We start from the raw sequence: 72,089 nt of genomic DNA, 5'->3' as shown, positions 1-72,089 counted from the left end.
AAACTGTCTGGTACTAGTTAAGAAATAGAGTGGTGGATCAATGGAATAGAAAAGCTGTAAAAGAGGCAGCAGGAAATTGCTATAGTAATCTACTGTTTGATAAATCCAAAGATTGCAACTTCTGGGATAAGAACTCACTCTTCAATTAAAAACTGCTGGAAAGAATGTTAAGTTAGTATGGCAGAAACTAGGAATAGATCAACTTCTCACACCCTATACCAAGAGAAAGTCAAAACAGGTACAGGATTTAGAAATAAGAGACATTTTTTTAAAATTAGGAGAACAAGGAATAGTTTACCTGTCAGATCTATGGAAAGGGGAGAAGTTTCTAACCAAAGAAGAGACAGAGAACATTTTGATTACATTAAATTAAAAAGGTTTTGTACAAACAAAACCACTGTGATCAAGATCAAAAGGAATGTAAAGTGGGAAACAATATTTTTATCTAGTGTTTCAGACAAAGGACTCATTTCCAAAATATATAGAGAACTGAGTCAAATTTAAAAAAAAGCAAATCATTCCTAATTGACAAATGATCAAAGGATATGCAAAGGCAATTCACAGACAAGGAAATCAAAGGTATCAATAGTCATATGAAAAATTGCTCTAAATCATTATTGATTAGAGAAATGTAATTTAAATCATCTCTGACACCTGTCAGATTGATTATTATGACCAGAAAGGAAAATGATCTTTGTTGGAGGGAATGTGGGAAATCTGGGACTAATGCATTGTTGGTGGAGTTGTGAATTGATCCGACCGTGCTGGAGAGCAATTTGGAATTATTCCCAAAGGCAATAAAGTGTGCATAACCTTTGATCCAGCAATACCACTACTATGTCTGTATCCTGATGAGATCATGGAAAAGGTTAAAAATTCCACATGGACAAAAATATTCATAGCAGCTCTGTTTGTAGTGGCAAAGAATTGGAAATTGAGGGGATGCCCATCAGTTGGGCAATGCTGAATAAATTGTGGTCCACGAATGTGATGGAACACTATTGTTCTAAAAGGAATCATGAGGGATGGGATTTCAGAAAAAACCTGTAAAGATTTACATGAATTTGTACTGAGTGATATGAGAAGAATCAGAAGACCATTATATACACTAACAACAACATGGAGTAATGATCAGCCATGATGGAATTGTTCATCAGTGCAATAATCAGGGACAATTTTAGGGGATTTGTGATAGAAAATGCCATCCATATCCAGAGAAGAAATTGTGGAGTTTAAATGAAAACCAAAGCTAATTATCTTCAATTTTCAAAAGTTGTCTTATGTATTATGTAATTTTTTCTCTCCCTAATGTTTTCTTTCTTCCTTTTGGATCTGATTCTTCTCCTATAACATAGTTAATTTCAATCTATCTTTAGCATAGTTGCAAATGTAAAGCCTCTATCAGATTGCCTTCTGTTGAGGAGAGGGGGAAGAGAAGGGAGGGAAGGAGAAAAAACTGTAAAATTCAAAACTACAAAAAATGATTGGTAGAAACTGCCAGTGTATGTAATTGGAAAAACAAATAAAATATTTAATAAAAAACTGCTTCCAAAAAATATTAGCTTTAGAAATAAAAGAAGAAAAAGAACTTGATGGAATTAGAATAGGAAATGAAGAAACAAAACTTGCAGATATGATGATATATTTAGAGAATCCTAGAAAATCAACTAAAAACTATTCAAAACAATTATCAGCCTTAGTAAGTAGCAGGATATAAAATAAATTCCCTTAAATAATCAGCATTTCTTTATATCACCAACAAGACACAGCAAAAGAGATAGAAAGAGAAATTCCATTTAGAATAACTGTTGACAACATAAAATACTTGGAAGTATACCTGCCAAGGCAGATTCAAAAGCTATATGAAAATGATTATAAAATGTTTTTCACAAAAACAAAATCAGATCTAAGTAACTGGACAAATGTCAATTGCTCAAGGCTAGACCGAGCTAATATAATAAAAATGGCAATTCCACCTAAATTAAATTACTTATTCAGTGCCATACCAATTAAACTCCCCCAAAATTACTTTATTAAGCTAGAAAAAATATTAACTAAATTCATGTGGAGGAGCAAAAGATCAAGAATATCAGGGCAATCAGTGGAAAAAATGCAAAGGAATGTGACCAACGGTGCCAAATGTAAAATTATATGATAAAGCTTCAGTCATTAAAACTGTTTGGGACTAACTATGAAATAGAGTGGATCAGTAATAGATTAGGTACCAAAAAGCCTATAGCAAGTGATTATAGTAATTTTTTCTTTGATACAGTCAAAGACTTGAACTTCTAGGATGAGAACTTATTCTTTGATAAAAACTGCTGGAGAAAACTGGAACACAGTATGACAGAAACTAAGCAAGACTAACATCTCACATCCTATACTAGGATAAGGTGAAAAATAGATACAGAAATTAGACATAAAAGATGATACCATAAGCCAGTTAGAACAAAGAATAGTTTATCTGTCATATCTATAAAAGTTCATGACTAAAGAAGAGATAGAGATTATAAAATGCAAACTGGATAATTTTCATTACATTAAATTGAAAAGTTTTTTCATGAATCAAACCAATGCAACCAAGATTAAAAGGAATGTTGTAAATTGGATATAATATTTACAAGTGTTTCTGATAAAGGACTCATTTCTAAAGTATAGAAAACTGAATCAAATTTATAAGAATACAAATCAATCCCAATTGGTAAATGATCAAATGATATTAGCATGTAAATTCTCAGATGAAGAAATAAAAGTTATTGATGGTCATATGAAAAAGGCTCTAAATCATTATTGATTAGAGAAATTCAAATTAAAACAACTCTGAGGTATCACTTCACAATGTGACTAAAATGGAAAATGATCAGTTTTGGGGGGATGTGCGAAAACTAGGAACATTGTTGGTGGAGTTATGAACCGATTCAATGTTTTGGGAGTGCATTTTTTAACTATTCCCCAAAGCACAATAAAACTGGGCATAGCCTTTGATCCAGCAATACCACTACTAGATCTGTATCCCAAAGATATCACAAAAAAGGATAAATAAACCTACATGTACAAAAATATTTATAGCAGTTCTTTTCATAGAGCAAAGAATTGGAAATTAAGGGAATGTCCTTCAATTAAGGAAAGATTGAATAAATTTAAGTACATGAATGTAATAGAGTACTATTTTTCTATAAGAAATCACAAGGGACAGGACATCAGAGAAGCCTGGAAAGATGGATTTGCTCCTCTCTTCAGTACAATAATGAAAGACAATTCTAAAGCATTTGTGATAGAAAATACTGTCCACATCCAAAAAAGAAACTAAGAAGTCTGAATGCAGATCAAGCTTATTATTTTCCATTTTTAAATTTTGTTTTATATATTATCATTTTCCCTTCCCTTTTTGATTTGATTCTTCTTTGACAATATAATTAATTTGAATATATGTTTCACATAGTTATGCACATATAACTTAGATTGCTTTCTGTCAGTGGGAGGGGGGGTAAGAAAAATGTGAAACCCAAAACCTTACAAAAAATGATTGTTGATTACATCTTTGCATGTAATTGAAAAAATAAATAAATTAAATATATTTAAAATGAAAAAGAAAAAATTAAAAATCCCTAATTGAGCACTAAATTAGAGATCTTAAAATTTAAGGTGAGATAAATAACATCAAAAGTTTTTTAAAAATTGAGCTAATTAATTTTAGGAGCTGTTTACATGAAAAAAAGAGACATACAAGTCAATGTTTAATTTGATTAAAATAAAGAAGAAAACCAAATATGTAGTATGAAAATGAAAAGGGTGAACTTATCACCAGAAATTAAAGCAATTGTTAGGAAATATTTTGCCCAATATGGCAATGAATCTGACAATCTGAATGAAATCAATGAATATTTAGGAAAAGCAATTGGTATTTCTATGGTCAAAGAACATGATCAGCTTTATTGTTCTTTGGGCATAGTTCCACATTGTTTTCCAGAATGTCTGGATAGTTCACAAGTCCACCAACAATGTCCCAATCCTCTCACAACCTCTCCAACAGTGATCATTTTCCTTTTTTGTCATTTAAGTCCATCAGACAAGCATGAGGTGGTACCTCATAGTTGTTTTAATTTGCATTTCTCTAATTGGTAACACTTTGGAGCATTTTTCATATAATTTTTCATATAATTATCAAAAGCTTTAATTTCTTCATCTAAAAACTGCCTGTTCACATCCTTTGACTATTTATCAAATAGGAAATGACTTGTAATATTATACATTTGATTAAATTATCTATAAAGAAATAAGAGAGCTTTATCAGAACTACTAGTCACGAAAACTTTCCCAACTTTCTGTTTTCCTTCTATTCTTGGCTGCATTGGTTTTATTAGCATGAAACCTTTTTTTAAATTTTTTTTAGGTTTTTGCAAGGCAAATGGGGTTAAGTGGCTTTCCTAAGGCCACACAGCTAGGTAATTATTAAGTGTCTGAGACGGGATTTGAACCCAGGTACTCCTGACTCCAGGGCCCATACTTTATCCACTATGCCACCTAGCTGCCCCAACATGAAACCTTTTTAATTTAATATATTCAAAATCATCATTTTGCAAATTGTAAAGTGCTCTAGTTCTTGCTTGGGCATAAACTTCTCCATTTCCATAGATTCTACAGATAAAGTTTTTCTTGATCTCCTAATTGGTCTGTGGTATCACCCTTTATGTCTAAATCCTATCCTTATTTTGACTCTATTTTAGTACATCCGTGAGATGTAGGCCTCCTTCTTTTGCATTTTTTTCATCAATTCCCTTGATATCTTGACCTTTGGTTGGTCCAGATGAATTTTGCTACTATTTTTCCATCTCTGTAAAGTAGTTTTTTGGTAGTTTGATTGGTTTAGCACTGAATAAGTAATTTAATTTAGGTAGAATTGTCATTTGATAATCTTAACTCCTTTTAACCATGAGCAATTGATCTTTTTCCAGTTGTTTAGATCTGACTTTATTTTTGTGAAAAGTATTTTGTAATTGTGCTCATGTAGTTTCTGGGTTTGTCGTGAGAGGAAGATTTCCAAGTATTTTATTTTGTCTACAATTCTATTAAATGGAACTTCTCTTTTTATCTCTTGTCATTGTGCTTCGTTGTTGGTTTAGAAATTCTAATGCTTTATGTGGGTTTATTTTATATCCTATTACTTTGCTGAAGTTGTTAATTGTTTGAAGTAGTTTTTTAGTTGATTTTCGAGGATTCTCTAAGTACACCATCATATCTTCTGCAAAGATGAAAGCTTTGTTTCCTTGTTGCCAATCAATTCCTTCAATTTCCTTTTCTTCTCTCATTGCTAAGTACTGGTGATAATGGGTATCCTTGATTCACCCCTAAACTTATTGAAAATTATCCTAGTTTATCCCCATTTACATATGTTTGTTGATGGTTTGAGATAGATACTGATTTTTATTTTAAGGATAATTCTATTTATTCCTATATTCTCTAGTGTTTTTAATAGGAATGAGTGTAATATTTTGTCACAGGTTTTATCAGCATCTATTGAGATAATCACAGAATTTTTGTTAATTTTGGTATTGATACTGACAACTATGTTGACTGTTTTTCTAATATTGAAGAATTCCTGCCTACCTGGTATAAATCCTCCCTGATCACAGTGTATTATTCTAGAAATAACTTGTTGTAATCTTTTTATTTAAGATTTTTACATCAATATTCATTAGGGAGATTGGTCTACAATTTTCTTTATCTGTTTTGACTCTTCCTAAACTATTTTAAAAATGAATAATAAAAGTCAGAAGAATCCAAAAACAGAACATGATATGATATTTCATCAGAAAAAGAATTGACCATCTCTTGTCTGCCTGTCTCTTCTAAATCAGCAACTTGATTTTCCCTCTCTCAGGGATTGCTGTTTAGTCCTTTTTTATGAAAGGAAATCTTGTGACTGTGGAGAAAATGAAAGTTACTCTCTGCTGTGAGTTATCTAGACTGAGGGAGGAGCCAGGACTTTCATGGAAAAAGAGAACACATACACAAAAGCACTCTTCTGCTGTTACTTCTCTTGTTATTTCTGCTGTTACTACTACATTTGCTCAGTGTAGTAGACTGAGGGGGTATAAGGAGGAAGGAATTCTCTAACTACAGGATGGGGGAAAACAAAGGTGAGACAGGTGACAGGGGTTGATGTGAAAGGAAAGACTGGTCCTAAAACTTAAGATCTGTTTAGTAAGTGAATGGACTTAAATATGAGAGACTAAAGGGAGGAACATAGGAAACATGAAGCAGGAAAGGGGGACCAATAGCTCCCACCATGAGATTATATCTATCTCAACAGTCTCAATTAATTATGAATAGAAGACTGATTACAAACTGCTAAAATTCAGACCTTGCTCCCAAATTTTAGAGAATATTGCATTCTGAAAAAAATTACAAGATTGTGACAGAATCTTTAATTCAAATCCTGACTTTGTCAATGACTTTTGGCAAATCATCTAACTTCATTAGATCTCTTTCCTGATGTATAAAAACAATGATAATTAGAGATGTTGCTAGTCATTTTGACATACAGAGCAATTAACATGAATTGAGTCAAGGAAGTCAACAATGGCACATTCTCAAATTAACTTTGCAATTCTTGCAATGAAAATAATGTAAGTAACAAAGAAAAATTCTATTGAATTTGGAAGGAAATTAGTTGCAATGATGACTTCTGTGTCATGGAATGATCCTGTGTTAATTTTTTGTGCCTTCTAAACATTTGTGCCATAGGACAAAATCTCAAGCACTCCACCCTGGTTATGTATCATAGGGATAATGGGATTAAGAACCAAAAGTCACCATGAAGAAAATTAGACCAACTCTCTAAAGATTCTACCCTGGTCTTTTGGTTGTAAATCCATTACTCATTTCCCTTTGCTATGCTGACTGGTATTAGAATTAGAGGAGATAATAAAAATGTTCACACTGTGCAAAGTCTTAAACACAAGAGTGATCTCCCACTACACATGAGATTCTGAAGTATCCTAAATTAATTATGGCTAGAGAACTAGCTCTTCATTCCTGAAGGCCAAATATGTTTCCCATTTACCTTTACTCCACAGTTCCCTACTGGTTATCCAACTGATCATGTTCTCCCAATTTTAGGTTCCTTCTGCTTTTAACCATTTAACAGTTAAGGGCAGTTAAGGTGGTGGTAGAGCACTGACCTTGGAGTCAGGAGGATGTGAATTTGAATCCAGTCTCAGACATTTAACTCCTACTAGCTGTGTGACCTTGGGCAAGTCACTTAATCCTGATTGCTTTGCAACTAGGGTCATCTCTAGTTGCCCTGATTCTTATTTGGCCACTGGACCCACATGGCTCTGGAGAAGAAAATGAGGCTGATGACTTCACAAAGCATCACCTTTATTCAAATCCAATTCACATGCTTGTCATGGCATCACCTCCTTGATACTGTGGTCTTCTTTGAGAATGAAAGTCAAACATTATTATTATTTAACATATTAGTCACTTTTTAAAAAAGCAATATTTTATTTTCTCCCCTTTCAAATAAATGTCAAAACAATTCTTAATATTTGTTTGCTTGATTTTTTTAAGTTTTGAATTCCATATTCTATCAATTTCTCCTCCTTTTCTTCCCACCTCCTTGAGGTGACAAGCAGTGAAATATAAGTTATACATGTGTAGTCATGTAAGACATTTCCATACTCAACTCAAATATTCAAGAATACTCAAGCAAAAAAAATAAAGGAAATTAAGTGAACAATAGTATACTTTAATTCTTATCTAGACAAAATTAGTTCTTTTTCCTAGTGGCAGATTGTTTCATGATGAGTCTTGTGATTTTTCTCAGTTTATTGTATTGCTGAGATTATCTAAGTCTTTCATAACTGATCGTTACACAATACTGTTGTTACTTTGTTCAGTGTTTTGGTTCTACTTACTTCACTTTGAATGAATTTATGTAGGTCTTTTCAAGTTTTTCTGAAATCATTCTGCTTGTCATTTCTTATAACACAGTAATATTACATAACAATCATATATCACAATTCATTCATTCATTCCCAATTAATGAGCATCCTTTCCATTTTCAATTCCTGACCACCCCAAAAAAAGCTATTAAAATTATTTACATATGGACATGTACAGAAATAGGCATTGCATATATACTTATTTTTTTTTATCTTTGGATAATAAGTCTAGTAGGGATATTTTTGGATCAAACAATAATGAAAGTAGAGTGACTTTTGGGACATAGTTCCAAATTGCTTTCCAGAATGACTCAACTAATTTATAATTCTCTCAATATTTCCCCATATCTCTCCTTCCTTGTTCTCTTCTGTTTTCCTTTTGAGTGAAATGTATTTCTGTGCCAAGCTATTTATGTATATACATTCTTCTCTCCTTTGACCAGTTCAAATGATAGTAAGATTCAAAGGTAGCTCACTTTATCTACCCCTTCCTTTTTTTAAAGTAGATGCTTTGCCATCCCACTTATGTGAAATAATTTTTCACTACCTTCCCCTTCTGTCTCTTCCCCTACATTCCTAGTCTTTGACCTTTTCCATTCTTATTTAAATATCATCAAGACAGAAAAAACCCACTTCCAGACTTTCTGTCCAGTTTAACTTCTTCTTTGAGCCTTGATGATGAGAGTGCTGTTGAGACACATATATAAATTTTAGATAGATGCTGCTTATTATTATTGTTATTATAAGTTATCTTTTTTACCCCTTATGATTATTTATGTTTACCTTTAATGTATCTTTTAATTCCTGTTTTAACTTCAAATTTTCTATCTCTTTGATTTTTACAGAATTACTTGGCAGTTCTCTCTTTAAAAAAAATTAAAACATAATGTAAAATTATTTCTATTAAATTTTAGTTCTTTTATCATTTCCTCACCAGGAATATACTCAGTCAGACAGCTGGGTGGTGCAATGGATAGAGCTCTGGCTCTGGAGTCAGGGAAGACCTGAGTTCAAATCCAGCTTCAGACTTAATAATTACCTAGTTGTGTGACCTTGGGCAAGTCACTTAACCCCACTGTCTTGCAAAAACCAAAAAAAAAGAAAAATCAGGAATATACTCAGTTTTTTTGATAGTTAAATTATTCTGGGTTGTTAACTCATGACCATTGCTTTTTGAGTATTATATTCAAAATTCTCAATGTTTTTAAAAGTAGTTGCCACTAATCTTGTATAATTTGATTATTTTTCTTTGGCTATGCTAATTCTTTCTTTGTGACTGCTTACAGTATTTTTCTTTCATTTGTAAACTTTAGATTTTGGTCACAATGAGTTTTACAATCCAGGATTTTTACAGGAGATTTCTTTCAGGAGATATCTAATGAATTCCTTCTCATTCTACTTTTCCCTATAGTCCTAAGAGAACTAGGTAATTTTCTTTTGTGAGTTTTTGATATATGATATTGAGGTTCTATAGCTTTCAGATTGTCCAATGATTCATAAATGATCTCTCCTAGATATTTTTCTATATCATTTGTTTAGCAATGAGATATCATACATGTTCTTCAGTCTTCTGAATATTTTTAAATATTACTTTTTGTCCCAAGGAGTGATTATGTTCTATTTGGTTCATTCGAAATTTCAAGTATTCTGTTGATTAAGATTTTCTATCTTTTGGGCCAACCCGTAAATTCCTTTTTTAAATCTTCAATGATTTTAACTTGTTTTCCATTATTTTCTTCTAGAATTATCATTTCATTTGTAAAACATTTTTAACTCATCATTTTTGTCTTTATCTCTTTCAGAAATTCTAGTCATTGTTGAACTCCTAAGATATCTTGACAGAACTTCAGAGAAGACTCCAATGGCTGAAGTTTGACCTCATTAAAGATTAACTAAAAGGTACTAATTAAACTAAAAATGTGTACTTATAATATATGAGAATATTATTAATATTAGCAATTAATAATAATAGTATTCTTGAATATCATTACTAAGGAAGTTTGGAGATGAGTTGTGTATGAGATAATTCAAAGAAAAGAAAATGGGGAAGGAAAAGATTAAAATGAAAAAATTCTCATAAAATTGCAGTATTAAAGGAATAACTAATATAGAGGAAACATGTGAGGGTTAAGGCTGGTAAAATTGGAAATTTGTGCTCACCTGGGTTTAAGAAGAAACCACATATAAATTTGAAAAGAATTAGAAATCTGAATTTCTAGAGTGGTAAGAAAACTGGTAAATAGAGTGGAGCAGGGACTCTAAAAAGGGTGTGTACAATTAGATTAGGAGGGTGGCAAAGAGATCTTAAAAAGGGGGGTAAGATCCATATATATAAAAATATTTAGAGCAGTTCTTTTTGTAATGGCAAATAATTGGAAATTGAGAGAAGGTAAATAAATCAATTGAGGAATGAATGAACAAATTTTGGTAATATCATGGAATACTATTGTTCTGTAAGAAATCATTATCAAGTGGATTTCAGAAAATCATGAAGGATTTGCATAAAGTGATGCTTAGTGAAGTGAGCAGAACCAGCAACCCATTGTGCATATTAACAGCAACACTGTGTAATGATTAACTATGATAGACAACTCTTCTCTGTAGTGTAATGATCAAAGGCAGTTCTATAAGACTTGTGAAGAAAAATACCAGCTATATCCAGAAAAAGAATTATGGAGTCTGAATATAAATGAAAGCATTCTATTTTCACTTTCTAAAATTTATTTTTTTCATCCTCCTGTTTTTTCTTTGCTTTTATTCTTTTCCAACATGATTCTTATGGAAATATGTTTGACATAGTTGTACATGTGTAACCTATATCAGATTACTTACTGACAAGGGCAGGGGGAGGGAATAGAGGGAAGTAGAAAAATGTAGAACTCAAAATCTTACAAAAAAATAAATGTTGAAAACTGTCTTTATATACCAATGGGGGAAAAAGTCAAAATAAGATTAGGAAAATGGAATAAATAGACAAGGAAGAAATTTTTAGATGGGTGGATAAAATTAAGAATAAGAGGGTAAGGGGGAAAGGAGGTAAGAGGGAAATAGTATGAAAGAGGAGGCTGAGAATGAAAAGAGTTTTTAAAAATTTAAGATGGAGGGAAATTCACAAACAGTAATTTTAACTTTGAATATGAATGAGAACTCATCCACAAATTGGAAACAGCACAATGGATGAAAAAATCACAATCCAACAAAAAGTTCTAAAATGTTTATAGCTACTCTCTTTGAGGTGGCAAAGAACTGGAAATTACAAGGATGCCTATCAATTGGGGAATCACTGAACAGATTATGGAATATAAAAGTGCAATACTACTGCTGTAAGAATTTAATGAGTTTAACGACTTTAGAAAATCATAGAAAAATTGAATAAAATAATGAAGAGTAAAATGAGAAGAATCTAGAGAGCACTGAATATAGGAATGGCAATATTATTTTAAGAATAATTTTGAGCAAATAAGTTATTTTGTCAAGTATATATCCAAAGATCACATGAAGAAAGATAATATCTGCAACTATATAGAATAACATAGAATCTGCAACTGTATAGAATAATTTTACATGGAATGTGTGTCTATGCTAGTCATTTTTAAGTGGGAAGTTGAGGGGGGAAGAAATTTGTATAATAATTTTGTTCTCTTTGAAAGTTGGACATAGTAGATTTTCATCTTCATGTACCTCATTTTTCATTGTACTGTATTATGGAAATGTTCATTTTATTACATAAATTGTAAAAATAAAAAATAAAAATTAAAGCATACCACAAAAGTCCCAGTAAAACCTTTATAGTACTTATACACTAAAGAGATCAATGAGAAAGAAAAAGAACTGATATGACAATGGAGAAAAAATGCAAGAGTATTGGTTCTTGTTGTGAGACTTGGGCATGGGGTTGGGCAAGGGTGTTAACCACACCTCTCCAATTCCCATATCATACCATAGGCAATCCTCTTGTAGAAGACAAAGTTAATTTTTCTTTAAGTATATGTACCAAAATGTCCCCCAATGTATTTCTACTATTGCGCAATCAAAATGAAATTTCTAATTCATGTCTCAATAGTACTAGTCAGTTGTCTTAAAGAAAACATATTTGGAAAATCCTTCAAAGAACTATGGGGCTCCTAAACGATAATTCAGCAAATAATTCACAGTCCTCCTTCACTTAAATCCAAATGTCATGGAGTCATGTCCCTAATGTCATGGTCATCCTAAAGAAGGAAGGGCTAACTATAACCAATGTGAGTTGTAGGAGCTACTCCAGTGCTGGTTGGTTGAGCGATGCAGTTCTCCCCTGTCCCCTGTCCCCTGTCCCCTGTCCCCTCTCCTCTTCTCTCAGTCCACATAAGATATCACATTCTTATCTGTAAGAACTCTTTCAAGAAGAATGTAAATTTTTTATCAACTGAACCTGAAAGATAACTTGGGATTTCAAATTACTCTGCTCTCCTCAACTGGCCAATAATAGGTCCCAGGTCAAGCCCCCACTTGGCCATTGTTTTGAGTTTTGATTGGCCAAGAATGAATGTTTTTAGCAATTGTTTCTATTTGCCAGAAACCCTGAAAAGTCTTCCCCTTACATATTGATATTTTTTTGGAGTAGATTAAAGACTCCCATCTCTGCTTCATTTCTTAACTAGCCTAAATCACTGAATAGTAGCTGCCCAAGTCAAACTGAGAGCTGTTAAAGACCCTATCTTAAAAAGACCAAGGTCTCTCACTGCTTCTTGGACCATCTCAAGTCGTATTGAACCATATCTGGCCACTGGACCCAGATGGCTTCAGAGGAGAAAGTGAAACTGGGGACTTTGCACAGTCTTCCCTTTCCTCAGTCCAATCCACTTACATATGGTATCACCACCCTGAGGTCAGGTCTTCTTGCAGAATGAGGGACAAACTATAAAAACAGTCTGGGACCAAATTTGAAATCAGGAAGTTAAGTCTTCCTGACTTTAGCCCCAGCAATTATCCATTCCACTACCTACATGATATCATAATGCTTTCTGAGAATATAGAAATGACACCAGTAAGAACAAAATTGAGAAGAAAAGCTCGGCTAGACCAAGTATACATTGAGAAGGTGCCTAATGCCAGTGGCAACGATTTTGAGGGAATTGAGGGACTAACTCTGAAGGTATTTTAAAGAGGAAAATCAACATGGCATTGTTAAGAATATGTTATGCCAGGCTAATCATAATGCTCATGACTGCAATATGAGTAAGTTCTTCAATGCAGAATGACTGGATTTTACCAAAACTTCTGACACAATTATTCATGTAGTTCAAGTAGACAAAACTGAAGGATGTGGGTTATATGATGCTAAAGCAGATTTTTTAAAAAGTGCTTATATAAATGGAACCCAAGAGTAGTCATCAATGGATCAATTGTATTGCTGTTCCCTTGGGTGTATTTCACTGGACTTGGACTACTTAATATTTCTCTCTGTCACTTTGATGAATGTATCTATCGATCTGTGTCTTCTGGCCTAACTGTATATCAGTTTTGAGTTTATCTGATTTTTTTTTTCAGTGATCCAAAGTTGGTGCCTAGGTGTGCCTAGTTGCTGATTGCAATCTACATCCTAATAGACTAGACCAATTGAAGTCACCTTCTGCAGGTAAGAAACTAAATACTGCTAATGGAAAATTTTTATGATTGCTTCTTACTAAAGTCTTGACAAAATTCAGGTAGAAAGAATCCTCAAGGTAATTTAAAAATATGTAGGTCATAGGATAAAAAAGAAATAAAATCCCTAGGAAGACTAAAAAGCAATCAGCAAGAATGTTACATAGTGATGGTTCTTAGGAACAGTCTGCCAAAGTGTACTCCTTTTGCCCAAAGAACCCACGGTTAGGGTCCAGATCAATGCCCAGGGGGAGAATGTTAACCTCAATTACCCCAGGTTTCCATTGCAACTTTTTTCTTGCAAGAGTATTGGTTCTTGTTGTGAGACTTGGGCATGGGGTTGGGCAAGGGTGTTAACCACACCTCTCCAATTCCCATATCATACCATAGGCAATCCTCTTGTAGAAGACAAAGTTAATTTTTCTTTAAGTATATGTACCAAAATGTCCCCCAATGTATTTCTACTATTGCGCAATCAAAATGAAATTTCTAATTCATGTCTCACTAGTACTAGTCAGTTGTCTTAAAGAAAACATATTTGGAAAATCCTTCAAAGAACTATGGGGCTCCTAAAAGATAATTCAGCAATTAGAGTTAACTTCTCAGGTAAGCTGCTTCCCTTATTATTCTGTAGGCTTGCTGCCCACAAAGGATTTAGGCAAACTGTCTGAACTCTGGTCATAATAAGGAAAGTATTAGGTCCCCTTAAAAAGTCCAAAATAAAATATGATGGTAGGAGCTATCATATAAAGTTTTAGGTGAACCTAGCAACTGGTATTTTAGGGATATGAATTTATTTTCTTATATTAACTGTAATATTTATACTTTTTACATTCATGTAATAGATATTTGGTAATAAATATTCTAACAAGCTAAAGTATGACAATGACATTGGTTTTATGCAAGGAAAAAACTCTGGAAAACTGACTTGTGAAGTTGTGGTTTAAAAGAGAAGAGAGAGAGAGGGGAAAATCCTGAAAACTAGGATCTCCATAATTAAATTCCTGAGAAGATAATCTCTTTAGTTGATCCCCAGAAAGCCAAAGGGTCCCATGTTAATCTCAGACAGGGTGCCACATGTAGCATATGTAGCACTCTGCCAATACCTTACAAGAACGGGCAGTCTGGGGTCCTAGAGCAAGGTTATTACTTATCCTATTAACATTTAGGGGTAGCCCTGAGGGATTAATGAGTGTCTGCAGACCTGTTCTCCTGACCTGAAGCATGCTATAGCTGATAGGCTTATAGACTATGGCTTTATTGAATCAGCGGTTGTATGCAGCTCACACAAAGAGAGAATCATCTGTAGAGGTAACATGAAAAGCATGTTCTAAATGCATATTTAATACAAAAGACTATGTCCAAGACATTTTTAGGAGTTGTAAGGGGGTATATTATCAGATTCCCTAAAGCTTTTTATCACCAGTAGAAGTTGGAGGTCAGTTGAAAACTTCAAGCGACATCAGGGATTTGAGAAAACTTTACAGAGCATTTTCTCTGGTCTTGAAGGTCATTTCTCTCAATCAGGAAGTTATTACCTATAGGGATATTGCAGTCAAAAAAGCTCTTCTGGTAGGCAAAGCCCCAACTTGGGTGAATTTATAAAAGTGACAGTGACCACTCTACAAACAAGCCCATCTGTTTCTACATTCAAGCAATTTATCTTATTGATCTAAAGACAAGAAAGGGCTGTCTATGTTTGGGACAAGGTGGGGAACTGCAAAGGTGACACATTTTACTCCACTCCAAATTTATTTGGCAAGGTATTTCAACTATCCTCATAGAAGGAGTAGAGTACTTGGGATGTGGGGTGGCCAGTTGGGAAGTTCTGGAGACAAATTGTGAAGAACTTCAAAAAACAGATCTCTACAATAGGGTAGAAATCAATTCACACACACACACACACACACACAAACAGAAACCTAATTTGTCCAGGTACTGTGCTGCTGTTGCTACCCTCTATGTCAATAACAAAAATAATCCTGAGAAAAAACAGAAATAAAAATTTTTATTAAGATCAGACATTCATTAGCCAAATTAATTTTTTAAACCCCATTGTCTCATCTATTGGGTCAGAGACTTTCAAGGTCTTTGAATTAAGAGGGTTTTATCATTCCATTTGCCATACTCTGAACATGATTTAGCACAAGACAGATTTAATGAAAGAGTTGCTGTGGTATAGTAAAAGGAGCACTGAGCTTGAAATCAGAAGAAACTCAGGTTTCTATTCTTGCCTTAATACTAACAATTCTCATGTCAATGGTGGGGGGGAAGCATTTCTTTCAATGTTATATTTTTCCCACTGATAAAAACAGGAATAACATTTACTGTGCTATATCAGAGGTTAGCTTCAAGAAAAAGTTTTGTAAATAAAGGAACTCTCATAATAACTAGTAACATGATGTTGAGATATACAATTTCAGGGAACAGGTAATAAGAGAAAATGGGTCATTAAGAAAGAGAAATCTTTGGGCAATTCCAGTTCAAGTTTAAGAAACAGTAATAGAATGGGATTTCATCTCCCTGCACAAATATTATGTGGTTAAGGTGAAAAGCACTAACATAAGGCTAATCTAAATTGGCAAGTTGGTGGTATCATATGAGTAGAGTGTCAGACTTAGAAAAAGGAAGTGAAATTCAATCCTGCCTCAGAGACTTACTAACCCTGTGATTATAAGGAAGTCAGATTCTCAGATTTAGTTAGCTTATTGATAAAATGTGGATAATAATAGAATCTTTTCTTCAAGGTTACTATGAAAATCAAATCAAATGTCATTCAATCTGCATATAACTGTGTTTGAAGGTAAATATTGTGTAAAGTGTTCTGCAAACTCTAAATTCTTACATAAGTATTAGTTATATGTTCCTTGATAATAATAATTGAAATCTGAGGAAGAGTCACCCTACAAAGAATATGTTTCATTTCTAGAAGGAAAGGGATAGTGAACTATAGAGAACTACAAATTTGCTTCTTCTTCCTTCTTTCCCCATCTAGATCTTAGAGGGAAAATTTCCAATTCAGAATGAATTTTAACTTCCTTTGCTGGATATTCACAGGAAAAGAATCTGTCCCTTTATTTTCAGACCAGAATGATAATTATTAAATATTAGGGTAACTCTTCTTAACAAAGGTTTGCAACTATCCTTACACTTGAAGACATGAGTGCTAGGATGGTTGTGATTTCTGAGTATTTATCAATAAACAACAGAGAAAGAAGAATTTGGAAAAGTAGTAAAAAGCATAAGATAGTTTTACCCAGTTTCTTCATCTAAAAATAATTTTATGACTTGATAAGTGAATTTCACTATTTTGAAGAAGCTTTCAAAGAATGAGTCTTGGCTCAATCTCAGCTCTAGCATTGATTTGCTTGTTTGCATAGAAATGCTCTTTTTCTGCAAGCTCCTTATACATCAGTTTTTCTGTTTCTTTCCTCTCCAGTTCATTCTGTAAGTTTTTAATTTTCTCTACATATTCCAGCCTTATTTTCTTTTTCAGTTCTTCCAGTTCTTCCATGTAGACTCTTTGACAGACTTGAGTTTCTTTCCAAATCTTCTTTTCTGCTTCTTCATAAATCCGGTTTGTGTAGCAAGAACCTCCATTCTTCTGCAATACTTGTTCAACTAGGCCCAGAAGCCCTGTTAGCTGGTCTTCCTTCTCCCTTTCACTGGCCCGGTTGTTGAAGGCACAATATCTTCCTTTAAACTTTTCTACAAGCTCTTTCAAATATTCATCTGTAGTTTCCTGAAAGTATTGCTTCAAATCAGTGCCTTCCAAATCATCCTTCCGGGTGAATAAAAGGATTATGTACTTCTTGGCTTTGGAACCAAAGATTGCCAGGATCTTATTTGCTGCATCTTGCTCTTCCTTGGTGTAACGTCTGAGTGGGAGCACCAGAAGGATGGCATGAGGCCCAGGAGAGGATATCATGAGGCAGCGGTCAATCTCCCTTGAAGTGTCCACATCAGATACATCAGTGTCAAAAATCCCAGGAGTATCCACCACAACAATTTCTTTCCCTTTCCATAATCTGCTTCTTTTCTCACAGCGTTTGGTCATTGACTTTGCTGCTAGTCTTGAATCAAATACTCGTCTTCCAAGGATGCTGTTACCCGTTGCACTTTTCCCAGCTCCTGTTTTACCCACCAGGACAAGTCTCAGTTGATTTTTGTTGGGGTCCTGGTTTCCATAACCTGAAATATGGGTAATGGAAGTGACCGAGTTAAACTCTACCTTCAAGTGCTTTCCTTTCAGTTCCTCTTCCAGGGGTCCCAGAGTTACATGCACGTTAGTATGGACCTTTCCTAGAAAGAAGCATATAACTGTTTGGGTCAGAAATAGGTTCACCTACCTGATGATTGACACATAGTATTGACTCTTTTAATAGGAAATCCATGCTGTATCTGTCAGACATTTCTGGAACTTGCCTTATTTATCTTCACAATACCTTTTTGTTTTTAATTCAATTTAACAAAATATTTATTATGTGACTATATGCAAAGCTCTGCAGTGAGGCAGAGTGATACATAAGTAAATAATACATGGATTGTGTTTGCAATGAATTTACATACTTCTCTTTTCTGTTCTTAATTGTTTATTCCCATTCTTAATCTGGATTATTAAAGTGTTTTCCAGAAATAGATTCTAATCTCTCTCCAAACCTCAGAAGCAGCATGGTGCTATGACGAAAAGTCCTAGATTTGGAATTGAAGGACCTGGGCTCTAATGCTAGCTTTGCTTCTTATTACCTGTGTGATCTGAGTGGAGCACTGTTTTCTATACATACAAAATGAAGTGGATTAGATGGCTCAGACCCCTTTTACCTCCAATCTATGTTTCCATACATGAAAGTCAGATTCCTCTTTCTAAAACACCATATTCACCATGTCACTTCTATCTTCTACAATATTTAGGGGCTTCTTTGGCACTTTATTACCTGGGATAAATGTCTGACTTTCTTGGCTCTCCTCAATTCAGTCCCAAACTACTTTTCTAATCTTATAATTTGCCTCTCCATGAATCATTCCCTGTATGCTAATTAGATGGGTTTCTTCACTGTTTCTAGAACTCACTGCCAGCATTCTCATTGTCAAGCTTTTGCTCATTTCATTATCCATATAAGAAATGCCAGATGTTCCTTTATATATCTAAAAACCTAGATTTCTTTAAGGGCTTAGTCCTTCCCTGAAGTCTTCCCTAATAAGCCAAGCCCACGTTGAACTTTTTATTCTCCATATTTATATAGTACTTTTTGTCTCTAAATCCTTTAGGTACTTATCTTTCCAGTTTTATTCCAATACTGATAATTATATACATACAGTGAATTTTTTTGTTAATTGTTACAGAACTATATTCAGACAGTTTGTGTAGAGAGGCAGCTAGGTTGCAAGAATAGATAGAATTCTCAATCTCGACTGTAAAACCTAAATTTGAATCTTTCCTCAGATACTGGCTTTGTGGCACTAGACAAATCATCTATCCTCTTCCAGCCTCAGTTTTTCAGGAATAAGAAAATTACTTATCTCCTAGGAGTGTTGTAAAGACTGATTGACAAATTCTGCGAAAAGTGCTTTGCAACCACTAAAGATATAAATGCTAAGTATTAGGTGTTTATGCTTGAATAATTGTATGAAGGACTAGAAAATAAAGACTTTCATAAAGAAGAAGCTATGGCTAAGGACACCTAAGTTCCCCTAACAAAAGCCTACAAAAGTCAAAAGCTGGGATAGTATACCCAACATTGGTTCAATAATCATGTATAAATGAGTACTTGGATTAGTTGCTGAAAGTCAAGAGGAAAAATGGATAAAAGAGAAGAGAGAGGATTAGGGTTAGTGGAAAGCAAATGCTCTAAGGATGGAGGCAAAAATGAAAATCTACCCCAGTTGGCAGAAGGTCTAAGAGTTTACATGAGGTCTAAGAGTTTGCACATAATAGTAACCATGGTTGGTAGCCCTATCACCATTCTGGCAATTAAACTTTTTAGGACTCAAAAAGAAAAAAATAGAAATTTTTCTCTTAGGACAAAAACAGCTAACAGGAGATAGAAGGATGAAAATTGGAGGGTAGTAGCACACAGGACAGTCTCTTCTCCTCTCCCATCCTCTGTTGGCCCTCAACTTTGTTGATATTTCCACCACCCTTCTTTCTCGTCAGAGCTGGACACTAGTGGAGGACTTAGGCATGAGGTTATATATAAGAAGAAAGGATGCCATTTGAATGTCAGCAGTTGACCCTGCCCTCAAACAGCCAGGGAAGATTTTCCCACAAAGGGTATATTAGTCAAGTATCAACCACCTCATTTCTTCTCCCCACTTCATAGAACAGAAGGCCAGAATCCAGTCAGAGTGAATGGATAGGTTAGACACAAACAGCCACCTCCCATGTCCTTGCTATGGCCAACTTTGTCCAACAGAGCTCATTACAAGGTCGAGAAAGTAGAGAGACTCTTACCCTCTTCTTTCCTGTGGCATCTAAGGAATTCGTTAAAAATGCAGGAGAAAAAAGAATGAAATGAAGAAAGAAGGAGGGTATATAAAGGAAAGAGAAAAGGAAAGAAAGAAAAGAAAGTGAAAGAAGGTCATGCAAATAATAGATTGCTACTCAAAGCAGCTTTTGCCTTATTGAACTGATCTCAATCACCTCCCTTACCAACCTTCCAGGAGATTCCTGGATGTCTGCTCACCATGACTTGTTCCCTCCATCAAGTCAGGAAACTCTTCCAAAGAACCTTCTGCCATTAGAGGGTGCAACTTTTGTAGAAAAAGAATGATAACCAAAGTTATCAACTAGGCTGAAGAGAAAAGAGATGATTTAAGAGCAGATCTAGGTTGTGGTCCATACTTCTGCCTTTGACAGGCTTTGAGAATTTGGTCAAATCACTTCCGGGGATCCTGAATTGAAGTGTTGTATAGCGAGAAGACAATTTATATTTATATACACATTCATATATGTGTATGCACACACACATGTTAGGAAAGACATGTTAGAGCACAGATTGCAAAGGGCTTTATTTGCTAAAAATATGGCTTTACATTTGATTGCAGAGACAGAGGAAGTCAACAAAGATTACTGAGTAAAAGAGTAACTTTAGAAAAATCAATTTGACAGTTTTGAGGAGGATGAATTGGAAAAGGGAAAGACTATATGGAGGGAGACCAGCCCCAGAGAGTAGATGCATGATTTGGGGTTATGGTTCTCTCTTATCCTGGTCATGGCCTTCTTTCATCACTTTTAAGATGATGCCAACCAAGAGCAGCCATTTCTTCCTTTTTTTTTAGGTTTTTGCAAGGCAATTGGTGTTAAGTGTGCCCAAGCCCACACAGCTAGGTAATTATTAAGGGTCTGAAGCCGGATTTGAATTCAGGTACTCCTAACTCCAGGGCCAGTGCTGTATCCACTGTGCCACCTAGCCACCCCAAGAGCAGCCATTTCTAAAAGTGACCATGATTACTTCACCAGCCATAACCTACTCCCTTATGATACACCAACCTGCAGTTACTAGCTATTGTTTAGCCGCCTCTTCCACATCATGGCCTGGCTCAATTCCTTCTCTTATTCAGAGACAAAGGATCAGGATTTGCTTAAGTAAAGCTTCTGCATCTCCATCCAGTCTTTTGTACCCTGTTTTTGGTTCCCACTACCCCCGATCCAGGAAGAGTTAACAGATTTTAGAACACCTAGTACTCTAACTCTTTGTTGGAAATATCAGTCTGGGGGCGGCTAGGTGGCGCAGTGGATAGAGCACAGGCCCTGGAGTCAGGAATATCTGGGTTCAAATCCGGTCTCAAACACTTAATAATTACCTAGCTGTGTGGCCTTGGGCAAGCCACTTAACCACATTTGCCTTGCAAAACCCTAAAAAAAAAGGAAATATCATTCTGACAAAGAGCTCTGGTTTTAATTTGTCTTATACTTCTCCTCTTATTTTGTTTGAACAGGATCATTGGCTTAGGGAAATCCTAGTAAGGAAACTCTTTCTGCTAGTATAAGTCAACACCTGTACCCCCTTCTCTACATTCCCTTTCATTTTCCTCTTTTGGGAAAGGCTAAATATAAAATGACACACATTGCTTATAGACATTGCAGTGTTCTAAGACCAAAACAGAGATTTGTGACAAGTTAGTTCAATCTGTTTAACCTTTATAACAACTATTTTTCTTGTGAAAAAATGACTTTGAGTCAGAAATTATGGCTTCCATATCCAGCTCCCTCATTCACTGGCTCTGTGAACTAAAAAAGTTAATGTCTTAGTGTCTTCGTTTTTCTAGAGTTCAAATGAGAGAATATGAGAAAGTAAGGAAATCTTTAAATTTTAATGAAATATTTACCCACAGATGGGCATTATTACCGATTGCCATTACTGCATTCAAATATATAATTTCTAAAATATGAAGATGCCCACATTTGTTATTATATCTGAAGTAAAGTATGTGGTCCATTTAAAAATGCAGAAAAATCTGCTGTGTCTCAGCATAGATTAAAATTATTTTCATTGGAAGCAGCTAGATGGTACAGTGGATAGAACACTGGCCCTGGAGTCTTTAGGGGTTCAAATCCAGTCTCAGACACTTAATAATTAATTAACTCTGTGACCTTAACCCCCTTGCCTTGTGAAAAGCTAAAAAAAATGATATTTTTATTCACTTAAAATCTTTGGGAAGGTCACATCTAGTGACTGGTTACTAAGAAAAATTCCAGCTGCTAAGAAGCAATTATATATACAAATTTGAAGTTACTAAATTCTTTGTTTTTTCTGGGTAAAAGTTTACTTCCTTCTTTACTAAGAAAGTAGAAAAATATTTCCTTTTAACTGGGAAAAATCATTGTTAGGATTTCACACAGAGCAGTAGCTCTTTGGGCTACAGAAAACTTTAAGAGACATCTACCTAGTCCCATAATGTCAAATGGATACTTTCCCTATCAAAACTCATGGAGGAAAGGTTGGGTGTCCCAAAAATGAATCACTCAGATATCAGTTTTATTGGGATGGTAAATCTGCTAGGAAGATAACACTTTAAATTCACAGAATTCTCAGAAAGAAGATCTAAAAGCTGTCCTCGGGGCGGCTAGGTGGTGCAGTGGATAAAGCACGGGCCCTGGAGTCAGGAGTACCTGGGTTCAAATCCCGTCTCAGACACTTAATAATTACCTAGCTGTGTGGCCTTGGACAAGCCACTTAACCCTGTTTGCCTTGCAAAAAACAAACAAACAAACAAACAAACAAACAAAACTGTCCTCACAGCATCAGAGGAGTGGGAGAGTTAGAAAGGTGGCCTCCAAGTTCAGTATAGGGGAAGAGAGCCATCTCTGGCTCCCCATCCTTCCTTGGTGGCTGCCCTGTACTTCTTCCCAGTTCCACACCCAGACACACACTCTCAGAGTGGAGAAATGGAGCATACAACCTACAAGAACCCTTGTGATGCAGGGAATTTATGGGCACAGAGAAATAAATTTTGTAATCTTTTTTTTCTGAACTATTCATTATTAACTATCTCTTGCTCGCTTTCTTTCTTCTGTGTTGTAATGATCCTTAATAAATCTGAGCTTTCTTTTTACACTTACACACCATGGTCAGAAGCCTGAGTTCTTCCCTCAGACAGAATGAATTCTCCATACTTCTGGCTCCTGGACATACCCCTCACCTGCCATTTCAGGTATTCTTCATATCGCCTCCCTTTTCTCCCTTTCTTTTTTTTTTTTTCAGGGCACTGTTGGGATCAACCAGGAATGGAGAAAAAATGATCACAGCACCTACAAGGAAGGTTAGAGGAAGAAAGGAAAGTCTCTCTTTGGGGGAAGGATAAATAAATCTAAGGAAGAGAATGTAGCCAGAGGATACATGGAGAAAGCAATACTTACACTTTAGAAATTAATCTCTAATCATGAGATAGCTATTCAGAACTTACTTTCTTGTTTTATTCTGTTTCTTTTTATAAATTCTTTCATTGGAGATCTCCACAGTGCCTGTAGCTTCAGTCTCATCAATATACTTGATTCTCAGTTTTATCTGTGTAGTCATGAATTGCATCCTGACCTTTAGGCTCATATCTTCAACTGCTTAGTGGAAATCTTGAAGTGGCTTTCTCATTGACATTGTAAATTCAACATGTTCATAAACTGAACTATCTTTTCTTCTAAACTCTCCCTTCTTCCTAACTTCCCTGCTACAGTGTCCTCCCACTCTTCTAGACTCACAATTTTGGTAAAGTCTTTGACTCTTCATTCTTCTTCAAAGTCCATATTATTGCCAAGTCCTGTCAATTTATCTTCAGAACATTTCTCATATAGGTCCTTTCTCACCTCTAACACTGTCACAGTCCCAGATTAGGCCCTCAGCATCCCAAGCCTGGAGAATTGTAATATCCTTCTGGTTGGTCTTCCTTATTCTAGTTTTCCCTTTACTCCACTTCATCCTACACTTAGCTTTTTCATTCTAAAACCCAGATCCTACTATATTGCCTCCCTAATCAATGAACTCCAGTGACTCCTTATTACTTCCAGGATCAAGTATCAAATCCTCTGTTTGGTGTTCAGAGCTCTAATTAACTGACTTCTTCCTACCATTCCAAGCTTCTTACACTTTATTCTCCAATATTTACTCTATTACATTGTTTCTTTACATTGTTACAGGTGTTTTTTTTTTCCAACATAAAGTTAATTTGAGAATGGTCATTCTTACTGCTTGCCTTGGTCCCATTCACATATTATATATGTCAAAGTACCTAACAATAGCTCCAGTTATCCCTGTCTATTGCAGATCAGGAAACAGATACAATGAGGTTGCCAAAAGTCTTTGACAAAGACAGGATTAGAATTCCAGTTTCCATAGTCTTGTAATTTTTTGGAATACTTTTTACTACTGGAGAAGAGGGCCTGAGTGTTGGTAGTCTGATATCAACTAGTCTTTTATATAATTGCTTGGGACAGTTAGAATCTCATGGTGGGGGCTTTTGATGCTCCTTCCTTCCCTCCATATTTCCACTGCTCCCACCCTCTCATTTCTACTATTCCAAGCAATCATTCTGTTTTGCTCCTTTAGAGTCTAAAGATTATTCCTTTTCCCTTTCAAAAGAATTCATGGTCGGAGCCATTAGTGATCCCTCCTTCCCTCCATATTCCCATAGCCCCCATTCTCTCATTTCTATTGTTCCAATTAATTATTTTATTTTGTTTTGTTAGCATGTAAGGACTATTTCTCTTCCCTTTCTCAAAAATTTTAGCCACCTGTCTCTCCCTGATTTTTCTTTTCTGCAGCCATAGTGAGAATTCCTTCCCCTCCTCTCTCCTCCCCTAGCTGACCCTCATTCCTCCACTGCCTAGCACAAATGCAGAAGTAAAAAAAGGAGGGGAGTGTGTTTCTGTTGGCATGAAGGCCCTGACACCTCCTCCCTCTATCTGGCTCAGAGTAGCTTTCATTTTCTCCTCAATCACAAGATTTAGTTTTATAACAGAAGATTTTAAAAAAATAATTTATTTTCTAACGACATGAAACAGTAATTTTCAACAAACTTTTTTATTGCGAGCTTTTGAGTTTGTGAGGAATATGGGGTTTTTGGATCCCACAAGAAAGTGAAGAGAGATTGTTGGCTTTCATTACAAAGACTAGGGTCTGCCTTTATTGGCACCTATGGGCAGATATATGAGTGTAATGCAAAAGACTCAGCTTCAATCTGATTAAAAACTTGAGATTAGATCAGGTCTGCCCCACCTAGTTCTGAGTTAACCTAGGGTCTGCCTCCTTTTCATGTGCTCAAGGAGATTACAGTTCCCTCCTCATGTTCATTAGTATAATATAATGAGCAGGGCCAGGAAAACATATGGGGGTGGCAAATGATTGGCACAAAGGGACAGGAGCAAAGCATTTCTGGCATTTGGTGCCCCTCTCCCCTTAAGAGGCAGTTGGTCTATCTTTGCAAAGATATCTTAATAAAAGATCATTTTAGGTGCAGCTAGGTGGTGCAGTAGATAGAACACCAGCCCTGAAGTCAGGAGAACGTAAGTTCAAATCTGGTCTCAGGCACTTAATAATTGCCTAGATGTTTGACCTTGGCCAAGTCACTTAATCCCATTGCATAAAATTAAAAAAGACCATTTTAATCACATTAGACTAAGTATTCATGAGCCATTTATAACTGAATTTTACATTTTTTCCTTCTTCTTTTCCTTTCCTCACCCCAAAAGAAAACTATTTAATATAGGCTGTACATGTATAACCTTACTAAGCATAAATCCACATTAATCATGTTTATAATGGAAAATTAAGTAACAGTCTCTAAGGGAAGCAAAGGCCACTGATACAGAAGAGATAGGCAAAGAACAGTTGGCCCCTCTGTTAATCTCTCCACCAAAGGCTTCTTCCTTCTGGCAGATAATATGGTAAATGCATTGGCAGTTTAGTAGAAGGTATCTGGTTTTCTCAGGAGAATAAGGAGAAACAGGGAGAATCAAGTTGAAAGTGAAAAACCTGGGAGTGTCCAAAGCCCAATGGACTCCACTAAGTTATTGTCTGTCAAAGCATGCATGTGCACATGTGTGTTTGAAACACAAAGTGAACAAACACAAAATTCTTTCAGAAATAACTCCAGATCAGAGCAGTCATATAAAGGTGGAGTAGAAGACTGCCTATCTTATACAGGCTCCTTTGCAGGATCTTTGTCTCAAACTTTCTATTAATGACCTGTATCTTTTTTGTTTTTGTTTGTTTGTTTGTTTGTTTTTTAGGGACAATGGGATTAAGTGACTTCCCCAAGGTCATAGAACTAGTAAGTATCAAATATTTGAGACCAAATTTGAATTCAGGTCCTACTGACTCCAGAACTATTGCTCTATCCACTGTATCCTTTTCTTTATAAATGATTTTGTTGGTGATCTTGTCAATGCCCATGGCTTTAATCATATCAATGTAGATGATTCTCAGTTTTAATTGTGCAGTCATGAATTATATTCTGACCTTTAATATCACTTCTTCAACTGCTTATTAGAATTCTTAATAGGATGTCCTGTTGATATTTTAAATTCAACATATTCAAAAACTGAATTATTTTTCCTTCTAGAACCTTCCCCCTTCCTAACTTTTCTATCACAATATTCTCCCACTCTACTAGACTTACAATTTTGGTATCATCTTTAACTCTTCATTTTTTCTCAAGTACCATATATAATCTGTTTCCAAGTCTTGTTATATCTTCAAAATATCTCTCATATTTGTCCCTTCTAACCTTTAACACTGCCACAATTACAGATTAGACCATCATCATTTCAAGCCTGGAGTATTGTAAAATCCTTCTGGTTAGTCTCCCTACCTCCCGACTCTTCCTTTCTCTGGTTCATCCTACCCTTAACTGTCAATTGATTTTCTTAAAGCCCAGATCTTACTATGTTACCTCCATTTTCAATGAATTCCAGTGACTTTCTATTACTTCCAGGATCACAACTCCTAGGCTTAGTGTTCAGAGCTCAACATATCCAGGATTTCTCCTACCTTTCCAATATTTTTATGCATTATTTTTCAATATTTGTTTTGTTAACCAATGATACTGTATTCTTTCCATTAAAAAGTTAATTTGAGAATGGCCATTCTTACTGCTTGCCTTGGTCCAATTCGCATATTTTGTTTAATCAAAGTGATTAGCAATATCTCTAATTATCCCTGTTGTTTATAGATCAGGAAACAGATACAATGAGGTTAAAGGACTTGCCAAAAGCCATTGACAGGGCAGAACCAAGATGATGTCATGAAGGCAGGAATTCCCTGAAACTCATTCCCGAAAAAAACTCCCAAAGCTGTCAAGTTATGACTCTAGCCAAATTTTAGAGGGGTAGAACCCACTGAAAGACTGATTGATGCCATTTCCCAGTTTCAGACAACTTAGAAGATTTAGGGGAAAGGTCTATTTCACCAGAACTTGGGGGTTGAAAAGAGCTGCAACTCAGTTGTAGCTTCAATGCAGCACAGCCCATGTTGCACCTGGGTCCCTGTAGGTGATTGGGTCCATGACAGAGGGGGTAGTTTCCAGACCTCTTGGCCCAGGGATCACCAGGGAAAGCTTGGAGGGGAAGGGAGAGAACTCTGCTTCACCATAGTAAGTATGGAGTGGAGTGATAGCTCAGAGCAGCCCTGTGGTGAGAACCTGCAGTGGGAATCCAGGAAACCACCCAGCACTTCCAGAGCTCCCAGCCCACAGATGGTGAGGGGGTCAGGGGAAACAGAAGAGGTCTTTCTTCTCTCCCTGGGGCAGGACTCTTCTGTTTTCCCACATTCAGATCCAGGTTGCAGTCTAGGCCCCCACAACATCATAGTAGAACAGGAACCATTCTCACAGCTCCAAGGCAGAGGGACAGGCCTGTGGTCATTCACATACCAAAGCACAGGCAAGAGAACAGTCAGAGGCTCTCTTATGCGAGACCTTGGAAGAATTAAGGTCCCTTGGGGTGTCCCAACCCCCCCCCCCCAAGCCTTGGAAGTGCAGTAAATCAGTCATAGGATGAGAAAATGAGTGAACAACAGAAAAAGAAGACTGTGACCATAGAAAATAACTTTCATCCCATGGAGGATCAAAATATATACTCAGAAGATGACAAAGTTGAAGCTTAAGTAGCCAAAGCCTCCAAGAGAAATAGAAAATAGGCTCAGGATATGGAAAAGCTCAAAAAAGACTTTGAAAAGCAATTAAGGTAGAGGAAAAATTGGGAGGAGAAATGAGAGTGATGCAGATAAATCATAAAAATCAAGTCAGTAGCTTGGTGAAAGAATACAAAAAATACTGAAGAAAATAAAATTTAAAAACCAGTTTAGGCCAAATGGAAAAAGCAACACAGAAGGCACATGAGGAGAAGAATGCCTTAAAAAGCAGAATTGGCCAGCTGAAAAAGGAGATAAAAAAGCTCTCTGAAGAAAATAACTCCTTTAAATGTAGAATAGAACTAAAGAAAGCTGATGATTTTGCAAGAACTCAGGAAGAAATAAAACTATACCAAACGAACCAAAAATTAGAAGAAAATGTGAAGTATCCTATTGAGCAAATTAAAGCTTCTCTGAGGTACCACCTCACACCTCTCAGACTGGTCAATATGACCAGAAAGGATAATGATCATTGTTGGAAGGGTTGTGGGAAATCTGGAACACTATTACACTGTTGGTGGAGCTGTGAACTCATCCAACTTTTCTGGTGAGAAATTTGGAACTAAGCCCAAAAGGCAACAAAAATATGCATACCCTTTGACCCAGTAATACCACTGGGTATTGTATAGTCTATACCCTAAAGAGATGATGAAAAATGGTAAAAAACATCACTTGTACAAAAATATTTATAGCAGCCCTGTTTGTGTTGGCAAAGAATTGGAAATCAAGTAAATGTCCTTCAATTGGGGAACGGCTTAACAAACTGTGGTATATGTATGTCATGGAACACTATTGTTGTATTAGAAACCAGGAAGGGCGGGATTTCAGGGAAGCCTGGAGGGATTTGCATGAGCTGATGCTGAGTGAGCTGAGCAGAACGAGAAAAACACTGTATACCCTAACAGCCAACATGAGGGCAATGATCAACCTTGAGGGACTCACTCATTCCATCAGTGCAACAATCATAAAAAATTTGGGGCTGTCTGCAAAGGACAATACCATCTATATCCAGATAAAGAGCAGTGGAGTTTGAACAAAGTTCAAGGACTATTCCCTTTAATTTAGGGGAAAAAAACAGATATCTTATTGTCTGACCTTGTTATTTCTTAGACTTTTTGTCTCTTCCTTAAGGATGATTTCTCTCTCATCACACTCAATTTGGATCAATGTACAACATGGAAACAAAGTAAAGATTGCTTTCCACAGTGGGGGGGTAAGATTGTGGGGAAAATTGTAAAACTCACATAATATCTTTAATAAAAAAAAAATTAAAAAAAAAGAAATATATTATTGAAAAATACAACTGACCTTGAAAACAGATCTAGAAGAGATAACTTAAAAATTACTGGGATATCTGAAATTCATGACCAGGAAAAGAGCCTAGACTTCATTTTTCAAGAAACAATACAGCAAAATTGCCCTGGAATCCTAGATGCAGAGGGTAAAATAGAAATTGAGAGAATTCACCAATCAATCACCTCCTGAAATAGATCCCAAAAGAAAAACTCCCAGGAATATTATATACAAATTCCAAAATGCCCAAGTCAAAGAGAAAAATACTAAAAGCTGCCAGAAATGAAAAATTCAACTACCATGGCTCTATAGTCAGTATTCACAAGATTTGGCAGAGTCTACAATAAGGACTCGAAGGACTTAGAATATCATATCCTAGAAGGCAAAAGATCTTGGTTTACAATTGAGAATCAACTACCCAGCAAAACTGAACATCCTCTTTCAGGGGAAAAATGGATATTCAATGAAACAGGGGACTTTCAGATTTTCCTATTGAAACAACCAGAGCTGAACAGAAAGTTTGATCTCTAAGTACAGGACTCAGGTGAACCATAGAGGGGATGAATGAGAAGGACTAACTATGAGGAATTTAAAGATGTTGAATTGTTTGTATTCCTGTGTGGGAAGAAGATAATGATAACTCATATGAATTTTCTCATTTATAAGAGCAGTTAGAAGAAGCATATATAGACAAGGCACAGGAAGAAGTTGAATATAATGATGTAATATAATATAAAAGAAAGTACTGAGAGGAAAGGAAAGTAGAGATAGAAGAGGCTAAGATATTTCACATAAGAGTCAAGAAAAAGCTTTTGCAATGGAGTGGAACAGGGGAAGGTAAAGGGGAATGAGTGAGCCTTCATTCTCATCAGAAATGGCTCAGAGAAGAAATAATATACAAACTTAATAGGATATAGAAATCTATCTTACCCTAGAGAAAAATGAGAAGAAATGGATGGGATAAGGGGGTATGGGGTGAGGTAAGGGGGGAGTAGTTGATAGAAGAGAGGAAAGATCATGGCAGAGGGTACTGAGATATAACACACTTCTGAACAGGGACTGGGTGAAAGGAGAGAGAGAGAGAGAGAGAGAGAGAGAGAGAGAGAGAGAGAGAGAGAATAGAATAAATGAGAATGGGGAGGAATAGAGTGGAGCTAAATACAGCTAGTAAGAGCAATTATAGGAAAAACACTGAAGCAACTTCTCTGGTATACTTATGATAAAGAAAGCAACACATCCTAGAGACAGAGCTGAATCTGAACAGAGGCTGAAGTACACTTTTTTCCTCTCTCACTATTCTTGATGTTTTAGGGGAAAGAAGGGATTTATGTTTACTCTCACAACAAGATTTTTGTAATAATATAAACTAAATAAACCAAAACAAGTCATTAACAAAGACAGGATTAGAATTCAAGACTTCTATATCATCTTGCAATTTTTTTGCAATATGCCTTATTTTTTAAAAGTGGGGAAGAGGGTCTGAGTATTGGTAGTTTGGAACCAGCTAGTCTTTTATTACTTGAAACAGTTAGGATCTCCTGACTATTGATGCCTCTTCCTTCCCTCCATATTTCCACTGTTCCCACCCTCTCCTTTCTACTATTCCAATCAATTACTCTATTTTGCTTTTTTAGATCTAAGGACTATTCCTCTTCCCTCTCACAAGAATTCCAGCCAACTGTCTTTTTTGGTTTTTCTTCCCTGCAGTTCTAATGAGAATTCCTTCCCCTCCTGTCTTCCTTCCCTACTCTGCCTTTGTTTCCCCACTGCCTAGCATACTGAGTAATAAACACTGAAGTAACAGCAGAAGGGGTGTTTGAGTATGTGTTCTCAGTTTACATGAAGGTCTGGCTCCTTCCTCAGTCTGGATAACTCAAGGCTCAGAGTAGCTTTCCTTTTCTCCTCAATCACTCTTTTTCTCAGAGTATTAAGTAGCAATACCTGAGGGAGGAAAAAGGAAGACCAATGATACTGAAGGGAGAGACAGAAATCATCTGGTCTTTCTCCTATTCTCCTCTTGACATTAGGATAGATTAGATAATTTTAGATAATCTTAGCCCCTAGGTAATCTTCTAAAGGCTTCTTCATTCTGGTAGATAATATGGGAAATGCATTGGTGGGAAACTGAGTCTCTGGCACTAAATAGAAGGTATCTGGCCTTCCTAGAAGAGTAAAAGAAACAGGGTGGAGTCAGGTTAAAAGTGCAGAGCCTAGTGGACTCCACTGAGCTATGGTCTGTCAATATGTGCATGAGCACATGTGTATTTGAAATATGAATGAATTTTAAAGTGACAATTCTTTCCAAAATAACTCCAAATTATAACAGCCATTTGCAGATTGAGAAGATGGCTACCTATCTTTACCATCTTCTTGCAGAAACTTTATCTCATCCTTCCTATTAACTAAGGATGGCCTTTGTGTCCTGGATCCTTTTCTTTTCATAGACTATTTTGCTGTTGATCTCTTCAGTGTTCCTGGCTCCAAATCATCTCAATGTAGATGATTTTCAGTTTTATTTGTGCAATAACAACTTGTATTCTAACTTTTAGTCTCATATTTTCAATTGCTTATAGGAAATTTTGAAGAAGATCACCCATTGGTATTTTAAATTCATCGTGTTCAAAAATTGAACTATCTTTCCTTCTAAACTCTCCCCTGTTCCTAAATGTTCTGTTACAGTATTCTTTCACTCTTCTAGACTCACAGTTTTGGTATCATCTTTGATTCTTCATTTTTCCTCAAACTCTATATCTGTTGTGAGTCCTATCAATATATCATCAAAACATGTCTTATAAAAGTGTCTTCTCAACCTTAAACCACAATCCCAGATGAGGCCCTCATTACTTCAAATCTGGAGTATTGTAGTATTGCAATACTGAAATTGGCATATTGTAATAACCTTCTGATTGGTCTCCCTACCTTAATTCTCTCTGTTCAGTTCATTCTACACTTAGCTATCAAACTGATCATCATATAGTCCATATCTTACTATGATGCCTTCCTATTCAATGAACTCCAGGGACTCCCTGTTACTTCCAGGATCAAGTATCAAATCCTTTCCTTGGTGTTTACAGCTCTACCAAGCCCAGTTTCTTCCTACTTTTCCAGTCTTCTGATACTATTCTTCAATATTCACTTTGTTATCTATTGGCATTGGTCTTCTTACTGTTATCTATCACATCACACTCAATCTTCCTTCCTGAACATTTTTACTGGTTATGCTCCATGCTTGAATCTACCTATCTTGTCATCTCAGACTTTTCTCTTCCTTGGCTTTATTCAAGCCCCTGTTACAATTCCATGTTTGGTAAAAAGCCTTCCCCAGTTCTCCATATAGTGCCTTCACTTTGTGAATATTTCCAATTAATGATGTCTATATCCTTTTTATGTGCATAGTTTCCTACATGATTTTCTTGAACTAGAGATGTTGCTTTTATTTTTAAGCCTCTTTTTTTGCCTTGAGAGTTTAGTAGATAGACTGGCATATAGTAAGTGCTTAATTAGCGCTTATACATTGACACGAGTTCAGACTTAATAGCCTCAATCTATTTCTTTAATAAATGCTTTTTGGTCCTCTATCATTCCACTTCCCAAACATTGTCCCTTGAAATATCAAAAGCACTTGAGAGAAATATTAGTTCATAATATTTTTAGGGCAACAAAAAAGAAAGATTTTTTTTATTTTTTTAATTGAAGATTTTATTTATTTTGAGTTTTACAATTTTCTCCCAATCTCACTTCCCTCCCCCACGCCACCCCCACAGAAAGCAATTTGTCAGTCTTTACATTGTTTCCATGTTGTACATTGATCCAAATTGAATGTGATGAGAGAGAAATCTTATCCTTAAGGAAGAAACATAAAGTATAAGAGATAACAAGATCAGACAATAAGATATCACTTTTTTTTCTAAATTAAAGGGAATAGTCCTTGAACTTTGAAACTCCACAGTTCTTTATCTGGATACAGATGGCATTCTCCATTGCAGACAGCCAAAATTTGTCCCCGATTGTTGCACTGATGGAATGAGCAAGTCCATCAAGGTTGATCATCACCCCCATGTTGCTGTCAGGGTATACATTGTTTTTCTGGTTCTGCTCAACTCACTCAGCATCAGCTCATGCAAATCCCTCCAGGCTTCCCTGAAATCCTGTCCTTCCTGGTTTCTAATACAACAATAGTGTTCCATGAAATACATATACCACAGTTTGCTAAGCCATTCCCCAATTGAAAGACATTTACTTGATTTCCAATTCTTTGCCAACACAAACAGGGCTGCTATAAATATTTTTGTACAAGTGATGTTTTTACCATTTTTCATCATCTCTTCAGGGTACAGACCATACAATACCCAGTGGTATTACTGGGTCAAAGGGTATGCACATTTTTGTTGCCTTTTGGGCATAGTTCCAAATTTCTCACCAGAAAAGTTGGATGAGTTCACAGCTCCACCAACAGTGTAATAGTGTTCCAGATTTCCCACAACCCTTCCAACAATGATCATTATCCTTTCTGGTCATTTTGGCCAGTCTGAGAGGTGTGAGGTGGTACCTCAAAGAAGCTTTGATGATTTAGAGCAATTTTTCCTGTGACTATGGATTACTTTGATATCTTCATCTATAAATTGCCTTTGCATATCCTTTGACCATTTGTCAACTGGGCAATGGCTTTTTTTTTTAAAAACTATGGCTCAGTTTTCTGTATATTTTAGAATTGAGTCCTTTGTCAGAAGAGTTAGTTGTAAAGATTGTTTCCCAGTTTACTACATTTCTTTTGGTCTTGGTTGCAGTGGTTTTATCTGTGCAAAAGCTTTTTAATTTTATGTAATTGAAATCATCTAGTTTGTTTTTAGTGATGTTCTCCATCTCTTCCTTAGTCATAAACTGCTCCCTTTTCCATAGATCTGACAGGTAAACTAGTCCTTGATGTTCTTATTTTCTTACAGTATTGTTTTTATGTCTAAATCCTATATAAATTTGGATCTTATCTTGGTATAGGGTGTGAGCTATTGGTCTAATCTAAGTTTCTTCCATACTAACTTCCAATTTTCCCAGCAGTTTTTAATCAAAGAGAGAGTTTTTATCCCAATAGCTGAACTCTTTGTGTTTATCAAACAGCAGGTTATTGTAGTTGTTTCCTGCTATTGCACCTAGTCTATTCCATTGGTCCATCACTCTATTTCTTGGCCAATACCAGACAGTTTTGATGACTGATGCTTTATATTATGATTTTAGATTGGGTAGGGCTAACCCCCTTCTTTTGGACTTTTTTTAAACCCCTGGAAATTCGTGACTTCTTATTTCTCCATATGAATTTACTTACAACTTTTTCTAACTCATTAAAGTAATTTTTTGGAATTTTGATTGGTAGAGCACTAAGCAGGTAGTTTAGCTTTGGTAGAATTGTCATTTTTATTATATTAGCTCGACCTATCCATGAGCAGTTGGCGTTTGCCCAGTTATTTAAATTTGATTTAATTTGTGTGAGAAGTGTTTTATAATTGTTTTGAAAAAGGCTCTGAGTCTGCCTTGACAAATATACTACTAGGTATTTTATATTTTCTGAGGTTACTTTGAATGGGATTTCTCTTTTTTAGCTCTTCCTGCTATATCTTGCTAGTCATATATAGAAAAGTTGACGATTTACGAGGGTTTATTTTATATCCTGCAACTTTGCTAAACTTGCTAATTGTTTTCAGTAGTTTTTTGGATGAATTCTCTAGTTATACCATCATGTCGTCTGCAAAGATTGAGAGTTTTGTCTCTTCCTTCCCAATTCTAACTTCTTCAATTTCTTTTTCTTCTCTAATTGCTGAAGCTTACATTTCTAATACGATATTGAATAGTGGTAGTGATAACGGGCATCCTTGTTTTACCCCTGTTCTTACGGGGAATGCCTCTAGCCTCTCCCCATTGAATATAATGCTTGTTGATGGTTTCAGATAGATAATGCTAATTATTCTAAGGAACAGTCTCCATTTATTCCTATACTCTCTAGTGTTTTTAATAGGAAAGGGTGCTGTATTTTGACAAAAGCTTTTTCTGCATCTATTGATATGATCATATAATTTCTGATAAGTTTGTTGTTGATATAGTTGAGTATACTAACAGTTTTCCTAATATTGAACCAACCCTGCATTCCTGGAATAAATCCCACTTGATCATAATGTATTATCCCATTGATAACTTGTTGTAATCATTTTGCTAAAATTTTATTTAAGATTTTTGCATCTATATTCAGCAGTGAGATAGGTCTATAATTTTGTTTCTCTTTCTTCACTCTTCCTGGTTTAGCTATCAGCACTATATTGGTGTCATAGAAAGAATTAGGCAGAGTTCCATCTTCCTCTATTTTCCCAAAGAGTTTATAGAGAAGTGGAACCAATTTTTCCCTAAATGTTTGATAGAATTCACTTGTGAATCCATCAGGCCCTGGAGATTTTTTTCTTAGGGAGTTTAGTAATGGCTTGTTGAATTTCTTTTCCTGAGATAGGTTGTTTAGGTATTTAATCTCTTCTTCATTTAACCTGGGTAACTCATATTTTTGTAAATATTCATCCATTTCACTTAGATTGTCAAATTTATTGGCATAGAGTTGGGCAAAATAATTTTAAATTATTACTTTAATTTCCTCCTGGCTGGTGGTGAGCTCACCTTTTATATTTATGATACTGGCAATTTGCTTTTCTTCTTTTTTTAATCCAATAAATTAACCAGAGGTTTATCAATTTTTATTGGTTTTTTCATAAAACCAACTTTTGGTTTTATTTATTAATTCAATAATTTTTTGCTTTAGATTTTATTAATTTCTCCTTTAATTTTTAGAATTTCTAATTTGGTATTTAATTGGGGATTTTTAATCAATTCTTTCTCTACTTTTTTAGTTGCATATTTATTTCATTGATTTCCTCTTTCTCTAATTCATTCATGTAACCATTTAAAGATATAATCTATCCCCTGACAGCCATTTTGAGTGAATCCCATTGGTTTTGGTATGTTGTTTCATTATTGTCATTATCTAGGATGAAATGATTAATTCTCTCTATAATTTGTTTTTTGATCCACTGATTCTTTAAAATGAGGTTATTCAGTTTCCAATTGGTTCTGGTTCTATATCTCCCTGGCCTAATATTGCATATGACTTTTATTGCATTGTGATCTGAGAAAGATGTATTCACTATTTCTTCTTTGCTGCAGTTGATCATTAGGTTTTTATGTCCTTGTATGTGGTCAATTTTTGTATAAGTGCCATGTACTGCAGAGAAAAAGGTATATTCCTTTCTATCCCCATTCAGTTTCCTCCTTAAGTCTACCATATCTAGTTTTTCTAACAATCTGTTCACCTCCTTAACTTGTTTCTTGTTTATTTTATGATTCGATTTCTCTAGATCTGAGAGCAGGAGGTTGAGGTCTCCCACTAGTAGAGTTTTCCTGCCTATGTCTTCCTGTAGTTCTTTCAGCTTCTCCTCTAAGAATTTGTATGCTATCCCATTGGGTGCATATATATTCAGTATTGAAATCACCTTTTTGTCTATGGTACCTGTGAGGAGAATATAGTATCCTTCCTTACCTCTTTTAATGCTATCTATTTTTGTAGATGTTTTCTATGAGATAAGGATTGCTGGCCCTACTTTTTTCACTTCAGCTGAAGCAAAATATATTTTACTCCAATCTTTTACCTTCACACTATATGTATCTTTTTGCTTCAAATGAATTTCTTGTAAGCAGCATATTGTAGGATTCTAGTTTTTAATCCACTTTGATATTCACTTATGTTTTAAGGGAGAGTTCATCCCATTCACATTCAAAGTTATGATTACTAATTCTTTATTGCCCTTCATGCTGTCTCCACTCTGTTCGTATTTTTCCCCTGCCCCCTTTATCCATATTCTCCATTATTTTGTTTCTGAATACCATATCTTTCAGTGTGTTTGCCCTCCTATATCCACCCCCTCCCCTTTCTTTTCCCTTTCCATTTTCCCCTCCTTTTGTTAGGTCCCCTTTTTTCCTCCCCCTCCCTTTCTCCATCTCCCCTCCCCGTTTCCCCTTTTAATACTTGAAAGGTTAGATGTTTTTTAAGTCAAAAAAGAAAGTTTTTTGAAAAAATATGTTTCTACAAATTACTTTGTAAATTAGTAAATTAGTCTTCTAGAAACTAAACATCCTCATTTCCTTCAACTTCATTATTTAAGCCCTTCATCTCCCCTGGACACTCTCAGATTTATCAATATTCATCTTAAATGTTTGCAAGTAGAATTCAGTGTAATATAAAAATGTGTTTTGAATATATTTTGATATATATAAATGTATGCCCATACTTAATATATTAGAAATGATCAATTGATTCTTGCTTAACTAAAATGATACTCACTCTTCAACTTTTTATTTATATAATAAATAATATTAATATATGAAAATGTTCCTTATTGATTAAAACTATTATGTTTTAAGAAGAAAAGATGTGGAAAATATAAAAGGACGATTTTCATCAGAAAAAGCATATGACTTGTTCTGACTGGATTTATATTACTGATTTTTGTCCTTCAATTGACCTCTTAGCTCCATTGTAATCTTCTAAGTAGTTTATGATCTTGATGACAATATAGTTGTTCTGACTTGGGAGGTGGTTGTGATTATTTTTCCCATTTTTGTTTTGGATTATATATTATATGCTCTTCCTCTTGAGAGTTATATCTGTTAGTGACTGGAACTTAGTGTCATAATGCCACTTAGAAGCATAATGCTTGGTCTAGTTTCATCATACCAGCATTGAGACCAAGGGGTGGCATGTTAAGGAAATTACTCATGCAGCCTAGGCCTGAGACCTATTCCCCAAAGAGGAACAGAATGAATGAAGAAAAATCTGTTTTTGTTGAATCCTAGATAAACCAATTATGAGAAGGGAATATAGTTCTTTGCTCTTGACAGACTTTTTTATTTTCTTACACCTTGTTGTTTTTGACCTGAGTTTATCTCCATTGGCAAGGATTAGGAGAACTATACTTCCCAATGTATATCCTTGCTGAATGTTTCTTTGTATGTAGTAAAACTTCCTTTCACTTAAAACTATTTGCTTTAATGATTCAGTTTCTTTAAATTCTGACATTATAGTTCAGACCAGAATTCATCTGCACTAAAATATTCCCATGGCAGTCTGTGGGTCAGGGAATTTATAGCATGGATCATATTTGGTTGGAAGAGATAGTCTTTTGAAAATCCAAGAAGAGGACTGAAGAATGAATTTACATGACTTCATAGAAATGTTTCAAGGAAATTAAAGTCACATTTTAAGTTCTTAAAGCAAAAGCCTAATTTTTCTCTGATCTAAAGAGCATGATTCTTGACCATTTGTGGCATACTGGGAAAACCACTGCTTCTAAAGTCTGAGTTCCTGGCATTTGCTCTCCTTCTTCTGATATTTCCTTTCTGTATGACTTTTTGCAAATCATTTAATCTCCCAGGACCTCACTTTCTTTCTTTTTCTTTCTTTCTTTCTTTCTTTCTTTCTTTCTTTCTTTCTTTCTTTGCACATTTCTAAAATAGTCTTGTTGTAAGAGTAAACAAAATACCTCCTCCCCCACAAAAATTAAAAAAACTTCATGAGAAAGCGAAAGAAAGAGAAAAAAATGTGCTTCAGTCTATGTTTCTGTATCAGCTCTGTCTCTGGGGTGGATAACATTCTTTATCATCAATCTATCAGAGAAGTTACTTCCAAATTTTTCCACAGTTGCTGTTGCTGATTGTAATTTCCTACATCCATTCCTCCCCACTACCATTTATTATATTTTCTCACTCCTTTGACTCTGTCCCTCTACAAAAATGAGCTGTGGGGCAGTCACATGACACAGCTACTATTTTGCTACATTCTTTAGAATTGCTCTAATTAATTAGAGATAGAAAAGACTTGATGTCAATTTGATTGTTTTATTTTTCATTCACTATGAAATTTATTTTAATTTCAATATTTTGACCAAACTGTTAGAAGATCTCTTTCAGTTTCCAAAACTGTATTAATCCAAGTGAATTGTTATTTTGTAGTATTAACATTAGATTGTATACTCTTTGATGGAAAGAACTGTCTTACTCCTCTTCCCAGGATTCAATAGCTGGGGATTTCAGGGAGAACAAACTACCAAAAAGAACACTTAATACCAATGATTGTAGCCTGTTGGGATGACCAGTTCTGGATCATGTTAAATTTTATTTCATATTATGGGAACTTTTATAGTAATTTATCTCATCTGGTTTGTTTTGCATACATAAAGTTTGAAATTAGTGAAAGAAATTATTATTTCCCTCTCATATTATAATTGTTAATTGAATTAGGACCAAATTTTTTTTTAGAAAACTGTAGGTTGTTCAGTTTCTGCATCTCATTGTTGATAATGAGATTGAGTTAACTTTCTCCTCATTCTTGTTCAGGACCCATCCAGATGGGGAAAGTCATGATGCTTTACATAGGTTTGGGCAGGATAAATTATTTGATTAGATTGCTGCCTTAAGAGTAAACAATATGAGCAGAGTTAAATCTCCTGATTCCCTTATAAGAATTAGTCCACCTCTCATTATAATATTAATTCTTCTCATTAATTGTTAAACAATTACTGTTGAGTGCTACCCACAGGAACGTTTCCAATATCAAGGGCATTTAAACTCTGAGCACACTGCCAACTTGGTAGCTTGTTTTAAGAGTGTCACTGATCCATTTTATTGGTAATATGATAGCATTATTAAGAAAATGGTTAATTAACCAGAAATTATGCCTCTTAAACTTTTTAGACATCTTTGTCAAAGGAATTATCAAAGTTAAACCAGGTCAAGGTATTCAAATGCATAACCCTTTTAACATATCCAGACATAACATTAAAATCATAAAACATTTGATCAATATTGAATTAAACAGAGAAAAATGAAATCAACACAATTCTGAAATGAATCTGATCTCACCTCCTTACAGTATATTTTTGAAACAACATCTTTCATGACTCATGCTTCTAGAATGGGGCAAGGTTTCAGTCTCAGTCATCTGATGATACTTCGGTCCTGACTTAACTTGATCAAAAACGTGAAGCATTTTACTTAAAGTTGCAGGGAATGAGGAAAATAGGGTTAGATTAAATAACAATTACTGAACAGTCGAGGACTAGCAAGTAAGGAGGCACTTAACTAGATCTGAATGTGTTTTCAATTTTGTTCTCATGAATTCTATTTTAGATATGTTTAGTTTTATTCATTTATAAGCCATCTATCAAGATCTATAATATATCCCCAATGGATAAATGGTCAAAGGATATGAAGACAGTTTTCAAATGAAGAAATTAAGTTATATATAATCATATGAAAAAATGTCCCAAATCATTATTGATTAGAGAATTGCAAATTAAAACAACAATGAGGTATCGTCCCACACCTGTCAGATTGGCCAAGATGAGAAAAAGGGAAAGTGATCAATGTTGGAGAAGTTGTGGGAGGACCGGGACCTTGATGCATTGCTGATGGAGTTGTGAACATATCCAACCTTTCTGGAGAACAATATGGAACTATGCCAAAAAAGCAATAAAACTGTTCATACCCTTTGACCCACTAATTCCAATTCTAGGTCTATATCAAGAAGAAATTGAAGAAAAAAGGAAGAGTCCTATATGTTCCAAAATATTCATGGTAGCTCTTTTTGTAGTGGTAATGAATTAGAAATTGAGGGGATGCCCATCAATTAGGGAATGGCTAAACAAGTTATGATACATGAATACTATGAATACTATTATTGTTCTTTAAGAAACCATAAATGGTTGGTCTGTAGAGAAGCACGGAATGATTTATAGGCTCTGATGCTGAGCTAAGGAAATAGAACCAAGAGAACAATGTATACATCAACAACAGCATTGTGAGATGAACAACTTTGATGGAAATAACTCCTCTCAGCAGTCCAGAGAGCTGAGACAACTATATTAGACTGGCTATGGACTATATTATTCCCATCCAGAAGAATAACAAAACAAAACAAAACACACACACACACACAACAACAACAACAACAACAACAACAACCCTTCGGAAACTGATGAATACTTTATAAAATATTATCTCTGTATATCTATTTCCCTCAGTTCTAATTCCTCATACCTGTAATCTGTAAACATATTTATCAAAATATGTATTTACAATGCTAACCTGACTGATTTCCACTGAGGGGAAGGGGGGTGGGAAAGGAGGATGGAAAGAAATTTTGTGACTTTAAAATATACATGTGCATATGGATGAAAATAAATATATTTTTTAAAAGATATAATATAATAATTCAACCTCTATGCAACAACCACTACAAGTAGCAACAATGGTAATAATTTGTACTGTAACTAATATTACTTGATTAGTATATTCTTGTTTTTTAAAGACTCCAGAGACTAAAGTATGGTACTGTTTTTGTGAATAATGATATGGAATAGTAATCAATTCCTGAGCAATCACATATGTTTAATAACACCTTTAATTACTTGCATAGCTTTATTCTTATTAAATCATATTGAATAAAAATTCATATAAATTCTATGTAAAGTTAATAAGGCAGAGTTTTTTGTGAGTTTGGTTTTCAGCTAAGCCTCCCTGCTAATCATTTTCTCCTTTTTTGGATATTGAGCTTCTGCATCTAAGTTAAGACTAAGCTCTTCATTTCTATTTAATAGCTGCTGTCAGTCTTAGTTATTTATTTCTAAGACCCTTGTAATCCATCACAATCATAGTTATTCCATGGCCAAATACAAATCAAATGAGATTTATAAACACTCTGAACTTTACTCACTTGTCACCATTTCTGAGGAAGTTCCCTGGTTTCCAAAGCTTCCCTAACCAATCAGAATATGTAAATGCCCATGTGAATTAATAACATTTTCCACAAATTGGGATCCTCATTTATGCCCATCAAATGTCCTGTGAACTCTTTCAGGATCCTTAAATCAATGGAGAATGTCTTAAACTCACTGAGGTGGTGAAAGATGGAATGACTGACTAAAACAAGATTTGAACTACCAAGCATATTGATTTATTAAGAGATCATGTCAACAAAGCAGGACCAAATCTCCTTATCTTTAGTTCAGGGTCCCAAAACACAGGAGGAGACATACTTTTCTACATTAAAACCAATTGGTTAGGTAAGACAAATTAGTTAAAAGGAAATAATTAACCAGGATACAACATCAGATAATCTGATTTTTAATTGAGAAATTCTTCAAAATCATCATGGCTTGACCTCTGGGTCAAGGTAGGGATTACAGTTTGCACATGAAGACAAGATTCCAGGTAGATTCCAAAGATACTAGAGTACCTGAGACTTGAGCCAAAGTTGAGTTTTGAATTTGGCATTTCAGATTGAGTTCTATAGGACCTGAGCTAAACTATGAACTTAATTTCTTCTCCTTAGAATCTGAGTTTTTGTTTTGTTTTGTTTTGGGTATTTTGTGGGAGGGGGGGTGAGAGAGAGGGGGAAGAACAAACCCCATGTATTATGGAACAATATTTGTGAATATGCCTTTGATATAAAGATTCCTTTGTAAAACCTAATTTAAAATTGATTAAATGGAAATGGGGTGCAAGGGACACACCTCTATGATCAAGCAAACACCATTAGTTGAGGCTGGAGTCATTAGGTAGAAAACCTGAAACCAAATAATCTTCTTAAGCGTACTAAAGAACCCTGGAGGAGAGGTAAAGCTAATATGCATGAACTTCAGGAATTGGAACCCAATCCCTTTTAAGAGACCTGGAATCACTTCATTACCCTACTCAGAGAATTCTCACTTACTATCCTCTATTCCTGGAATGCTTTTCTATGTTATTTCTGCCTCTTGGCTTCCCTGGTTTCCTTCAAGTCCTCGTTAGAATCCTACCTTCTACAGAAGTATTATCTCAGTTCATCTTAATTCTAGTGCCTTCCTTCTGTTGATTATCCCCAACTTATCATAGATGACTCTTGTTTGTATGTAGTTATATTTGCACATAGTTGTTTGTTATTTCTCCTATTAGACTGTGAACACCTTGAAGGTAGGAGCTATTTTTTTTTTAGGTTTTTGCAAGACAAATGGGGTTAAGTGGCTTGCCCAAGGCCACACAGCTAGGTAATTATTAAGTGTCTGAGACTGGATTTGAACCCAGGTACTCCTGACTCCAAGGCCAGTGCTTTATCCACTATGCTACCTAGCCGCCCAGTAGGAGCTATTTTTACCTTTCTTTGTATCCTCAGCACTTAGCACAGTACTTAATAAATGTTCATTCACCAACTGACTGATTGCTGTGAAGGGACAGTTTAATTGTCTGAAATTTCCTCATTACTCCTTTGGATAAGGATGCAACTGTTTTCTGGGAGATATAGAAATTGAATATGGAGGAAGACTATCATAAATGAAGTCAGTGAACAAATATTTTGCCATTTTACCAAGTGAAAAGGAGACACATCCATGGTATTCAAGCTCTCTATTGTAGCTTCCTCACCCAACTTGCATTCAAACTGCAGGTTCTGAAGCTCAAAAAAAAAGTTAGCAATTTTGCCATAATTCAAGATACTCTGGATTTTAGGTTTAAGCTGGTTGCAGGGGAAATATACTCTTACGTCTTCCCATTTAAGCCATTGAGTCTCCCCCAGTTCCCTTCTGGCCCTCTTCTTAGCTTTCAGTCTCCCAAACCATTTTGTTTCACCTGGAACTTCCCCAATAATCTAGAACTATTTTTACCTGAAAAATCCAATCATGTCCATGACCTTCTTAATGTGAAATCTCTCCCTGAAAGGCCAGGTTCCCATTCTCACCTTGATGAATTCCTTCTGGAGCCTGCATTTGTGGATGGATCCAAGCTGGTCTTCAATTCCCTCTCAATCTTGTTCCTGACTCTCAGATTTCCAAATATGCCATCCTGTTCTAGAATTTTCCTTGGTGCCTGAACATCCACCCACCCCAGGATCTTCTCAACTAAGAATATACCTGCTCTCTTGCCCCATTGATGAATTCCTCCTTGAGCCTCCATTGTCTGGGGAAGGTTCTGGTTAGCTTTCATTTCCTTTACAAACCTAATTCTGGTGAGCAGAGTACCTCTTCCTCCACCCATTTCAGCATGTTTTGGGGTATTGTCTTCTTGCTTTAGAATGCAGTCTTGGGGGAAGGCCTATTTTCCTATTTTCTTTTTCCTAGTAAATACCTGACATATTAAATGCTTAATAAGTGGCTGTTTCCTTCCTTTATTTCTTTGCTCCTATTTTTCCTTTTATTCTTTCATTTCCTCCTTCCTTTTTTCTTTACTTCCATTTAAATGAAACCAGTAACCGTGACACCATGCATTCTTTTTCATAGAAATGTTTATTTAAAAACAAGTCAGAATAAGAAATAATCATAACAGTTATTCATGAGAAAGAACAAACAGGAGTAATCAAACACCAGTAGCTTAAGCAAAGCATAAGCAGTGATAACCAGAACGTCTGAGTCCATACATGAATATATTCATGCTCTTGAATTAATGCAAGCATTATCTTCAGAAGAAAGTGAGGGCAGAATTAGAGAAACCTTGGAGGGATCCATATAAATGGGGCAACTATATGCCAGGGAAACTCATAATTCTGGTATCCTTGGTGTCTTCAAAAACTCTCTGTGCCACACAGAGGCTCTCTTCCCTGGAGAGGGTCCCTTGTTGAGAGTTGTCAGGGGGCTAGCAGTAAGGAACTTGGAGTAGTGATAGGAAGAGGAAAAAAAATGAAAGGAGGGTGTAGAAGTAGAAACTGCTGGTTTCATTGTGCTTCAACAAGATTCATAATTTTTGTCATCAACTCACCCAATTGACTTTGCTTTTCCTTCTCATCAGTAGTTTTGTTATTGAAAGCACAATATGGAATTTTATGATTTTTAATAAGCTTCTTAAGATGTTTATTTTCTGTTTTAGTCACATAATCACTCAGATTCCCATCCTCTAAATCTTCTTTCCTTGTAAAAAGAAGAACCATTTTCTTATGGGGCTTATTAAAATTCTTTTTCACATATCTGTAAACTTCCCTATCTTCTTCTGTGTAACGGCCCAATTGAACCACCATAATTACAATGCAGAGCTCCTCTTTCCACTTCTTTACCAAGTCTGTTTCCGTCAAGACAGGAGGAGTATCCACAACAACTAGTTTCCATTTTCCCCAGGTCCGGGTACTTTTCTGTATTGACTTAGTTACAGTTTGTGTTGAAAGATTGGAAGGAAATATAGTTTTCCCAAGGATAGTATTTCCTGTTGCACTCTTTCCAGTTCCACTTTTCCCCATGAGAATAAGAGTCAGTTCATCTGTTGGAGAAATTAATTTTTTTCATATTGATGGATTATTGATTAATAATATTGCCCAGAAAATATACCTTAGAATAATCTATAGTCCTTTCTGTGATTTCGTCATCATCTACATTAATGTCAAGTCTCAACAAGATTTCTGTCATTTCTACCCTTCTCTTATTCTGTTGCTCAAGATTCAGGTGACATCATCCATGTCAACCAGAATGACCTCATGGCTTTTGGTATCTACAGAGAAAGACTTTCAAGTAGATAAGTATTGTTGAGAATAAGAAATGGTTGGGTAAGAAAGAAAAAGAATGAGGTAACATGTTAGAATCATTTATAACAATTTTTGTATATCAAAACAATAGAAACTGGTGTTTGCTGGTAGATACGCTATTCAATATTTGTCTATTTGAGCCCCCAGGGACTAGTACTATATCTGAAAGGGCAACTTCCTTCACTTTCACTGTCATGTAAAATGAAGGGAGACCAGAAATCTCATGAAATGAAGAAGTGTTTTGAAGGTAGGAAATGAGAAGTTACATCAGCATTGATTTGAGAAGGTTTGCTATTTCATTTGGGATTATGGGGAGGCAATATGGGTTATATAGTGCATCCATGACAGTGGGGACAAGAACTGTTGCTTACTTTTTGCCACATAGCCTACAATTAACTGGCTTTCATTATGATGCTATGATGAGTGAGGAGAATTCTGACAGACTCTAATCAGTCAGAGAGATGGAGAAATAGGGTTACTGCATCCATTGATCTGGGGAATCCAGTAGATACTACACTTCCAATATCTTGCTCTTCTCCTCTCAAATCCTAGGTCTGTCTCTCCTGGTTTTCATTTCTCTTTTGTTCTTTTTCTCTTTGAATCTCCTTTACCAATCTTTTTCTACCTCAAGAGTTCATTTACTCTTTTGCCACTTGCCCTAAAGATATTGTTGTTTCAAAGATCAAAAAGTTCTTCTTTTTTTTTTTTGCAAGGCAAATGGGGTTAAGTGGCTTGCCCAAGGCCACACAGCTAGGTAATTATTAAGTGTCTGAGACCGGATTTGAACCTAGGTACTCCTGACTCCAAGGCTGGTGCTTTATCTACTACGCCACCTAGCCGCCCTTCAAGATGTTATTCTAAACATTTATTAGATTTTTGTATCCTTTTTTTGAGTTCTCTAGGGGGAGGAAGACAGAGAGAGAGAGAGAGAGAGAGAGAGAGAGAGAGAGAGAGAGAGAGACAGAGAGACAGAGAGACAGAGAGACAGAGAGACAGAGAGACAGAGAGATACAGAGACAGAGACAGAGACACACAGAGACAGAGACAGAGACACACAGAGACAGAGACAGACAGACAGAAAGAGCCACAGAGAGAAAGGTTGAGGTAAAGAGAGACAGAGACAGACAGACATAGTCACAGAGAGAGATAGAGACAGACATAGAGAAGAGAGGACATTTTTACTGATTTATATTTAATGGCTTTCCAAACAGATAAAGATTGTCAGAGGATATTAAGATATAACTGAGCTTTACTACAATCCTTGTAGGAGGAAGAGTCAAAATTAGCTCAGCCAGACAGTTGCTTAAGGTAACTTTGGTTACTTTATTGTCCCTGCACAAGTTATCTGAGGGTATTATTAAAGGAAAGTCAGAACTAAGAGGAGTTGGGAACCAGTGGCACTATATACTTGGGGTTGGTTTTGTTATATGATGAGAAGAAGAAAAAAAAGAGAGGGAAGAAGTAATACACTAGAATGGAGAAGGGAGAGAGAAGTTATCTTATATTATTATGGTGTACAAATAGAAGCCTTTGCATAAATTTTGTATAGAATAAGGAAAAAGTAAAGAGAGGGGGTGACACTTCAAATTCACTTTCATTTGAATTGGTCAGAGTTGGAAGGAACATGCACACACTCATACACAGACACACAGACACAAAGAAAAGTGAAGAAACACATATCACTAAATCAGGAAACAGGAAGGAAAGGATAGAAGGGAGCTGAAGGAATAAGAGGGAGTATAAACCATGGGAGAAATTAGTTTTATCAAAACAAGTCATAATCATGGATTTTGGATCATGAAGGGAGAGTTTAAAAAAAAAGAAAGGTGTTGTCAGCATGGAGAGAAAGAACTGATAAATAGAAGTATGTGTAGCATAATTTTACATATCAATAAACCTATATTTATCTAATGGTAGCCATTTAAGGAGTGGAAGAGAAGGAAAGAAAAAATAGAAAAAAGGAAATTTATTATATATGAAAATGGAATTGCAGGTTGACACAATGGATTTTTCAGTTTTTTGTGCAATCATCTTTTTTACTATATTATAGAAATTCTTATCTTATCAAAAGAATTGAAAATGAAATAAATTGTGAAAAAATAAAAACTTCAGGGCGGCTAGGTGGCGTAGTGGATAAAGCACCGGCCTTGGAGTCAGGAGTACCTGGGTTCAAATCCGGTCTCAGACACTTAATAATTACCTAGCTGTGTGGCCTTGGGCAAGCCAATTAACCCCATTTGCTTTGCAAAAACCTAAAACTAGAATTAAAAAAAAAAATAAAAACTTCTTTTGGTTTTGCAAGGCAATGTGGTTAAGTGATTTTCCCAAGGTCACACAGCTAAGCATTAAATGTTTGAGGTCAAATTTGAACTCATGCCCTCCTGATTCCAGGAATGGTGCTCTATCCACTATCCCACCTAGCTGTCCCCATAAAAGCATTTTTTAAAAGGAAAGAAAAATGAGAATTTGTGATTACTGACTGGGAGAAGAAAAAAGAAACAGGTACAGACAGAGATTGTTGCAAATTTAGAATGCTGGCACTAAACATACTCTTTTACCATCCTCTTCTGCTTTATAAATTTATGTATAAAAGCATATACCTTGAAACAAGTTACTACTATTTCTTAGTAGATCAAAAGAGCCTGGTAAGCAGAAACTCAATTTTTCTTGCTAAACAATGAGATACCTCATTAAAGGCAATTGGATTAGAAAAGTCATCTGTATAAATATTATAAAAATTTATAATATAAATTTAAAATTTGTAATATTATAAATATTACAAAGGATAGTAAAAATTACAAGTACTATGTCCTCAGAAAATACCAAGAAACAGTGGGGGAGTGGAATGGCCTAAGTAATTTTACCTCAATGGCATTTAGATATATAACTGGAACAAGAACAACAAAGTGACAAAAAATATAAAATAACTATAAAAATTCTTTATAATAAAAATCTTTTACCATTGATTATAATAGAGCTATCATATGTTTGTTCTGATACCATAGTGCCTCCCAAGGATATTGAAATATTACCAGCAAACCATAATGAGAAGAGTAGTTGGAGTAGAGTAAATAAATAGAGAATAGGTGCCTATACTGGTGGCAAAAATTTTGAGGAAATTGAAGAACTGTTTTTCAAGGTTATCTAAAAGAGGAGAATCAACTTGCTATACAGGGTTAACTTTAATGCTCTTTTGACTGAAATATCAGAATAATGCCTTAAATTCAACAAGACCAAATTTCACCAAGGCTTCTGACAAAATCATTGTGTAGTTCAAGTAGGTAAGATGGAGGAATGAGTTGCATGATAATAAAGAAGATTTTTCAGAAGTGTTTATATAATTGGAAGCAAAGAGTAATCATTAATGAATCAGTGCCAACCTAAAAGTAGTTCTGTATTGCTGTACCCTTGGAAATCTTTCCTTGCATTTGTGTTGTTTAATATTGTAATATTGTTCTCTTTCTCTCTCTCTCTCTCTCTCTCTCTCTCTCTCTCTATATATATATATATATATATATATATATATATATATATATTTGAATTTTATCCAATTTATCAGTGATTCAAAATTAGAAGGAATCATTATTTATGGAAGACAGAATGATCTCAACGCATTAAAATAATTGAAGCCACTTTCTCTAGATAAGAACCCAAGCAAACACTTCTAACTGAAAACTCTTTTATAATTTGTTTAGTACATTAGACCACATAACTTGGGTCTGAACAAAATTTTTAAGTGTCCCTTTTCTACATACAACATAATAAAATTTCTCAAGAGGGAAAACAAAAAAATTCTCTATGTGGGGCTTGCTATCCTGCATCTGGTGAAATGGATCATTCAAAGTCAAGGGTTTAAATGATGTCTTTTTAAGTAAAATCATTCTGATACCCTCAGTTGAAAACAATTCTGAAGAAAATTTTAAAAAATGTAGTTCAAGGGACAAAAACAAATGAAAACCTTTGATATGTTAAAAAAAAAAGCAACAATAAAAAAGAATCAATGAGGCTGTTTCATGGAGCGGGGTCTTAGGGACTCCCTACCAAAATTTCAAAACCTACTTTCATACTCCTTTATTTTCAAAGGGCCCAAATTTGGATCCCACATCAAGGGTACCAATTCTTATGTTGACACTTGTTTTTGAGGAATTTTCTGAGTAATTAAAATTGCCTTGAATGAGTAGAAGTTTTTCCAAAATTTTGCACTCTGTCTTTGGTCTGAACTATCATATCTGGGTTAGAATTTATTCGACCCTGAATATCCAGATCTATATTTGACTAACCTTAAATTGTAAATTCCTTTGTCAAAAAAGTTCTAAATTTGATTTTTCAATAGTAGATGAATAAAGCTTGAATTAACTTTCATTATTTGACCTAATTAATGGCAAAGTAAATTTCAACTTGTTTTAAGACCAATTTTGTAGATTATTTTTAGCAAGACACATTATCTACAAGTGATCTGAGTCTGAAAAGCCAGTCAGCCAGAAAATACTCTGCACCATAACCAAAACAGAGAGCTGAATCAGATGTATCCAGAGAATCACACAGCTGTATGATATGAGATGTCTAAGTCTCAAATGGACAGTTTGGGTTTTCTTTTTTAACTGTTTACTGTTTTCCATTGTGACTTTCATCTGTAAATTCTACTTACAAAAAGGAATTGATTCCTTTGGTTTTGTCAGTGGATTCTCCCCTTCTGCCCTTCACCCAGTTGGTCCCATCCTTAAGAACCCTGGATGAAGTTTTTGTAATACCAATCAATGATTCATTGAGAAAATTTCATCTCTTAATATAATCAAATTGGGGGATGTGAGTAACAATTCTTTCTCTAGTATTAATAACCAATTATTCAATCAGAACCAAGGCTTTTCCCCATCTTAAAAAAACTTCTTTATCGAGAAATCAATAAATGTTGGAAATCTTTTTGAAAGATTTACTCTGACCAATATCTAATCAGACAGTCAAAGAAATTCTAATTTTCTAGGTTAATGGGTGCTCAAATAGATCTGGAAAGTGTTGCTTCTCCCTTTTATTGGACAGGTGATTTGGAAGTTGTTAAGACTCTTTGACCAAGATTTAAGTTACTCAAATCAACCTAAGACCCTCAATTGTCCAATCTCTCATTGTAATATTCATTCCCATATTAATTGTTAGCCAATAGATTGATTGCCACCCTCAGGAAACTATTCTTTAAAGGGTATCTAAACTATGAACCCATCATCATGAAGGGTCTTTGGTCAAAGAGCATAGTCAAGTGACCATCATTTTATTAAAATGCTAGCATTATTAATAAAATTATTATCCAGAAATTGTCTCTTAAACATTTTTAAATACCTTAATTGCATGCAAAAATGAAAAATACTTTCATAAAGTAGAAGTCAAATATAAGCATATCCAAGCAAACATGAGAAAAGTTTAAAAAAATCAAATGCTTAAATATTACCCCCAACATTGGTTCAATGCATTAAGTTCAATGTATTCAGGAATTAAAATGTGCTTTGGCCGACTGACTGACAAAAAGTCAAGAGAAAAAGTAGATAAAAGAGAGAAGAGAGGGTGAGGGTTGGCTAATATCAAATGCTCTAAGAATGGAGCCATGGATAAAGAGGTATCTGAGGTTGGCAGGGAGTCTAAGAATTTGCATATAGGAGTAACCTTGATGAGTGAAACTCTTGATTAAATTTAATTAATTAAGTTAAACTGTTAATCTCTCAGAACAGATATAATTAGGGATTTTCCATCCTGAGACAGAAACAGTTAATCGGTGCTGTTGTTTGTCTTGGATCTTGAAGAAGATCATAATATCAAGACAAGAAGAAGACCATAGCATCAGAGGGGTGATGCTATGACAAGCACATGAAGTGGATTTAGTTATGAGGGTCCAAGTCACCAGTCTCACTTTCTCCTCTAGAGTCATCTGGATCCAGAGCCAGATATGAATTGGACAGTTGGAGATGACCCTGAATGAAAGGGAGTCAATATTAAATGATTTGTCCAAGGTCACAGAGCTAGTGTCAAGTGTCTGAGGCTGAATTTGAGCTTCTGTTCTTCTGACTCCAAGACCAGTGTTCTATCCACATAGGATAGATAGTGCATAGAGCGATCTACGTGGGTGGAGGAGTGTGACTGATCCCATAGCCATCCTTTGCTATCCTCTATTGAACCAACCTAATTTTGCTGATATTTCCACTGTCCACTCTCGGGGTAGACATTAATAGAGACCTTAACCATGGGCTTAGGGCTTATACTTAAGAAGAAAGGGTGCCTCCTGAATGTCAGCTACTAACCCAGCCTGGTTATAGCTCTTTCCTCAAACAATCAGGGTATATTTTCTCATAAAGGACCTCCATAATTCTTCTTTCCACCTCATACTATAGAAGCTCAGTATCCTGTCAGAATAAATGGATAGACTCAGCAAAGGGTAGCAATTCCCAGAAGTCTTAGATATTACAGTTTTTTCCAGCAGAGCCCATTATAGTGGTAGAGGAAGTAGAGTTTCTTAACATTCCTTTTCCTGTAGTTGTAACATCCAAGAGATTGGTTAAACATATAGAAGGAAAAAGAATGAATTAAAGAAAGAATAAGGACATTTAAAGGAAAGGGAAAAATAAAGAAGAGAAACTGAGGAAAGATTGAGGAGAAATTGTTGTCCAGAGAAGGTTTTGTCTCCTTGGAAAAGGGTCAACATTCTAGTTTCCAAAAGACAGTAAGAATCTTATCCCACCCCAACCCTGTTGGGGTAGTCCTGGGCGCCTGCTTACCTTGGTTTGTCTTCTCACTCATATTGTGAGGGCTCTCTCCACAGAGATCTACTCCTTTTAGGCAGTTCTGTAGTAAAAGAAATACTTATAAACTTTTATGACCTAAAAGGAATGAAGATAATAGCAAAATGGAAAAGAAATATTTTCCTGTCCCTCTGATATAATTTTACCCAAAAGAAGTCCTCCTAGAGTCCTAATCAGAGTTGAGGTCTGAACCTATATTTGAGCATAATAAGAAAACCTATTTCTACACATATTATTTGGCAGCAATTAATCACAGCCAGAACCCAGAGAGGAAATATTTCTCACATGAAATATCACAATCTTATTAAAGCTTTAGGATTTTTTGGTGGGGGGGGGGAGAATGAGTTCACAATGTCTATATGTTGACTTTGGGCAGAAAATAAACTGTGGCATAACTATAAGGACTCAAAAATCTACCCTTGTTTACATCCTGTTAGCAGTCATCCTATATATCTCCTATGCTTTGTGACTAAATTGCTTGAGGAAGCCATCTCTAACCTACATTCTGTGCTTCTACTTCTACTTCTACTTTCTTCTCATTCTCTGCTCAACCCCTTCCACTCTGACCTCTGAGCTCATTGTTCAATTTTAAACAAGGCAATAGTTTCACCCTCTAGAAACCCCTGGGCTTCCATCACACACACACACACACACACAGACACACAGACACACAGACACACAGACACACAGACACACACACACACACACACACACACACACACACACACACACACACACACACAGACTAGTTTTGTAACCAGCCAAACAAACAAAACAAAACAAATTCTAAAGAGGAAGCAGATAGAGACCACATTTTCTTTACTCTTTCTCAGTTTAACCCTTAATGTGACAAAATAGTAGAAGGATAAACCAGGAATTGATTTGTCTTGAGCCAGAGATTATTCTGTCCCACTGGTGGCAGTGAGTCAGAGCAGATGACCTCAACTTTTCCCGTACCTTTGGACAGAACAAGTTTTAACCACTTCAAGTACTCCCTCTCATCTTTGGGGGAAGGGTAGAGACAGGTGATTGAAACAATCTCCTAGCTAGAAGCTAGGGTCCATTATCTAAAGCTAGAAAAGCTCTGTTTATCTAAAGTAGTCCTTATTTATGAACACAGAAGATGGTCTCTACATTACTTTTGGATCTAAAGAACACCAAACAAATTTCTCCTAAAAAGGCTCTCCTACTTTTCCTGAAATACTCTACTTGGAAGGTCATTCTGTTGGATTAAGTTTTGCCTTCTCCATGAGATTCTTTTTTGCAGATGACAAATGGTTTATGGGTTGGGAAATAATACCCTGCAACATTATCACTTTTGAAAGAGTTACTTGGGAGTTTTTTAGATGTCTTTTTCTCTGAGAGTAGAAATGGGGCAGCATTGGGACCTGAGGAAGAAGGGATTCTTTCTCTGCTAAAGCTCATGAAGAAAAGTACAAAAAGGGGAGCTCAGGGGGGAAAAAGATTGCTCAGATATCAGTTTTATTGGGAGGGTAATTCTATACTTTGATGATACTATGTAGTCACAGAATTTCCAGAGAGAAGACTTAAACATTGTCTTCACAGCAAAGGAGGAAGGGAGAGTAAAAAAAAAAGGCCTCCAAGTTCACGTAAGGAGAAGAGAGTCAACTCTAGCTTCCCATCTTTCCCTTGACCTTCCTGATGACTGCCTTGGTCCTTCTTCTGTACTCCTCCTCCTCCCACTTGTAGCAACCTCCACCCCCATATGCACACTTATTAAATTTTAAAGATGGAGCCAGTCAACCCCACATAACTGCTTCTGCAGGGGCCCTTCCAGGTCCATGACACACCACACTCCTGTCATTTTATGTGTTCTTTAGGAGAATCCCTGCAACCATGGTTGAGTTACATGAGTTACAATGAGTTAGCTCACTGCTGAATTTAGTAAATTGTGAAGAAAGCTCAGCCTGTCTTTGATACCCCATTGCCTTCTATTTCCTCCCCTTTCTTTTTTTACAGGACACTGTTGGGAACATCCAGTGCCTTAACATTTTCTCTGCTTGCAAAGAACTTTCCATGATAGAAATCGATCCAAGTTTGTTCAGTCTTCAGAATTATCCTTGCTTGTTCCTCCAGCAAAACTACTATTCCCCTTGTCCTACTTTCACATCTCTAGGGAAAAAGAGATATGCTGGAAAATATTTAGCAACCAGCTTTTCAGGGAAGAAATGTACTTTTGATACACTTTTAAGTTTGGCCTTTATTATTAACATTTTCCCATGACTTTTAAAAGTCCATAAAAGCAACAAAAGAATGAATCAAACCCAAATCAATTGACTCTGGGGAGTTAGTGAGAGCTAACTCCAGCACACTCCTCTATCAGACGCAAGGGTTAAAAAAAACCCCAACAAATTTTATCTAATCAACTTGTGTCAGATAAACTAATTCCAACTAAAATGCAAATAACTAAGAACAACTTATATGAAGATTATTCTAAACCTTGTTTACTGCTCATTTGTGTCCCAAGTCATTTCTGTTTTCTTGGTAAAGACACTGAAGTGTCTTGCCATTTCCTTCTTCAGTTCATTTTACAGATAAGGAGCTACAATTCCTCATAAAATTTTTTGACACTCCCTTTGTACCAGAGAAGTTTGAATTATTATTGTACTAAAAGATAAAATATGTTGATATTATACAATATTATACCTATATTTCATGCATTTCTAAGTTTCCAAACTTTTCTTTTGTTGTCTACTGACCTTAGAAACATTGTCTGCAGCTTCTGCAAAACTCCCACATAACTCCTACACAATTTCTTATGCCTGCTCACAATATATCAAAGTTGTGAAAGAAAAAGTGAAGAAGTGGAAGGGATAATTGTAAGGCAAATAGAATTAAGTGACTTGCCCAGATAGCATAGCTAGGAAGTGTCTGAGGTCAAATTTAACTCAGGTCCTCTTACATACAGAGCAGGTACTCTATCCAGTGTCCCAAATAGCCATATAATTCTCATCCTAGAGGAGGATTTACTTAGTCATCCTTTGGACAAGGCTTTTTCCTTGAACACACTTCCATCAGAAAGGTCAGAGGAGAAAAGGAAGCCTGAACCAATTTTCTTCTCTTCCTTGGGGGGGGGGGGGGAAGATAAGTAAATCTTAACCAGATAGCTGAAGAAAGCAATGTTTACCCCAAAGAAATGAATATATATATAATGATGAATTGTGCATTCAGAACAGATATTTGAGTCAGAAAAGGTAAAAAGGAGAGTGCTTTTCAAGTACAACACTTAGAACATCAACTTCTCTGATTAAGGGTGGGGTTGGTTTTTCATTTTGAGGACATAACTTTGTCTATGGTCCCTGTCAATAATGACAATAATCAATAATGACTCTGACCTGATTCTATTGGCAGATTTGTTTGTTCCTTCTTCCAGATTTGTTGATCAAGTCCTTATTTCCTCTCTCATCCACTTGCCCTGAAGAAAAGCCCTCACTCACATATTTGGCGACACACGAATGATTATTCACCTGAAAGGGATTGTCATATAGGAGCCAACTCTGGGACTCTTGGAGGGAGTGAGGACTCAATCATCACGCATATATTTCACCCAGATTCAGCAGGAGCCAGAGCTAAGATTGAAAGCAAGCAGAGAAACAAAGCAAACTGTCTGAGAGGGGGAGCTCTGCTCCCTGGACAGAGAAGGGAGCCCACCCTTCTGAAGAGGTGCCACCAATCCCTCACCTGGCCAGTCCGGGCACTGTGACTTTACCAAAATGAACAGCTTTCCCTCTCCTCCTCACAGAGCTGAGCTTTGCATTCAATCTAGGGGGAGCCTGGAGCCTGGGTTTGTGTGTGTGACAGAGCAGCAGAAGGCAGATTGAAAAATAAAAGAACTACTGAAAAATGAAAGTTGTCTTGCCTTGGGACCTCCTATTTCCTGAAAATGGAGAGATGAAGAGAAACAGACTTCTGAGGTTAACTAATGGGTGCCTCTCTGCAGAGACACTTTGAACCAAGGGGGTTTCTGAGCTGAGGAACCAAGAGAAAGAGATTTGTTTTTTTTTCCCCTTAGGTTTTTGCAGGGCGAATGGGGTTAAGTGGCTTGCCCAAAGCCACACAGCTAGGTAATTATTAAGTGTCTGAGACTGGATTTGAACCCAGGTACTCCTCACTGCAATGTCCATGCTTTATCTACTGAGCCACCTAGCCGCCCCGAGAAAGAGATTTCTAAAGAAGCTGTTAATCATTTGTAAGGAAGAAAACATTTCTAAAGTCTGAACTAAGGCAACAGAGCAGAGAAATGGGGGGAAGCAGAGGAAATTGGCCTGACAGCTGTTTTGATTACCAGGCCCTCATATTATACATGAAAGTAACTGCTTAGTAGATACCTCCCCACCTTTACCTATAGCAGAATAACTCCTTTTTAAAGAAACATAAGTTATCATAGACTTATTACCACCTCCATTTGTTATACCCTCTGAGATATGTTCATATAGCTAAGTTTAGCTACTTCCCAAGGCCTAGAAAGCATAAGCATTAGATAGGTAAGCTTAGGTAGCCCCAATGTACTGTAGGAGGTTACCCTGTGTGTAGCCCAGATACTGATCCTTCTTTTCTCCTTACACTTCTAAAAATTCTATCAAAAACCTGTGGTTTTGTTGACCTGTCAGCCAGCCTAGATTATTGCAGATGACCCAGTGTGGTCACTGCAGCTCTCTCACTAGTGGGACAGGAAGGTCCACCAGACTTTGCTCAAGAGGAGCCATGACCCAGCCTTGCTGGTAGTGGGAGTGATTAGGATCCTTTGATGTATAGTCTGTGACTTTCTATCTTCAGGAACAAATCTTTACTGAAGGTAGGAACTAGTCTGCTGGCAGACTTAAGGGACTCCTGTAAATATAGACATCTCTTAGGGATATTGCCTAATCCTGGATTCAGACATTTATACCTGCTGGAAAAAAAAAATCTTGTGTTGAGCATCAGTCCTGCCTGAATCTGAATCACTTGTGGCTCCAATTTGACACTGAGTACAAAACACTCCATTGTACTAACATATAACCAACTCCTAAATCTGGAGATTTGCTCACTCTCTAGCTTTGTCCCCTTGGTACCTTCCTTTTTACTATTTTACTGCTTGCTCACAGGACCATGATGTTCGAGTTTTTCCTTCCCATCCCACTAAAATCTTCAGATAAGTGAGCTTTCTCCCTTGTCTTGTCCTGTAAGCTACACTATCCCTTTAAGCTCCTTTTCACATGGAACAGTTTTGTGATGAAAAAGTGAGAAAAGGCATTTTTGTATAAAAAATGATTTAAAACTGCTCCAGAGTTGTAAGCCACATCTTTTGATGACAAAATTAATAGGAAAAGAATTTCTGAAAAGCAAAAAGAAAAATTAGTAAAATATTTTCCTGAGGCAAGGCTGCTAAATTTCCTAGGAGTATCTCTTCACAGTTGAGGTATCTTTTCTGTAAAGCTGTTAGCTCTGTTCCTTCTCCCTTTATCTACCACTGACTGCAGCCACAGTTCTATTTAACTATTTAAATCAGTTAGCTTTTAATAAAGAATATTTCCTTTGAAAATCTAAGAGGAACAGAAATACAAATACTTCTCCCATGACCTCAGGGATATACTATCCTCTATAACTCCTCAGCCTCACATACCTAATATGCTTTCTACACGCAAAATTTCCACTTAATTCTTGTCTAAATTCAGCCACTCAAGGAAACTGCTATTGACCATGTGGTTACTGGACTGGGGAACTAGTGAAAGAATGCCTAGGCTCACTAAGACATATAGCTTTCACATGGAATTTGATTGACATTGGGCAGAAAATGAATTGTGACATAAATATAGACTCAAAATCCTCCCTTGATTCTTCTACCATTCCTGTAAGCAATCATTCTATTTATTTCCTATCCTTTGTGATTGTTCCTGAAAAAGCCATCTACAAACTACATGCTGTGCCTCTACTTCCTGTTCTCTGGCTCTCTACTCAACCCTTTCCTATCTAGCTTCTGACCTCTTTGTTCAACTGAAACAATCCTCTCCAAAGTTACCTGTTATGTCTTAATTGTCTTATTTAATGCCTTTTCCCCCAAGCTTTATCTGAACATTTGGCACTACTGATGACCTTCTCCTGGATCAGTTCTCTAGGTTTTTATGATTTCTTCTCTCCTGGTTCTCCTCCTATCTGTTAGATGCCTTTTAGTTTCCTTTCCTAGTTCTTCATTTATATGGCAGCTAGATGGCAGAGTGCTGGTTCTGGAGTCAAGAAGACTCGTCTTTGTGACCTTGGGCAAGTCACTTTCCCCAATTTGCCTCAGTTTCCTCATCTGTCAAATGTGCTGGAGAAGGAAATGGCAAACCTCTCCAATATCTTTGCCAAGGAAATACTGAATGGGACCATGAAGAGAATCCTATAGCTAAATAAATATTTTAGAACATGCCCAACAACTCTAAAAGACTCCTTTCAGCCTCTGCTCTAAGTATTCTCCTCTCTTTGCTTCTTTATACTGTCTCACATGCTGACCTTTTCAGCTCCCATGTATGGTCACTTTTTGTCCCTAGGCAGTTGATCCCCAGAAACAGCTTTAGTTTCCTTTCCTGAGCTCTAATCATGAATTACCAACAGCCTTTTGGATATCTCAAGCCAGATTATTGCAAAGCATTTTTTTTGGCTAGGCAATGGGGTTAAATGGCTTGCCCACGGCCACACAGCCAGGTAATTATTAAGCGTCTGAGGCCAGATTTGAACTCAGGTACTCCTGACTCCAGGGCCGGTGCTCTATCCACTACGCCACTACGCCACCCCTCACAAAAGTATTTCAAACTCAATAAGCTGAAAACAATTCATTCTATTCCTTGTCCCTTTCCCCCAATTCAGAGTATGTGACAAAGCACAGGTGATGCAAACTCTTTATGCCTGGTGTCTCCTTCCTCACTAGAGTCTCTCTTCAACACTGGTTCATAAGAAGGAAACAATCTGAGTCTCCTAACTTTCAACACACCTTCTTCTGTACTCATATAGGCACCATTCAAGTTATGGTTCTCTTCACCTCTCCCTTGGACTAGAACCATCTGACTTGGTGTCCAAGTCTAAAATTTCTCCTCACTTCATTGTATCCTCTACTCAGCTTCCAAGATAATTTTTGTAAAGTCTAAATCTGATCGTGTCACCTCTTCTCCAGATCCAGGCTTTTCAGTGATCTCCAAGAGCTCCCTAGTACCTCTAGGACCAAATCTAAACTCTTCTACCATTTATTTACTACTATATTATTTATAAATAAAGCTCCTCATCATCTGCTTCCATTACTACCTTTCCAAATCTTAATCTTTACTTTATTCCCCACACTCAGAGATCCAGTTACACTGGTCACCTTCCTGGTCCCTAAACAAGATACTCCAATTCCCATCTTCAAGCCCTTGTATTGGCTATCCCCCATGCTTGACTGCTCTTCCTACCACCTTTGTAATTTACTTAGAGGTCAGTGTAATATTACTAATAATTACTAAACTCCGTTAATATTAAGCCATCGAATATGGGGCTTGGGAAATATTACATACCAAATAAAGTAGATTAATTAAATTACTTTTATGGAAATATGCCCTTGCCATGATTTGGGGGAGACCTAGAAATGAAACTGCTCCAGTATGTCCATGGGGCTTCAAAAGGTAATCCCCATCTCTCTGGGACATGTAGATGTCAAATGAAGAAATGAAAGAAAGAAAATGACCTTGGATTAACTATTTTGACCTAGGCATTCTATGCCTCTGAGGATTTTAACAATGATTTTTAATCAGAATATGAGGAATCAAGGAAAGTAATACTTACTGAGCAGGCAGGTGTACTTGTATAGCTTCCCATCTTTGAACAGTGCTGAAGTACCAGAGCTAAGAGTGGAAAAGAGAAGAGACAAAAAATAGGAATTTGTATTTTTGAATTTATAGAAATACTAACACTTAATTTTTTATTTATTATCATTTGTTTACCTGCATTCCTATAATTATGGTTTATCCCTGTAAAAAGAAATAAATGAAATATGGGAGATGTTCCCTGTCTGCAAGAAGTTGACAATCTACCTGGAGAGATATGTCTTAGGCGATAGATTTTAAATGTCAGTAATTTTAGGGGCAATGATAATTAATAAGTACCACCTTCTCCATGAAGCCTTCCTTCCTATATCATCCTAACTCTCAACCACCACTCCCACCCCCTGGCACTGGTTGTGCAACTCACAGGCATCAGCTTGTTCTTTTATCTTAAATAGGAGTTATTTATTTGTCATAATTCCACTCTGATATTCTAAACTCCTGGCTCAGTGTCTCACTCCCATACTTTTCCATAGCATCTAACACAGGACCTTGTTCATTGATTATAATCATTACAGCTTTGTAAATAGGTAACTTTAGCTGAACCTTGAAAGAGAGGCAGAATTGTGCTAGCTTGGGGAAGGAAGATTGAACATTCCGTAGTTCTCTGTTACTCCAAGGGTGAGGGAGGGTTGCCAGGTCTCCTTATGAAATGCCCAAAACAAGTCTGGCTTCTTCAGGTTATCTCCAAAAATCTCATCTAGGAAATATAGTCACCTTCAGAAGAATCATCTAACAATGACACTTTCTAAAATATTTGAGACCTATGAAAGTAGCTCATTTTTTTTCCCCAAAGGAATGAACATTTATTAAATGCGTACCATGTACCAGTGCTCATTTGAACTCCATGAAGCTGGTGCTATTGTTTGTTTAATACATAGTTTTATTTTTAATATATATTTTATTTCCTCCCAATTGCATATTAAAACAAAATTCTAAAATATTTTTAAAAAAGCTTTGAGTTCTAAATTTTATCTCTCTGTCCCCTCCTCCTCTACAATACAATTTGACACACACAACCATATTTAGTTTATTTAGTATTTTATTTTTCCCCAAATACACATAAAAAATTTTACATTCTTTTTTTGGAAAGGCATTGTGGTTAAGTGGCTTGCCCAAGGCCACACAGCTAGGTAATTATTAAGTGTGTGAGACCGGGTTTGAACCCAGGTACTCCTGACTCCAGGGTCGGTGCTTTATCCACTGTGCCACCTAGCCGCCCCCTGATCATAGTTACATAGCACAATTTGTTCAACCATTCTCCAATTGCTGACCAAGTCCATTTTTAAAGGTATTACTTCTCGGTATTTTTGTTTGTTTTTTGCAAGGCAATGTGATTAAGTGACTTTGACTTATTCACTTAATAATTACATTAGTTTGGGGCGGCTAGGTGGCGAAGTGGATAAAGCACCGGCCTTGTAGTCAGGAGTACTTGGGTTCAAATCCGGTCTCAGACACCTAATAATTACCTAGCTGTGTGGCCTTGGTCAAGCCACTTAATCTCATTTGCCTTGCTAAAACCTAAAAAAATAAAAAAATAATTAGATTGGTTGTAATTATTAAGTGTCTGAGGCTGACCTGAACCCAGGTCCTCCAACTCCAGGGCCAGTGCTCCATCCACTGTGTCACCTAGCTGCCACTGTCACTGGTTCAGTGACTCCCCTAGCCTGTTCCTGGTTTGCTAGGAATGGGGTTGTGCAAATGTGGTCTGTGTTCCACTCACCTATGTGGGACAGATCTTTCCTGCTATTCTTCTTAATTGTCTTTGGGACTGGTGGGCTGAGAGGTCTGGAAACCTCTATGGCTGCCACTGATTCAGATCCTCTAAGGCCTGCTCTTGGGGTTCCAGATTGTACTGTACTGTGCTCCTTTTTCACTCTGGCACAATAGACCTTTCTACCCTGTCTTGGGCTGGAATACTAATTCCATTTTTTTGTGACTTCTGCCACTTTAGAGTTTAGAGTCATTATTTAAAGGCATTTTGAGAGGTTTGAGGGAGAGCTCAGGTGAGTCCTTACTTTGTCTCTGTCTCCCTGATAACTCATATTTGAATAATATTTTAGGACTTGAAAAATATTTTCTTTTCCAACAATACTATAAGGAACATAGTACAGCAATCAATATCTCCAGGTGATAGATGAGGAAACTGAGGCTTAGAAAGTTTCTCATGGCCATACAGTGAGTACCTGAGTAAGGTTTTAAACCTACACTAGGTCTTCCATCTTTATATTCAACTCTTCATCTATTAAACTCCTTTACCTATTGCATTAAAAAGAAAGCAAAAAACGTACTTTGCAAAAAGGTTGTTAGCAATTAGTTGCCTTGTGATCACTGATCCAAGCTGATGCAGATTGGCTATTGATAGATTCTGGACTTCTTTTTCCTTTTCTCAGTGAGTCCAAGAAGAAAACCTGGACAGGAATCTAAGAATGCAAAACATTCTTTACATTTCTAGACATGTTGAAGTAGCAGCAGACAAGTCACCCTTAGTGTCTCACTACCATAAGCTGCTGGTCGTGGTGATGCCATAGTAAAAGTGAAAGATGGTTAAGGGAGAGGACCAGGGCTGCCAAATAGCCTTGTGATTGTCATAGGGGATTGCACAATAAGAGTCTAAACCCCAGTAGAACGATTAGTATTCTCATTCTAAAACTTGAATAAGTACTCTATGACTGTTTTTTGTTTGTTTGTTTGTTTGTTTTAGGTTTTTGCAAGGCAAAAGGGTTAAGTGGCTTGCCCAAGGCCACACAGCTAGGTAATTATTAAGTGTCTGAGACCAGATTTGAACCCAGGTACTCCTGACTACAAGGCCAGTGCTTTATCCACTATGCCACCTAGCCACCCCATGACTGTTTTTTAATCCAATCCTTGTGTCTTTTTGATAGGCTGCTTCACCAGAACTGGAAGAGCATACCCAAAAACTCTTATGGGGCACACCTAGTCATTTTTTGCCCTTCCACCACCCTCAAAGGATGAGCTGCTGAGATCCTCCAGGGAGTGAGGAGTCTCTGATCTTCTAGTTGATGCTTAGATAAAGCCTTGTACCTAGAGCTCTTGAAAGATAACTAGATATTGGAGAAAAAAAAAGAATGGACTATGGCCTTGTGAGCTTTGAAAGGTTGGAAGAATACCAGAAATCTAGGAATTAGAGTTCATATGAGCTGCAGTTGGTCAAGGTCCTGAGGAGGAACCCCTGCCCAGAACTGGATCAAAGTGTGAGTGAAATTTAGAAAATAAGGTTGCAATTTGGTCTATTATCTATAATCCATTCAGAAGTGAACTTTATAGGACAAAGACTTAGTGGTATTCACTTTAAGTTTTTGCTCAGTCCTCTCAGACAAGGTGTTAGAAAGGAGAATACACCCTCAGGCTGTGGGGATTTGTTTTAATATTTTATTTCATGCTATAGCTTCTCAGTGAACTATACCTAAATTAGCTTTAACCAATTGATATTAATTGGTTACATTATATAGGGACATCAATCAGTGGGTTAGTCAGTGATATAGCAGAGATATTAACATTAATTATGAGACATACTGGGGAGAACACTCTGAAATGGAGGTATTTCAAATCAATAACATTGATTATTGGTGGGAGACTTGAGGAACTGACTGATCTGTTTGTTCCTTAGACCTGGAACAATCTTTTTCCTCATCTCTGCTTCCTCATTTCCCTAGTTTCCTTTCAGTGCAACTGAAATGTCATCTTTAACTAAAAGTCTTTCCCAATTTCTCTTAATTCTAGTGACTTCCTTCTTTTAATTATTTCCTGCTTTTCCTTTGTATAGCTTATTCATCTATATTTTTAGCTTCTCCCCACATTAGATTTTAAGTTCATTGAGATCAGAAAGTTGCTTTCGCCACTTTTTGTATCCCCAGTGATTAGTTCAGTATCTGGCAGATGATGATGATAATGTTTGCCTTTTATTTTCAAAGAAGACCATAACATCAGAAAGGTGATGCCATAAGAAGTGCATGAATTGGATTTTAGTGAGGCATGCTGTGCAGTCACCAGACTCACTCTCTCCTCTGGAGCCAGCTGGATCAAGTGACCAGATATGAATCAGGATGACTGAAGATGATCTTGGATAGGAGAAAATTGGGATTAAGTGACTTGCCCAAGGTCACACAGCTAGTAAGTATCTGAGGCTGGATTTCAACTCAGGTCCTCCTGCCTTCAGGGCCAGCACTCTTCTCACTGTGCCATCTAGTTGCCCACAGACCATAAACCCTCACACCATACCTAACATATAGTAGGAGTTTAACATTTGACTGACTGAGAGAAGGACATTTGATAATGATCCACCTGAAATAGAGATGGCTACACTGTGCTCAAATAGGACAATTCTTCTAAATGATTCAGTATAGTTACAATCCTCAGGAAATAGTATTAACTTTACTTAAAAATATATTAGATTGGCAAGTCCTGAGGGTTAATACTACACAAATGAAGGCAATAATAACTTGTAAATAACAAACCTATGAGGTTTGTTTACATGAAATCTAAAAAAAAAGAAGAACCAATGACAAATATTTTAATATTTCTTCATCATTGTTCCTTAGGGCCAGATGCTAGAATGAAAAACGAACTGAATTTTTATTCAAAGATACTGGGTTCAATCAGATTCTATGATCCTACACAAATCACTGAACTTCTTTCTATATGATTCCTTTTTTATCTATATTATGAGAGTTAGATTTGATGACCTCTCATTTCATCTCCCTTCAGACTTTATAATTCTGTTGTTTGTTCATTGTTTAAAAACAACAAGCACAATTTTGAGATCCTTATGATTAATACCAATTACTGGACAGAAGTATCCAAAGAGCAAAAAAAAAAGGGCAATTCCTCCTGCAAAGAGAGAAATTTTCCTAATGAATATCCTGCTCCTTTTTACAGTACCAAAGAACAAAAAAACAAAAGAGAATCCCATTGACCAGAAATAGCTAAATAAATTATGGTAAATGAACATAAGGGAAAATTAATATGCAATAAGAAATAATCATCATATTGAATCCAAAGTAACATGAACACATGTAAGATGAAGCAAAGGGGAAAAGAGCAGCAACAGGAAAACAATATATACATACATATATATATATATATATATATATATGTATCTACATCACAAAGCTACAAGGCAATGAAAATTGAATGGGGTGAAATAATGATCAATAAATTTAGTACTGGAAAAGGAGAAAACAGAGGGGTCAGGATTCACAAGTGTCAAACATGAGATATATTTTTATTACAATTTGTCAATTGATTTTGAACAAATTTCTTTCCTCCTTTCTCTCTCTCTCTCTCTCTCTCTCTCTCTCTCTCTCTCTCTCTCTCTCTCTCTCTCTCCCCCCCCTCCCTCCCTCCCTCTCTTCATCTGTGTGTGTGTGTGTGTGTGTGTGTGTGTGTGTGTGTGTGTGTGTGATAGATGTGATTTTAGGCTTTTGCTCTCTGGCAGGGGAGAAGGAAAAAAGGATTTGGAGGTAAGAATCCAGGTGATAAAAAACACAAAATATATCAATAAAAATCTTTTTAAAAAGAACTCACTGATGGAACACTATTGTTCTATTAGAAACCAGGAGGGATGGAAATTCAGGGAATACTGGAGGGATGTGCATAAACTGATGCTAAGCAAGATAAGCAGAACCAGAAAAACACTGTACACCCTAACAGCATCATAGGGACTATGATCAACCTTGATGGACTTGCTCATTCCATCAGTGCAACAATCAGGGACAATTTGGGGCTGTCTGGAATGGAGGATACCATCTGTATCCAGAGAAAGAGTTGCGGAGTTTGAACAAAGTTCAAGGACTATTCCATTTAATTTAGGGGGAAAAACTGAAATCTTGTTGTCTGATCTTGTTATCTCTTATACTTTATTTTTCTTCTTTAAGGATATGATTTTCTCTCTCATCACACTCAATTTGGATCAATGCACAACATGGAAACAATGTAAAGACTGACAAATTTTTTTCTGGGGGATGGGGGAGGGAAGTGAGATGGGGGAAATTGTAAAACTCAAAATAAATAAAATTTTAATTAAAAAAAAGAAACCATAAAAAAAGAACTGTTTCCCTTGACCTAATTCTACACTAACCAAATACCTCCTGATAAGTAATTTGCTCTTCTGAATGAAAATGTTCAGTGGGTTTGTCAGCCCTAAGTATTTTTACTTATTAAATTATTATTTCAATTAATTAATTCTCATATTAATTTAGTAATTATTCCTTTGTGAGTTTAGTTAGTATGAATCAGTCCCACCCCAAGCCTTAATCACCCCTCACTTATACTGCTGTAAAACACTGGGTTCCACCTAAATCTTAGATTTGGAATAATCCTCCCACTAAGATTCAGACAACCTCTGAAGAAACCTTCTTGTTTCTGAAACACTGTCCCCCTGTTTGGGGACAGAGTTGCCCCACAGAAGAGGGTAGTCCTGCTCTTTTGGTCTGATGTTTGTCCTTCCTTCTCAAAGAGAGAGACAGAGACAGAGACAGAGACAGAGACAGAGACAGAGACAGAGACAGAGAGAAAAGAAAGAGACAGAGAAACAGAGAGACACAGAGAGAAGCAAAAAGGGGGGGAGGAGGGAGTGAGAAACAAAAAGAGGAGTTATATAGCCCAATTTGCCAGCAGTGGGGTCACTCTTGTTACTCCCAGAAGTTGATATTTGTCTTTCAGGGAAGCGATGCCAGGACATGCAAATGAATTGGGTCGCTAGGTGAATCAGGGGATGGAGTACTGGTCTTGGAGTCAGAAAAAAACTCATTTTCCTGAGTTCAAGTGTGACTTCAGACCCTTACTAGTTCAGTGACCCTGGGCAAATCATTTAGCCAGTTTGCCTCTGATATCCTCAGCATGACTCCATGGATAGTTTTCCTTGTGCTCAGTGTAAAGTTGCCCTTAAGATTTTGGAGGTGCTGAGCCGGGCAGCCTCATCCACTGCTGTTACAGAGCCAGTGCCAGAAGGGTCTTTGAAGACTGGGAGAAAACTAAAATCCAGGGATATTGAGTGACTTAAGGTCCTACACCCTGTCACGGTCTAGGATAGGATTTGAACCACATCTTCCTAATTCAAAACTCTATCCATATTTATCATATATAGAGAGAGCACAGAGCAGCCCTAGACAGTTATTTGGGGTAGGGGCAATCTGGGGGAGAAAATGTTTTATCAAAATCATTGTAACAAGAATCATTTCCTTCTTTACATTCTGATGAAAGAAAGCTATTAAATAGGAAGACATAGACGGACCAGCTCCCTCTCCTCTCAAAAGAAAGAGAAGTTAGCCAAATATGCATTGAGCTGACCTTCCCCTTCTCCCAATTCCAAGTCAGGAATCCCTACTCCTTTTCATCTGGGGTTCCCTCCCCTGACTCCTCTAACCCAGGCCCCCTATTGTTTCCCAGTTCCCTTCCCAGACTCACCTTCTTCCAGAGAAGTAGTATCTGTCTTTTCCAATGGCCTGGAAAAGAATCTGTGAGGTTGGTTTCACTTTTGCTTCCCGAACCAAAAGTCATTTATCCTTCAGAATGTTCAGGGAGTGGCTTTAACCAAAGAATCTGGAGCCCTCACTGGGTAGTATGACTATAATGAAGCCTTCTAATTTGTGATGAAGTGATTAGTATACCATAATAATAAAAATGATAAATATGAATAATGTGGGTTGATCCACATTAATGAAAATTTCCTCCTGACCAGAAACATTTCCCTCAATGGTCTGATGTTGTGATTAAAATTCATACCATTAGAAATTGATTTCTTTGGACAAAGTTTTTTATAGCTTGGAAGATGAAATTATCTTTAAAAAGGGTTACTTTCTTTCTGTTCAGTCTTTTTCAGTTGTACTTGACTTTTCATGACTATATTTGAGGTTTTCTTGGTAAAGATACTGAAGTGATTTGCTGTTTCCTTCTCCAGCTTACAGTGGAGGAAATTGAGGCAAACAGATAAGTGACTTGCCAAGGGTTCCGTTGATAGTGAATGTGTAAGACTGGATTTGAACTCATGAAGATGAGTCTTCACAAATCTGTTATAAACCATAAATCGCTCTTCCATAATCCTTGCACTTCTGTTTTGGTTTATCTTTAAGAATATATTAAATTCAACCTGGTTACTTTCAAAACTGCCCCTCTTCTCATGCTGACATCGAAATCTTTTTTAGATTCCTCTGTGAACTTTTAAAAGTCATTCAATGGTCATCTTTCTTTATCTTTTTGAATACTGTTGATGATTCCCCTCCCTGTTTAGTTTTTTTTATCTCCCTAGTAAAAAGAAGGCATGGGGAACCCTGTAACAAATGGCCATAAACAAGATAAAAAGAATCTGCATGACCATATTAAAAATATATATGTATTCTTCCTCATAATGAAATTATCTTCTCTCAGTTAGGAGATAGCTGAGATGCTTCATAACAGGTCCTTTGGAGACATTGCTAATTGTTGTTTTGAACACAGTACTTAAATCTATCAAAGTTCACTTTCCTTTCCATGTCATAGCCTGTTTTGTCCTCCTGCTCAATATATTCTGTATTAGTTCTTCCCAAAACTAAGTGAAACTGATCCTTAGCCATTTCTAATGGTGCAATAGTTTTCTATTAGAGTCATAAAATACAACTTTTTCAGCCATTACCTGGGTAATTCCCCTAGTAACAAAGTTATGTCTATCATCTACATCAGTGGCATCAAAATCCATAGAAATGAAATCAACTAAAGATTCTATAAGTATTTCCATGGGCCATATATTGACTTTGAAAACCACAGAATAATATTATCTACATTTCATTGTATTTTTTATTTTGTCAAAATTTCCCATTTACATTTAAATATGGTTCATACCACATTCTGAAATGTCAGCTTCACATCCATATCTCTGTTCTGCAGTTATTAAAATGGATTTCCAAAAGCCCAGTTTTAGCTATGTTCTCACCTTACTCAATAAACCACACTGACTCCTTTTACTTTTCACATTAAATATGAGCTTCTCTTTTTCATATTTAAAGACCTTTATAATCTAATATCTTCTTATCTTTCAATCATCTTACACAGTTATTTCCTTTATAAACTCATACTGGTATATTTGTTGTCCTTCACACAGGATCCATCTCCCATCTTGGTACTTTTTACTATGTTTCTCATACCTCTAATGCTATTAGTATTTACCTCTGCATTGTAAAATCCCAGGCTTATTCTAGGATTCAGTTCAAATACCATGCTTTTCAGGAGATCTTTTCTATTCTACTCCAGCTGCTAGGGTTTTCTACTGTAAAGTTACCTTCCATCTATGTTGTATATTATTTACTATTTATATATGCCTCATTAGAATGTAGCCTACTTAAGGATAGGATCTGTTTTTACTTTTTCTTTTTGTAACTCTCCTTCTGGGCTACTCTCTAATACCCAGAAGACAATGGCTACCACAGATTCTCTGGATAATTCTCTGTGGTTGTACTCCTAAACCATAATTTGTGAATTCCCAATGGTTCTTTCTCTTAAGAATAATGCCAGTAGGGGTAGCTAGGTGGCATAGTGGAAAGCACTGGCCCTGGAGTCAGGAGTACTTGGGTTCAAATCCAGTCTCAGACATTTAATAATTACCTAGCTGTGTGGCCTTGGGCAAGTCACTCAACCCCATTTGCCTTGCAGAAACCTTAAAAAAAAAAGAATGCCAGTGTACACAACTAGTGAAGGATCAGGCAACACACTAAGCATTTTATAAATTTTATAAATATCGTATTTGATACTCACAACAACCCTGGAAAGTAAGTGCTATTATTAATTTCATTTTACAGATGAAAGAACTGAAGTAAACAGATAAACTGACTTGCCGAAAGTGACACAGCTAATCATCTTAATGGATATGAATTCTTGCCTTCCTGACTCTAGCTGTAGAAGATATTAGAGGAGGGCATTGGGGTGGAACCAAATAGAGGAGGTGCTGGTTAGGACTGATGAGTTTAAAGGATAAAATTTTTATCCTGGCTGTGAACACATCTATTTGTTTTCCTGTAGAACTATGGTGTTTCCCCATTGAACTACAGTGAGATAATTGATGACATCTCCTTGAGAGGATATGCAATGGAATAGCCAGTACTGCTCAGGTTTTGAATTAAAAGAAGCAGAAAATGATTAGAGGACTTCACAGTAATATAATCAATCAAGGTCTACTGGACAAGTATAAATAGGAGAATCTGATCATGAAGGTAGTTTCTAAGGTTCCTGCAGTTAGTCCAAACAGTGATGCTTTATTCCTGTCTTTGTTTGCTGGGGCCACTGTGGATCCCAAAAGACTTTTGAAATAAAATCATTGAGGAGTATACTCCACTACTCAGCACTTCTAATATCTGACTGACTCAAAAGTTTCAGTTCAGGAGAAATGATTTTATGTGCCTTAAAAGTGAGATGGGCAAAAAAAAAGTGAGATGGGCAAAAATAAACCCAAATATTTTCTTTCACTTAGGCTAAAGACTTCCTTGTCATATCCACAGGAAAGAAATTAGGCGGCTACTATGAAGGTGGGCATTTATCACAATTTCAAGATGAAATCATCCCTTGAAACTTAAAATTCAAAAATGAATTTAAAAAATAAATAAGCATTAATTTTTAAATGTTTTTCATTACTTTACAAGTATCATAAGTATCAAATTACATGCCTTCTCAATTATTTGTGGAGGGGAAGGAAGGAAGGAATGAGGGTAAGAATTTGGAACTCAAAATAAAAAAGTGAATGTTAAGAAATCATTTCTTGATGACATTTTATAGTAAGAAAAGAGGCATGAATGATACATATTTTTGCTATTTCTGGCAGGACAGAAAAGTACAATTTAAGACAGGTAGTATGGGTCTAACACATAGAAAAAGTACTAAGATTCAGTCCAGAATTCAGACCTACCAAAATAGATCAATTATAGAATCACCTCAAAACTACTGGGGAGAATCCTTGTTTTGGGAGCTTCTTGTTTGTATGTGTCTGTGTGTGTGTGTGTGTGTGTGTGTGTGTGTGTGTGTGTGTGTGTGTCTGTGTCTGTGTCTGTGTTTTATTTATTTTCCAATTATATACAATAGTAGTTTTTACCTATCATTTTTATAAGGTTTTGAATTTTACAATTCCCCCCTCCCCCCCCAGAAGGCAATCTGATAATCTATGCATTGGTCAAAGAAGAAATAAAATAATAGGGATAGAAAAATTATGTATTATATAAGAAAACTTTTTTTTAAAAAATTGAAGGTAATAATCTTTGATCTTTATTTAAACTTCACAGTTCTTTCTCTGGATACAGATGGAATTCTCCATCACAGATAACCCTAAAATTGTCCTGATTATTGCACTGATGGAAGGAGTAAGTCCAGTAAGGTTGATCATCACCACCCATTTTGCTATTAGGTTGTATAATGTTCTTCTGGTTCTGCTCACTTCATTCAGCATC

The 72,089-nt window shown here is 36.1% G+C and overlaps 2 protein-coding genes across 3 annotated transcripts; both read right to left on the bottom strand.

Moving 5' to 3' along the window:
• Window positions 1–16,634: 16,634 nt before the first annotated feature.
• On the bottom strand, window positions 16,635–20,902 carry LOC141492742 (GTPase IMAP family member 4-like). Its single transcript, XM_074193391.1, has 2 exons — window positions 20,258–20,902; window positions 16,635–17,765 (listed from the first exon to the last, which is right to left on the bottom strand). The coding sequence occupies exons 1-2, from the start codon at window positions 20,310–20,312 to the stop codon at window positions 16,897–16,899; spliced, it is 924 nt and encodes a 307-aa protein (XP_074049492.1). The 5' UTR covers window positions 20,313–20,902; the 3' UTR covers window positions 16,635–16,896.
• A 17,036-nt stretch (window positions 20,903–37,938) lies between these two features.
• LOC141492741 (GTPase IMAP family member 5-like) lies at window positions 37,939–68,199 on the bottom strand. Of its 2 annotated transcripts, XM_074193389.1 has the most exons (5): window positions 68,092–68,198; window positions 62,955–63,086; window positions 60,626–60,684; window positions 52,808–52,874; window positions 37,939–45,787 (listed from the first exon to the last, which is right to left on the bottom strand). In XM_074193389.1, exons 3-5 carry the CDS (start codon window positions 60,656–60,658, stop codon window positions 45,252–45,254), a joined length of 636 nt encoding a protein of 211 aa, XP_074049490.1. In that variant the 5' UTR covers window positions 60,659–60,684; window positions 62,955–63,086; window positions 68,092–68,198; the 3' UTR covers window positions 37,939–45,251. The 2 variants fall into 2 exon arrangements, with proteins under 2 accessions (XP_074049490.1, XP_074049489.1); XM_074193388.1 differs by lacking the exon at window positions 62,955–63,086 and having other exon boundaries at window positions 37,940–45,787; window positions 68,092–68,199.
• Between the last annotated feature and the right edge of the window lie 3,890 nt (window positions 68,200–72,089).

This window comes from Macrotis lagotis, chromosome 7, assembly GCF_037893015.1.
Source record: "Macrotis lagotis isolate mMagLag1 chromosome 7, bilby.v1.9.chrom.fasta, whole genome shotgun sequence".
Taxonomy (NCBI): Eukaryota; Metazoa; Chordata; class Mammalia; order Peramelemorphia; family Peramelidae; genus Macrotis; species Macrotis lagotis.
This window is presented reverse-complemented; position numbering and strand designations above follow the sequence as displayed.

Excerpts from the sequence above, each read along its gene's own strand:
- LOC141492742 (XM_074193391.1), bottom strand. The coding sequence starts at position 20,312 with ATGGCAGAAGGTTCTTTGGAAGAGTTTCCTGACTTGATGGAGGGAACA. Across the intron at positions 17,766-20,257 it reads GATGGAGGGAACAAGTCATG|GTTATGGAAACCAGGACCCC; the intron begins GTGAGCAGACAT and ends CCCATATTTCAG.
- LOC141492741 (XM_074193388.1), bottom strand. The coding sequence starts at position 60,658 with ATGGGAAGCTATACAAGTACACCTGCCTGCTCA. Across the intron at positions 52,875-60,625 it reads CAAGTACACCTGCCTGCTCA|AACTGCCTAAAAGGAGTAGA; the intron begins GTAAGTATTACT and ends CTTTTACTACAG. Across the intron at positions 45,788-52,807 it reads GAGTGAGAAGACAAACCAAG|ATGAACTGACTCTTATTCTC; the intron begins GTAAGCAGGCGC and ends TTTCTCCAACAG.